General features: G+C 31.8%; 7 protein-coding genes and 1 pseudogene across 10 annotated transcripts; 4 read left to right on the plus strand and 4 right to left on the minus strand.

Annotated features, from left to right (window-relative positions):
• The first annotated feature begins 5,572 nt into the window (after window positions 1–5,572).
• LOC130806768 (probable polygalacturonase) lies at window positions 5,573–12,435 on the plus strand. Its single transcript, XM_057671970.1, has 6 exons — window positions 5,573–5,792; window positions 5,926–6,264; window positions 10,064–10,184; window positions 11,021–11,195; window positions 11,354–11,424; window positions 11,544–12,435. Exons 1-6 carry the CDS (start codon window positions 5,751–5,753, stop codon window positions 12,242–12,244), a joined length of 1,449 nt encoding a protein of 482 aa, XP_057527953.1. The 5' UTR covers window positions 5,573–5,750; the 3' UTR covers window positions 12,245–12,435.
• Window positions 12,436–15,692: 3,257 nt separating this feature from the next.
• Window positions 15,693–18,705, plus strand: LOC130805404 (probable polygalacturonase; annotated as a pseudogene).
• Window positions 18,706–19,253: 548 nt separating this feature from the next.
• On the minus strand, window positions 19,254–25,728 carry LOC130806582 (protein GET1). The gene is made up of 8 exons (XM_057671716.1): window positions 25,449–25,728; window positions 23,836–24,064; window positions 23,242–23,324; window positions 22,934–23,004; window positions 22,091–22,161; window positions 21,928–22,009; window positions 21,638–21,687; window positions 19,254–19,685 (listed from the first exon to the last, which is right to left on the minus strand). The coding sequence occupies exons 2-8, from the start codon at window positions 23,929–23,931 to the stop codon at window positions 19,614–19,616; spliced, it is 525 nt and encodes a 174-aa protein (XP_057527699.1). The 5' UTR covers window positions 23,932–24,064; window positions 25,449–25,728; the 3' UTR covers window positions 19,254–19,613.
• Window positions 25,729–27,104: 1,376 nt separating this feature from the next.
• Window positions 27,105–34,802, minus strand: LOC130806517 (glutaminyl-peptide cyclotransferase-like). The gene is made up of 11 exons (XM_057671639.1): window positions 34,312–34,802; window positions 33,073–33,129; window positions 32,209–32,244; window positions 31,602–31,666; window positions 31,456–31,519; window positions 31,228–31,345; window positions 30,674–30,771; window positions 29,147–29,217; window positions 29,032–29,059; window positions 28,600–28,654; window positions 27,105–27,618 (listed from the first exon to the last, which is right to left on the minus strand). The coding sequence occupies exons 1-11, from the start codon at window positions 34,588–34,590 to the stop codon at window positions 27,509–27,511; spliced, it is 981 nt and encodes a 326-aa protein (XP_057527622.1). The 5' UTR covers window positions 34,591–34,802; the 3' UTR covers window positions 27,105–27,508.
• A 4,043-nt stretch (window positions 34,803–38,845) lies between these two features.
• Window positions 38,846–42,522, plus strand: LOC130806561 (heat shock protein 83-like). The gene is made up of 4 exons (XM_057671693.1): window positions 38,846–39,195; window positions 39,285–39,426; window positions 40,409–40,689; window positions 40,783–42,522. The coding sequence occupies exons 1-4, from the start codon at window positions 39,058–39,060 to the stop codon at window positions 42,331–42,333; spliced, it is 2,112 nt and encodes a 703-aa protein (XP_057527676.1). The 5' UTR covers window positions 38,846–39,057; the 3' UTR covers window positions 42,334–42,522.
• Window positions 42,523–45,807: 3,285 nt separating this feature from the next.
• LOC130806725 (uncharacterized) lies at window positions 45,808–54,385 on the plus strand. Of its 4 annotated transcripts, none has more exons than XM_057671919.1 (11): window positions 45,808–46,379; window positions 46,460–46,558; window positions 47,770–48,101; window positions 48,683–48,921; window positions 49,108–49,216; window positions 49,469–49,641; window positions 50,204–50,374; window positions 51,147–51,554; window positions 52,688–52,763; window positions 52,888–53,787; window positions 53,890–54,385. In XM_057671919.1, exons 1-11 carry the CDS (start codon window positions 46,306–46,308, stop codon window positions 54,021–54,023), a joined length of 2,715 nt encoding a protein of 904 aa, XP_057527902.1. In that variant the 5' UTR covers window positions 45,808–46,305; the 3' UTR covers window positions 54,024–54,385. The 4 variants fall into 4 exon arrangements, with proteins under 4 accessions (XP_057527902.1, XP_057527904.1, XP_057527903.1 ...); XM_057671921.1 differs by having other exon boundaries at window positions 45,814–46,379; window positions 52,891–53,787; XM_057671920.1 differs by having other exon boundaries at window positions 45,814–46,379; window positions 52,691–52,763.
• A 1,550-nt stretch (window positions 54,386–55,935) lies between these two features.
• Window positions 55,936–58,608, minus strand: LOC130806711 (heavy metal-associated isoprenylated plant protein 39-like). Its single transcript, XM_057671899.1, has 3 exons — window positions 58,309–58,608; window positions 56,748–56,826; window positions 55,936–56,656 (listed from the first exon to the last, which is right to left on the minus strand). Exons 1-3 carry the CDS (start codon window positions 58,312–58,314, stop codon window positions 56,334–56,336), a joined length of 408 nt encoding a protein of 135 aa, XP_057527882.1. The 5' UTR covers window positions 58,315–58,608; the 3' UTR covers window positions 55,936–56,333.
• Window positions 58,609–66,230: 7,622 nt separating this feature from the next.
• LOC130806164 (heavy metal-associated isoprenylated plant protein 39-like) lies at window positions 66,231–68,456 on the minus strand. The gene is made up of 3 exons (XM_057671118.1): window positions 68,378–68,456; window positions 67,626–67,701; window positions 66,231–66,781 (listed from the first exon to the last, which is right to left on the minus strand). Exons 1-3 carry the CDS (start codon window positions 68,381–68,383, stop codon window positions 66,441–66,443), a joined length of 423 nt encoding a protein of 140 aa, XP_057527101.1. The 5' UTR covers window positions 68,384–68,456; the 3' UTR covers window positions 66,231–66,440.
• Between the last annotated feature and the right edge of the window lie 2,940 nt (window positions 68,457–71,396).

Consider the following 71,396-nt stretch of genomic DNA (forward strand, 5'->3'; position numbering starts at 1 on the left):
TTTTTTAAATACAGGGGCAAAAATGTAATTTTACAGGGGGGTAGCGATAAAATGAAAAGGGGTGGCGAAAAATAACATCACCCTTTTAAATTCTCATTCCTACATTTAAAATCCCTTGGAACACACTCACTTACTTACACCTTCCCCTTCTTTAATTTATAAGTTAAGGGATGATCTCTACACATGTCAAAAGATGATCTAATTTGAACTAACTCGAAATAAGTGCATTAGGTAGATGTTTGACCCAATTAATTAAATATGTGAATCTGACTTGATCTGTTTATTGAATAGGTTAGATTAAGGTCAAAATTTTAAACCTAAAATAAACATTTATATTCCATTTAATTATATTATAGTTATTTTCAAATTAAATCAATCACTATAACTTGACTTAATTCATTTAATATTATCCTATTTTTCATAAAATTGCAAAATAGAAATTTATGAACTAAATATTTAAGATTGAGGCCTAAAAAAATATAAAATATAGTCGAAGTTAAAGACCATGAAATGAAAACATAAACGGTTAAATGAGCTGAAATCAATTTAATATGGTCTATTACAAATTTACAATTCATGTTATGATTGTAATTTTTAACCCAATAAACTAAATAGATTAAATTCAAATAAGAAAATGAAGATTTGATGATAATGGAGTTTGTATTTCTGAAAATTTCAGTTCTATATCTTGTTCTAATTACAGGGAGTGTATGTTTAATATATATACATGAGAATAACTGACAAATGATAACTGCTCAATGATAACTGCCTAATAAACTGCAACTGCATAACTGCTTTCCAATACTCCCCCTCAAGTTAGGTCGTGGGATCACCGATGCCTAACTTGCATAAGGTGCTATTGAAAACCTGTGATGAAACTGCTTTTGTGAGAATGTCGGCTAGTTGGTCTTTAGATCTAATAAAAGGGATACGGATGACCTTGCTTTCTAGCTTCTCTTTGATAAAGTGTCGATCGATCTCTACATGTTTCGTTCGATCATGTTGGACTGGGTTCTCGGAGATGCTTATTGCAGCTTTGTTGTCACAATATAGAAGACTCGCCTGTGCCTGGTGAAAGCCCAGCTCTCCTAGAAGTTTCCTGATCCATAAAATCTCTGTAACTCCTTTTTCTATCCCTCTGAATTCTGCTTCAGCACTGGACAAAGCGACCACCTTCTGTTTCTTACTCTTCCAAGTGACTAGATTACCTCCTACAAGAGTGAAGTACCCTGAGGTGGACTTCCTGTCGTCCCTATCGCCAGCCCAATCAGCATCTGTGTAACCAATGAGATCAAGATTATTATTCTTTGAGTAGAAAACTCTTTTATTACTGGTTCCCTTTAAGTATCTCAGGATCCTAAAGACCGCTGCCATGTGTTCCACTTGAGGTCGATGCATGAACTTGCTTACAATCCCTACTGCATAAGCAATATCTGGTCTCGTGTGGGATAAGTAGATCAGTTTTCCTACCATCCGTTTATAACTATCTTGATCTGCCGCTTCTGCCCCTTCAACGATTTGTAGACCATGATTAGCAACCATAGGAGTATCTGCTGGCTTGCAGTCTAACATGCCTGTTTCTGCTAAGAGATCTAGGATGTACTTTCTCTGATTGATAAATATCTCCTTCTTTGATCTCAAAACTTCTATTCCAAGGAAGTATTTCAGTTGTCCCAAATATTTCGCCTCAAATTCTTAGAATAATTTGCTCCTGAGACGATCAATTTCCTTGGAGTCGTTTCCAGTAATCACGATATCATCTACATAGATCACGAGGCATGTAATTTGATTTCCACTTCGCCTGAGGAATAGATTATGGTCTGAGTTGCTCTGTTTGTAGCCAAATCTCTTCATTGCTATAGTGAATCTCCCAAACCATGCTCTAGGGGATTGTTTCAAGCCGTATAGTGCTCTTTTAAGTCGACACCCCTCTCATTGACTGAACTTATCTGAATACCCGGGTGGTGGCTTCATGTATACCTCTTCTTCAATCTCTCCATGTAAGAAGGCGTTTTTTACATCAAATTGGAACAGAGGCCACTCTTTATTTGCTGCTACTGAGAAGAGGACTCGAATGGTGTCAATTTTAGCAATAGGTGAGAATGTTTCTGAGTAGTCTACCCCGTAAGTTTGTGTGCACCCTTTAGCAACAAGTCTTGCTTTATACCGCTCAATGGTTCCATCAGCATGATATTTGACTGAAAAGGCCCATTTACAGCCAACCGTCTTCTTATCACTGGGTAATCTGCATTTCTCCCACGTTCTGTTTTTCTAGAGAGCCATGATCTCTTCGTCCATAGCTTGTTTCCACTTTGGTTCTTGAAGGGCTTCTTTAGTGGTTTTCGGAATGGTACTGGAATAAAGGGATGCGTTGAAGGCAACAGCGATTTGTGATAGTTGTTCATCATCTGGTCTATCAATAGGATATTGGGATCTCTGGGATTCATACTCAGGATCATACCGCTTAGGGGGCATTCCTCTTGTACTTCGAGGGGGCAAATTATATTTCCTGGGCACAACAACACTACTTGGCACACTATAGTCATTAATGAAAGGAGCAGTAGGACTCGGTGTTACCTCTTGTTCGGCCGGATGCTCATGCTCAGGGACTGGAGCGGTAGTCTGAGGAGGTGATTCAGGAACAATGTTAGTGGCAATATCGGTTGTAGTGCCTACTTGCTCTTTGGGAGCTCGACTGTCAGCCAAGGGATGAGTCAACCAACTGAGATCCTCACTCATAATCTCCCCCTGAGATCGAGGTTGGGTGTAGTAGGGAGAGTGTTCAAAAAAGTCCCAGTCCATGGTGGTATAAAGTCTGTGATGGACAGGGTCATAACATCGATAACCCTTTTGAGTAGTGCCATACCCAAGAAACACACATCTCACTGCCCGAGGTTCAAACTTTGTTCGGACTCTAGATGGAAGATGAACATACACAACACACCCAAATATTCGAGGAGGAAGAGAGTGAGAGGAGGGAACAGGAGTAAAGGTATTGAGTGTTGCAAGAGGGGTCTGGAGTTTGAGGATTTTTGTGGGAAGTCGGTTTGTGAGATAGTTAGCAGTAGCAATAGCCTCAGGCCAAACATGGACAGGTACATGAGTGTCAAACATGAGAGCCCGTGCCATGTCAAGAAGGGTACGGTTTTTGCGTTCAGCAACCCCATTTTGTTGAGGAGTGTCGGGGCAGGATGTTTGATGAATAAGACCATGTTCAAGAAAAAACTGTTTCATTGCAAGAGAGGTATATTCACCACCATTATCTGAGCGAAGGATTTTAGGTTTTGCATGGAACTGAGAGAAAATCATGTTATAGAATTTTACAAAGACATCAAAAACCTCAGATTTGTGCTTCAAAAAATACACCCAGCACATGCGAGAATAATCATCAATAAATAACACAAAGTATGAAAAACCATGAGAGTCAGTATGTGGGGCTGGGCCCCATACATCAGAATGCACTAGATCAAATGGGTTAGGGGCACGAGTATTACTAGGAAAATAAGAACGTTTATGACTCTTAGCCAATACACAAGTTTCACAATCTAGAGATTCAGAACAACTATGAAGCGAAGGAAAAAGATGTTTTAGATGACCTAAGGATAGATGACCTAAACGACGATGCCAAGTCCGCAATTGGTGAGCAGAAGATCCATGAGCAAGCATTGCACCACTCTTTTGAATCACCTCATCGACGTAGTATAGTCCACCTCGTTCAGTACCACACCCAATGATCGTCTCCGTCTGAGCATCCTGTACAATACAATTTTCAGAGGTTAAAAGCACAGTACAATTTAAGTCCTTGGTTAGCTGACTAACGGATAATAATTTATGAGACAGGCTGGGAATTAACAAGCAATTTTTAAGATGAAGAGAGGGAGAAATATTGACTACTTCAGCTTGGGCAACAGGTACACACTCCCCATTGGCCGTTTGGATATGTGTTCGGGTAGTAGGATGGGTAGATAGAAAATCACTAGGATCGAAGGTCATCGTATCGGTCGCCCCACAGTCAAATATCCATTTAGATCGACGTTTATGGCTAAGGAGACTTGTGGAGATTGGTGATGTGGGCTAGAATTGGTATTGGGCTGCTTAGTTGGGCTGAACGGGTTTGTAAGGGGAGAAGGGTTTGCTGGGTTATAAATAGGCTTGAGGTTAAGGGTTTTGGTGTCCCCCTTTCTCTCTTCCTCCTTGACAGCTGGACTTTCTCTCTCTTCATCTTTCTGATTTTCGCCATTATAGCCCACCTTTCTTGTGGTTACTGTTTCTCCTTCCCCTTTACCTGATTTGCTGCATGATGAGTTGGGTTGATCAGCAATAATTAGGTGGGCCTTGCTGCCGGTCCGGCTTGCCGGTGCCTTGGTGGCGGCTCGCCGTTTCTGTAGATCATCCCACCACTCAGGGTATCCCACAATCTTGAAGCATCCTTCCCTAGTATGCCGTGAACCACAACAATGAGTAAATCGGAGTTTACTCCGGTCATCTTCTTCTCGGCCTTTCTGGAAGGGTTTGTTTCTTGTGGCCAAGCCCGATCCAATCTCTGAGGGATTTGTTCCCAGTGATGAGACGCCATTCATAATCCGCCAGCGTGCTATTTCTCGTCTGATTGTAGCGTAAGCTATCTCCACTGTCGGTAAGGGTTCACTGTTGAAAATTTCTCTTCTTTCTTTGTCAAGGTTATCATGAATTCCAGTGAGGAATTGGTAAAGCCGTTGTCTCTGTATGTATCTATTAAACTCGGTTATGTCTTGTGAGCATTTCATCGGGTTTGGCATTCTCTGGTGAATCTCTTTCCACAACATGTTTAGTTTACCATAGTAAGTTTCAATAGCGTCATTGCCTTGTTTCATTGTCGCTGCCTTGGAACTGAGATCAAAAATTTGAAGTTCATCCCTTCCATATCCCAAGAGGCTTTCGATTCCTAGCCATAGACTTTGTGCTGTCGTATAGTCTAGGAACTGATTGACAATCTCTCCATCTATATTCTCAATTATCCATGATATGACCATGGCGTCTCTTTGTTCCCATTGAGCGTAATTGGGATCTGATGAGGTTGGAGGAGCGGCAGTGATGTGGCTGAGCCGCCCTCGACCTCCAATGGCTACGTGCATCAATTTGCACCATTTAGTGTAATTGTGATACATGAGTTTTTCTGAAATTTTGACAGAGGTTGAATTTTCTGTTTGGTTATGTGTTTTGTTAAGTTTATGAAATATCTGGAACATCTATTCCAACTGTTCCAAGGACATTGGGTTATTGTGTGTTTGTTCTTCTGGAAAATCAGCCATTTGCAGGTAAGAAACGGTAGATGATGAGGCCTTCCCGAATCTAAACCCTATGGCTCTGATACCATGAAGATTTGATGATAATAGAGTTTTTATTTTTGAAAATTTCAGTTCTATATCTTGTTCTAATTACAGGGAGTGTATGTTTAATATATATACATGAGAATAACTGACAAATGATAACTGCTCAATGATAACTGCTCAATGGTAACTGCATAATAAACTGCAACTGCTAACTGCTTTCCAATAGAAATTTCTGATTTATTTGACCATTTATAACCCAAAACCAAACCCAAACCCAAACCCAAACCTGGCCCGATCTGTTTGAGACTCGTAATGATCCCAATTCCCATTATAAGTTTCCTTTACAGTTTTAGTTTCCTACTCCTTTAGTGAGTTACTGAGTACCGAGTGATTCTTTCTAAAAAAAAGCTAAGAAAATTTCTCCTCTTGAAGAAAACAATGCCCAATTCCAAATGTCGAAGTATACCCAGATCCTCTATTGTAAATTCCTTTTCCCTTCTCAAAATTCAAACAAATTTTTTTTTTCTCAAATAAAATTTTCAAATTTTAGGTTTTAAAACGATCAAAAATTGTCATATTTCACCCTGAATCAACATTTTCTCTGATTTTTCAGGTAAAAACAGCAGTTTTATACAGTGCAGCAATTTTGGTTTTTCTAATGAACACAACACAAGGAAGAAGAGAAGATGATACAAAAATGGCAACAATTTCATACAGAGCAGTAAACTGCAGAAAACACAGTGCAATTTTGACTGAATTTGGGGCCAAAGGAGATGGAAACACATTGAATACAAAGGCATTTAAGTCCGCCATTAAACACCTGTCAAAAGTTGCCTCTGATGGTGGGGCCCAACTTATAATTCCTCCTGGAAAATGGTTAACTGGTAGTTTTTCGCTCATTAGTCACTTCACTCTTTTTCTTCAGAAAGATGCTGTTCTTCTTGCTTCTCAGGTTTGAAATTGCTTCTAATTTTCTTATATTGATTTTGTTTATTTTATTGATTGGGCTGCATTTTAAGAAATTTTATCTTGCCAAATTAAGAACTTGATCATTTATTCCCTGTGTGTTATCAATTCTTCTCCAAAGGCATTTGTTTAGGAAATGAAAAAAATAGGGTGAAAATGGTACTTACTGCTTCCCAATACTTACAACATTTTTTTTTCCATTATGATAAATATTAAAAAATTAGGTTTGAAAAAATAAAACAAAATTCTAAATTATTTCTTATGGAATAGAAATGATCGAAATAAAATTGAAAATGAATAGTGTTTCTATTGAAATATATTGAATATTGAGAAATGGAGGAAGTATTTATTAGGAGAGGGAGAGAAAAACGTGGATGAAATAAAACTCAAAGTTGAGGTTTCTTTGATTTAGCATCAAAGAGAAGTGTGATGTTTTTTTTAAAAATGTGGATAATGAAATTAAAGGAGACTTAGAATGGATGAATGAGATAAAAAAGGGTAGATTTATTTTTAAAAATAAAAATAATGCAAAATAAAAAAGACAAACTAAAAATAGAAAATAATGCTGAATAAGAAAGATGAAGAGACCGAATGTGTGGATGGAAATAAAAAGTGTGAATAAGAAAAATTTAATAGGAGGAATTAAAATAGGATGTGAAGCAAATTTGGTGTGATGCAAAGAATTAACAAAAAAGGTTGTACATTTGGACTATTACACCTGCATTGTTCAATTCATCCAATATTAATGTTATGTATTGGCCGTGAAATAGTTTTATTTTGTTTATGCAAATGGAAGTTTATTCTGAAATCTTATATAACCAATCTAATTACAATTTAAGCTGTTAATTGGAGTATTAGAGTATGTTATTATTATGGGATTGTTTGATAATTGACTGTTTTTGTTGGCTTTTAAGTTAGCTGAAAAAGCGAGCTGTTTGCGGAGATGTTTATTAATTTAAGTATTAACTGTTGTCTGTTTATTAGAGAAAAGTGGGTCAACAAGTAAAAAGCCAATAAAAAAAAGCTAACTGGAGTAGCTTTTCTATTTAGCTTTAAAGCTATTTACCAAACACTTTTTTGAATGTTTGACCAATCAATAAGCCAAAAGAAAAAAACCAAGCAAAAAGCCAACTACCAGACACACCTTAGTCCTTATGTGTTCTAATTCCTCCTTTCTTTTTTACTTGCAACATATGCTTTTTCACACTTTTCAATGTACGAATTTAATCTTTAATATCTCTAATTATGTATATCAAAAAATTATGGAAACTAGAAATTAATAAATGTTGAATCAAGATGATTCAAACAACTATATTTTAACTTATAAATTACCGATAATATAAAAGTCAATTTTCTTGATGAATAATGTTGAAGTCAACAATATTGCAAGTAAAAAAGAACGAAGGAAGTAATACGTAAAAAGCCATTTGAGTTAGAATGATAAGAACGGCGCAAACCTTCTTTATAGTCGATACTAAATATTCCATTTAAAATGAATTTAATACTTCATTTGATTGGAATTTCAAGTAGTACAACTTAGGTGGTAATAGAAATTCGAGGAACTCTAGATTAATAAGAGTTATTTGTCACCTTGACAAATTACACTCATGTTGAAGAATTTAATAGAATGACTTTTTTATATTGTGATTTATCTTTTTGTATTTTATTTTTTTTATTAATATATTTTTTGTGTTTTATGACGATTTATAATTCACCCTAATTGATTAGGATTTTCCACAAGAAATTCAGAAAACTTTGGAAACTAACTATATTGACAACACAGTCACAATTATCAGTAGGTAGCAGGCAGTACTGTGATTCACACTGTCATACTTTGATGTGTGTGCTCTGTTTTGAAAATTTGAAAAAATGGGGTCCATATAACATCTACTCCTCTTGAATTCCTTTAGCCTAAAAAAAAAGTGGAAGTTGAAAACAAAGGTTCCTTAATTTGCTCCTAATTATTATCAAGGAAGAAAGGTATCCATATCCTATTATCTTTTTACTGTTTGTTGGTCCAAAATCCAAATAATAGTTCACTTTACGCAATTTATGCATTACTCACCTCATCCAATTGAGATTTCCTCATTTCAACACATTACATATTGCATAATATCAATACTAGAGATGGCCATGAGCCGATTTATTCAGGACCAAATTGGTCATGAATAGGTAAAAAGCCCGTTTGAACCAGTACCAATTTACAATTCAATGGGGCCAAATTGGAACCGACCATAACTAACCGAATCATGGTTTTGTCATTTCTATCCAATTCTATTTAATGGCTCCAGTTTGCTGAGATTTGAGGGTTCGGATGTAGGCAATATTTACTATCATTAGTAATAATAAAGAGATTATTTATTTCAACTCATATTTTAACAATTTTTTAAAGTCGATTGGATTTGGAACAAACTCATATAGACAGAACAACTCTGAATTTGGTAGCAAAGGAATCGTAGAAAATAAAGAAAAACAAAAACCTTTTTGACTTCAATTTTACTCCTAAGGCAAAAAGAAAAAGGGCAAGTGCCATGTTATATTGGGACACATGTGGAAAGCTTATGTCTAGACATTTGTCTATGATATGCCAAAACTATAGGCTTAGGGAAGTTTTGCATCACATGAGATGAACATTTCTCTCTCCCTTATTGACTATAGATAAACTTCTATACATATTATGACCAAAGTCATGGTGTAGTTTGAAAAAGACAAAGATAATATATAGTCAGCTGTATTCAATTTTTTCGAAATTTGAATTATGCGAATGATTATTAGAGAAATTAAATATGTTGATGAAATTTTTAAATATAGTGGGATATTTTCATAAAAGATAATATAACAGGTAAATGAAACAGGTTAAGAAGAAAAGTATGATATTTTTAAAAAGGACAAAGAGAGTAATAGTAGTAGGTAGTAAGTAACTACTACTCTACAAGAACTGAATCAAGAAAAATAGAAGTATGAATGTAGCTGACGAAATTCCTGTCTTCGACTTGTGCAATGTCTCTATAGGGGTGTATGCCAAACTAGCTTGTTGGACAATGTTAACTTATTTAGTTATAAATAGATGGTTGAGTGGTCATATTATCTATTAGAAGTAATAGTGTTTAATGAATTACATGGTTGAAATATTTGTTACAATTAATCAGTTAATTTACAGCAAGCTACTCTTACAAAGAAGCTGTCTTGTTATCTTGTTTAGGCATTGGTATTCAACCTGTTATTGGTTTGCTTTTGACTTTTAGCACTTCTCATTTAGACTTGACTATTTTATGGAAAAATTTCAAGATTTGAACCTAATAGAGGTATCCAAAGAGTCATACTCATGTTCTGGTGTTAATAATCCAACATGAATACTTGAGGTAAAGTGAAAAGTACGAACAACAAAACTTCAAAATCAGAAGTTCTTACCCAAGCCATGATTTGGATTGAATGATTAAGGATGCTCCCATGCCTAGATTTTCAAAAGGAAGGTCTCATAATTGTTTTTGATTTTTGATATGAACGTGTTGGTATGGGTAATTGGGCTTCATTCCTACATGGCCCTACTATACTCATCTTTTTGTTCTCTTTTTTGAAAAATGTCTTGAGTATTATTTTTGTTGTGTTTCCTGTTGGGTTGGAGATATGTCAATTTTATGATTGAAACTTTCTTTATGATGTGAACAAAAAAAAAAGTTCTTGCTTATTTTCAAAGGCTTTCGGGCTGGGTTTGGGATTTGTTAGTTTAAATGAAATGAGGAAAATGATGAATATTAATTGATTAAGATTATGATTTTGGGCAGGATTTGAAAGACTGGCCGGTTCTTCCACCATTGCCATCTTATGGTAAAGGAAGAGATGCCCCTGCTGGACGTTACCAAAGTCTCATCTTTGGAACCAACCTTACTGATGTTGTTATTACAGGTAAAATTTAAATTTTACTTTTAGTTTCACTAACGAAATTACATATGTTAACCTATGCTCGAATATCACACCTCGACACTTTAACCTTAGGTATTCATGTCGGATTTTGAGTTCATGAGTTTGATTAACATAAACTCGAATTGGTTGTCCTTTTCAATCCCTCGTCGAAGCTCTTTGTCTATTGTTCATGCTTTTGCTTCACCTACTATAACTATCACCTTAAAAATGCAAGTTTGAGGAATGAGGCAAAATGAAAGGAACGAGAAAAATTCAGACTAGTTCAAAAATTTATCACTGAAGGGGAATGGAACCCTTTTCTATAGAGATTAAGTTTTTCTTACGGATGATTACTTTTTACTTAAGAATCAAGATAAATGAACACCTTGTTTGTTAAATAGATTTGTGGCCAACTTTTTAGACTTTAAGCTTGTTAATTGATCAAACAACTTAAAGCTTGTTTGGTATATGGTTTTTAAGTTAGCTGTAAGTCAAAATGAAAAAGCTGCTATGAGCAACTTTTTATACTGATTTTCGGCTCAATGACTAATTTTTTTCCAATAAACAACTAACATTCAACATTTAATTTTACCAAACATCTAACTTATACAGCCAGCTAAAAACCAACAAAAAATAAGCCAATTGAACATACCAACAACCAATAACCATTTGTCAAACAACCCCGAAAAGTGGTTACTATGATTATGACCTCTTTGTAGCAACAAGCTATGTTAATGTCAAGTGTGCCTCATAAAAAACATTTGCCAAAGCAGGAATGACCTTTGGTGCAATGCAAGTATCTTTTAGTTTCATCAACTACATAATTGATATACATACAGGTGCAAATGGGACAATTGATGGGCAAGGTGAAGTATGGTGGAAGAGATATAGGAGTAATGAGCTAAGTGAGACAAGGCCTTACATGATAGAGCTCATGTTCTCTAACAAAGTCCAAATCTCTGATATCACTTTGCTCAATTCCCCTAATTGGAATGTCCACCCTGTTTATTGCAGGTAATATTTCCATATTTGCTTTTGTAACTACTCTGGATAAAATAAAGAACACATTATGATAATTAGTCGAGTCTGACCCTTCGAAAGTGGAATCATACCCATGTTGGATGAGTTTTTGAGTCTTAGTAGTATAGATGTGATCTACGTCTATCTTGCAGAGATGTGATAATTCGAGGATTAACTATTCTTGCACCTACTCATTCTGCTAACACGGATGGTATTGATCCAGGTAATCAACCTCGACATATCGAATTCTTTTACATTTTGTTGTAAGATTCAAGATCATTTCCAAGTGGATTTCAATTTTTTTTTATTTAAGAAAACCAAATTTGTGCTATTGTTCTATAGATTCTTGCACAAATGTTAGAATAGAGAACAACTACATAGTCTCCGGGGATGACTGCATAGCAATCAAGAGTGGGTGGGATGAGTATGGAATCCGCTTCAACATGCCAACACAAAACGTAATCATTCGCCACCTTACATGTATCTCTCCAACGAGTGCCACCATCGCGCTAGGGAGCGAGATGTCGGGTGGGATCCGCAATGTACGGGCCGAGCACATAACTGCCATCGACACAGAGTCAGCAGTCCGAATCAAGAGCTCCCCAGGTAGGGGTGCCTATGTCAAAGACATCTTTGTAAGGAAAATGAAAATGAGGACAATGAAATATGTTTTCTGGATGACCGGCTATTATAGGTCAGACCCTGATCCGTTCTTCAACCCACAAGCCCTACCGGACATCGAGAATATTAACTATAGAGACATGATAGCAGAAAATGTGACCATGCCAGGGTATTTGGAGGGGATAAAGGGGGATGCTTTTAAGGGGATCTGCATGTCGAATATTACAATTGGATTGGCCGAAAACCCTAAGGAAATGTTGTGGAACTGTACAAATATTGAAGGTGTTACGAGTCGGGTCAAGCCTCGGGCTTGTGGGCTGCTAAAGGAGCATAAAAATGTTGAATGCCCTTTCCCTAAGGATAGGTTGCCCATTGAAAAGGTGAAGTTCAAGAATTGCTTAGTTCATGCTATTGTAGCATAAGATATATGTAAGTTGGCTTACTTTGGTTGATTGTCTTGTTTACCTAGTTTTCATTTATGAATGTAATGCCTAAATATGTGATGTTAGTCGAGCTCCAACTTGATTTAATGAGGAACTTAGCTTTGCATGAGTGCCTAATTTTAGGCTTTAAAAGTGAATTCATCTAATAAACTTCTTTTTAGTTTGGTACCCATAGATGAGATAATCATAATTTTCTATGAGCGGAATTTACTGATATGATGATAAGGACCCATGGATGAGATAAGGGATTTTTTTACGTTTTGTATGCCTAATTAAACTCTTGTTTTAGCTAATATCGTTTAAATTTGGATTACACCAATACAATTTGCAAGTTCGGGTTGCATCAAATTTTGTTTAAATCATTAATCATTGAAATGACGTATAATTTAGCCATTTAGTTTAATTTGATTTATAGTCACAAAAAAATATATTACTCCCCTGTTATGTATATATGAATATGTTATTTTATATAGATCGATGAGAAATCATAGTTAAAGATCAACACTAAAATTCATAAATTCTGTTTGAAAAGAACAATGGAGGGATTAGGTTATTGTTATTCCAATTTCTTGCTCATAACTTGATTGCAATTTTTTAAATTGTTGATGTGTTTTATTATATTAATTGTGTTAATATTCAAAAGTAATCACACCACCGCTATTACTAACTAGTATATGTGCCCGTACAATATACGGATATATTAATCTTTTGATTAATATAAATTCAATTGAAAAGTTAGAAATTGTTGTGATTTTTAATGTATCACATTGTAAATGACTTAAAAAAATTATTGTATTGTCATTTACAAACACCAAACGAACGTATTCAAGCAATAATGTCTATATCCTTTTTTTTTGAACGTTTAAAGCAGAAGATTTTAACAATATGAATTTGTATATCTAATTTACTCACAAAACTTAGATTTCAATAACTAATTTTTATTTAAGTACACTTGTAATACTCAATTATGTTAGCTCTATTAATTAAAGCAGAAATATTAAATGATAAATGATTAATTTATTAACTAAGCATATTTCAAAAAAAAGTTATTATGTTTCATTTAACTAAGCACATAATTATGTATGTATTTGAACTTTCTATATAAATTCATTTTGATGAAAATTAATTTAATTTAATATTCATTTAACTAAAAAATGTGTATTAAAATAATTTCTATCATAGTTTCCTAATTAGGTTTCGAAAATAATGTGTATCAGATTTTTTTATAATTGATCTTGTTAATGAGATACTTGTTTAATTTCTTTCACATAAATTTTATCACAAATCCTTGTGAGAGATGGTCACTTAGATGCTCTATTTGAGATACTGTCTCTAATTTTGCCGATCCATTATATCATATGTGTTGTACATATTTTTGATTTTAAATTATTAGTTAAATTATAAAAATAAAGAAAAAATCTCAACTTCTTTAATTATTATATCAAATCAATCATAAATTCAAACAGGAATTATTAGTTGGTGATTGATATTCATATTTTTTTAGTTGATGATTGATTCCTTTTATTAATTCAGATTGTCATTTTAATTACTTAATTTACTATTTCTGTATTAAATAATAATTAAATAATATGAATTTATAATAATCTTTATATTATAATATTCTCTTAAAAATTATAGCCAAACAAGTCATTAAAATATTTGTGTATAATCTTTTTTTCTTATTTTTCATTTTGATACAAAAAATTAAGTCAATGTTTTACTATATTTATATCCCCATTATTGTTATATGTTTCAATTTATTTATTACCATTTTTAATCATGCTATTACTAATTAAAAATTGACCAATATATCATATAGATATTTTATGTAATGATATTTTTACAATTATCATGTCTCTTTAGAAACGATTTTTACAATGATATGTTTCTCCTAGATTTATTATTTTTTTTTTATTATTAATTTTATGCATCATATTCTTTTATAATAAAATGTTGGAAACGATTTTCATAGTCTTAGTCTCCTAGACTTTACTTCCTTGATTATGCATCACATACGTTGTATGTATAAATTTTGTTGATTGTTAGATGCTGTCTTCCGTCCTAATTTCATCTATATATTTAATTTTCTTCTTAGTTGTGTAATTTCACTCTATAATATAAAAATCTAAAGATATAAAATTAAAATATACTTTGTTCTTTTAAGTAGCTGCAATTTTTTGGAAAAAATATTCTTTAAGAGGTATAAATATTCCAAAAACAATCAAAAGATAATATTATTCTTCGCCTACCGACTATATATTGTTGGGGACTTGGGGCAAATAGAGTCGAACAAAGTTTGGTCTAAACCGTAAATTAAATTGGACCAAATCGTAATTTTAATATATTGTTTGGTCTACTGTCTAAACAGTCTAGTTCGGTTTTTTTTTCAAAATAAAATTACGGTTTACAGTCTGGTTTCGGTTTTTTTATTTTTCAGACTAGACCAGACCGCAAAACGTACTATGAATCATAATTTAAAAAAAGAAGTATGTTGCTACCTAGATATTTCGAGATGTAGTTATTTTTATATAGTAATATATACTTGAATAATTTAATGCAACCAAATAATTACGAATTATTATATTTGATGATTATTGTGCGTGCGAAATATTTGTATAAACACATATATTAATTTTGGAAAAACATAAAAATAAAAAACTGTAGATCAAAGATTTAAATGGTTCGGTTCGGTTTAGAAAAGTTTCAGACTGAAATTTTTTATTTGGTTTGATTTTTATGTTAAAACAGACCGAATCGAACTGTATGTACCTCGGGACAATACTTGCATAATTCGCTCACGTAATACGAGTACATATAACATACAAGTACTAAAAATCAATTCTTATTGGAATGAAAAATAAATAACACTATTCAAAAAATACAGTTATGTACTTGAAATTAAGAGAGACAAACCATATAATGATATATTATAAATACAATTTCTGTTTTCCTTGCTGATCTCAATTTATTTATCTCTTAATTAGTGATGCAATTGCATACACCATACGTTACGAATATGACCATACCGTCCTACTTTTATCAACTCATTCATTTATATCCTTTTACTTATTTATTTTACTAACTATTTAATTAATATTACGAAAAAGGGAGAATTAAATTTTATTTTAATTAGAGCGAGAGTAAATATCATATTATTCTAGACTATTAATTTTATCATTATTAAAAAATTAATAACAAAAATTGAACCATATAAGGTGGTGAAAATGTATCTTTATAATGTAAGTTACAATTTGAGTTCTAATTATTTTATAAAATCTATAATCTATATCTATATATTTATTATAAGAATATTATTAGTATCGTCATATATGTTATTATTTATTATATTATATTATTATAAAATATTTGAATATAATATCCCACTCTCTCCCTATATAAATAGATCAATGCTATATTTCTTCTTTAAATGTCTTTTTCTGTTCCATTCAGAATAACCCAGTTAATTATTTTTTCTTATTACGCGTATGTTGAGCGGAGAGAAGGGACATATAAAAATTAAGCTTAGGATCTTTTCTCGAAAATGGTTTTTGCAGCTTCAATCTTACTAGTAACTTCACTCTTTATTTTGATAAAGATGCTATTCTTATTGCTTCTAAGGTATAATATTTTTTATTGCTTTAGTGAAAATCAAATTGTTTTTATTGGAGTGTTAATTTGTTACTAGGGTGAACACGGGTAAAATTAAACTGATTTTGCATTGTATTTAATACGCTTAAGTTGGGGCAGGTATGGAATATGAATATAAATTTAGTGGGTAGTGGGTGGATATGAGTATAAAATGTCCTTCACGCCATGAGTAGTGGGTAGGTAGGTGGCGGATACAAGATCTAATCTTTCTTATACCCACCCGTCTAGCCCAATACCCACCCGCCCGGGCGCCCCACCCCATAGCCATCGACCCTATATTTTCAATGTACTAATTTGTATCAATTTTATAATTTTATAAAAAATTATTGACAAAATGTTAAGAATATTAATGTTATTTCATTATATAATAGGGTTTAAACATAATTAGATCTACAATTAAATTTATAAGCATTTATATAATTTGGATTTGCAATGAATATACATTAAAAAGTATTGTTAATGTCAAAAGATATAATTTTAAGGAAACAACACAACATTTAACCCAAAATATAGAAAAAGAACAAAGCTTTTTGTAATTTTCCGCATCACGCAAATTATAGTGAAAGCTTTTTAGATGTAATGTAGAAAATTCAAAAGGATAGAGGAGTAGGGATTTTTAATTTGTCATAACATGCAAATCATAAATCGAAAAAAAAAATGTTGATCGACTGTAGATTAATTTTCAACTTTTTTGAGCGAATTAAAAACTCAAAAAAGCAAATTAGCAAACGAGTTATATTATGTATGACTTCAATTTTCAGAAATAATCTATTTAAGTACAGGATGAAACAGAATGGCCAGTTCTTCCTCCTTTGCCTTCTTATGGAAAAGGCAGGGATGCTCCAGATGGAAGATATGCTAGTTTCATCTTTGGAACCAACCTTACTGATGTTGTGATTACCGGTAATTGTAAGTTTTTAATATTTTAATCTCATAACTTATTTTATTACATCAGCATAATCGTAAAAGTTTTCAAATCTATCATAAAGATACCGTCTATATGACTATAATGTAAGTGTGACAAAAACACAATTTTAAATCGAATCAAGGGATATTCATAGTTTTGGCTGATAATTAGTGATAGATTATAATATATACTGATATTTCAACTATTAACTTTGTTTGAGTTGATTTGTTAACATAATATTAGAAGAAAGAGTGAGAGGGCGATAAAGCATATAACATAACATAATATTTAAAGATAGACTATATAATATATACCACAAATTCTCAAATAAGTTTTACGGTGAGACATTTTCTATAAGGGTAACTTAAGTTACACTTATATTTTTAAAGTAATCACTTATAACTTTAAAGTGGCCCCTTGCAATCTTAAAGTGATCACTTATAATTTCAAGATGTTTATACTCTTAAAAGTTATCAGTTACACTTTTAGAGTGATTACTTACAGTTTTAAAGGGATCATTTTTTATAGTGTTAAAGTGAATATTTATAATCTTAAAGTGATCATATAGAGATATGGCTGGGTTGATTGCATGTGTCTCGTTCACGGTGAGACGGTCTCATATAAGATTTGTTGAACATATCTTAAATATATCATGCCTCATTTCAAGAGGAATGCTTTAGGTCAAATATGAGAAGAGTCTATACTGCATCGTGTGAGGGGCGATAAAGTATATAACATATTCTAACACTTCAGCCAATTAACACTATGACAACGCCATGATTTCATCACCCGTACTATTATGACCTTTCACAACAATCTAACTGAAACCACATTTTTACACTATATTTCCCGACTAATTGCATTTGTGATAGGAGGAAACGCAACAATTGATGGGCAAGGTGCATATTGGTAGGACAAGTTCAAGAAGAAAGAGCTTAAGCTAACTCGTCCTTACTTAATTGAGATTATGTTCTCTAATCAAGTTCAAATCTTTAACCTTACTTTGTGAAACTCTCCATCTTGGAATGTCCATCCTGTTTACTGACGGTTAATTAATGTTTTTTGTATGGATTTTGTGTGTATTTCTTTTAATTTTTTATATATTTTTTATGTCTGAAGTTGATCATGAATTTTCCGTAATGTCATAGTTTAAGGACTAACCATCTTAGCACCCATTGATTCTCCTAATACAGATGGGATCAACCCAGGTATACTTATATTTTTCAAGCTTAATGCGACACTTTTGCATCACTTAATGCCATAGACATGGGAAACGGTCATTCAGTCGGGTTTTGGATCATATCAGTTTCTGTCAGGTTATTAAGTTAATGGTGCGTTTTGGTAAATGATTTTTTGGTTGATTTTTAGTTTTTGACTATTTTGTTGATTAACCAGTCAAAAGTGTTTGGTAAATGTTTTTAAATTCGTTGAAAATGTTTTTAAATTTGTTAAGGACATGACCTTAAAAACCATGAAGTATGTGTTTTGGATGACAGGCGATTATGGGTCTCATCCCGATCCAGGTTAGGATCCTAAGGCGATGCCTATAATTAGCGGTATTAATTACAGGGATGTGATAGCCGAGGATGTTCAGATGTCGGGAAATCTAGCAGGAATTGAGAACGACAAGTTTACTGGGATCTGTATGTTTAATGTGAGCATTACTTTGGCTGAGAAACACAAGAAAATTCAGTGGAATTGTAGTAATATTGAAGGGGTTTCAAGTGCAGTTAATCAGCAAGCTTGTGATTTGTTGCCGGATAAACAGCCCGGGAAAATTGTGCCTTGTCCTTTCCCAACTGATAGACTTCCTATAGATGATGTTGAGCTCAAGATATGTACAATAAGGCCAAAACCTCCTACAATATCAAGCAATCAAGAGTGATATTCGTTATGATTTTCGTCGTTTTAGAAATAAGACCGATTTTCATTTTTCATATAAAGCTTTCATTTTCCAAACAAAATATTAATGCAACAAACATGTGTATGATACAAACATAGGAGTGTTCATCTCTCTGTTTTGGCATGCTTTATTATCTTTACTTCAAAACCTTTCTATTTGTGCTCTATATGACATTACTCCCATATATTTTTCATTGTTAATCACATGGCTAAAAATAGATATGAAACCATTTTCAATTAATAATCACTACACATACTTAACATTTACTTTTTCCTGTCTCATTTAATTCGCAATATATGCAATAAAAAACTCACATTGAAAATGTAATGAATCAAATTTGAATGGACAGAAAAGTATATTCTTGATTCGTACTATCTTTTCTTTTTAATGTGAGATTTTAAAAGAGACAAAAAACGTTCACAAAATTAGATTCAAACTTCTGATAGGCACCAGTTCTTCGGCAGGTGAAAGATCTCTATAAAAGTCTGCAAGCAAAAACTACAATGGCAAACTCTCCAGAAGTTGAAATGGATCGTAACGTTTCCCTTTCATAAGCTCATAAGTTAGGCAACAAAATCATTCGAGAACACGACAGACGACAGCCCAAGTCTGATGTTTTGCTGTGGGTTCGTAGAATATGTGAATAAGCGTGAACCAAAGTTGTATTCGCAAAACAAGACTAAATAAAAAGGACAAGACATCAAGATCATTCCAAGCAGGGAAGCTCATTCGAAGTCACATTTCAGCTTCACATCGAGTTTTTCTGCCTTGCATAACTTCTAGTAGTCGGTGAAAACAGCAACGTGATCCCATCGATATTTGAGGTGCTCACAAGGGAATACATTCCGAATTAGACAAATTTTCACCGTACCACGTAAAATTTGAACATCTTATATGTTGATTTTCCGACAGATTAGCTTACTTACTCTGGTGCATAATATCAGCCAAGGAACTATACCGACCTGCATTGATACAGGATTAGCAAAGATTAGTAGCTTAATTGCAAAACTCGTCTTCACACTGGAAAGGTAGACATTTATAGAAATTCTTATATTAGAGAGAGAATAGTTCCATAATGCAGATTTCAGAATCAACATGAAAACAAGTGGTTTCCACCAAATAGTAATTGAGTTAGAGTAGCTCATTGGATGAATGTGGCCAGTGGTTGTTATATCGATAATTCAATCTAAAGGGCCTGAAGGGATTTAATGATTTGCTAATGGTGAAGCACCTATGGGAGGAGCTCAAACCTTCTGTCCCATCATTATGTACCATTACATATGCCCTTCTATATCCATTCACGAACCCATGTCATTCAGATTATAAAACTTTTGGTTTTTTATGACACTTCTTTCTCATTCCTCTACCCTTTTGTTCTCTTTTTTCACCCTCATCCAACAAACTGAAGAGAATAGCTTTCCTCCGCGGATTTAACTTTATTGAAAAGTAAAACCTCCTACTCACTTTTTCCCCCTACCTTGCCATTGAGTTAATAAAAAACAATAAGTATAAATTGGTGCATCATACTCCATCTGCAGTCTGCCCTTTAATTTGCAACAATGGGATTGAGAAAAACAAGTGGTCAAAAAAAAGATATGAATGAAATGAAAGAGAGAATAAGTTTGCGTAAGAGACAAAAGAAAATGTCAGGATAATTGTAAAAAAGAGAGTGTGGCAAATTCACTGAAGTGGTTGGTGTGTCAAATTAAAAGGGACGAGAAAGTAGAATTTTCAAATGTCAACTCAATTTGGAAGAACAAAGTAATAAACGGTGACTTTAAAGGTAGACTACCTCGTTCTCGAAAGCAGAAGGTAGATGTTGGCAATGGTGTGTTTTGCCATAAGTAGGTGATTAGGTTGTTGCGGGGTGATTGGATCATCTCCATGAAAGGTTGAAACACAAACTAGAACAAAGAAACTATTTTCCAAAAATACATGCAAGTTTTTCAACATTTTAATTAATGATGCCCAATAAGAACTAGTGGCACATCCAATGGTAGATAGATGGGAAAGACGGAAATGGCCCAAACACAAGGATGAGGATAACAGGTAGTGCCGCTGAGAAGGATGCTGAAGTGTTGAGTTCATTGGTCCAGTGCACAAGACATGGTTCACCGACATGGTAGATGAGATACTTTACCCAGGGACTTAAGTTGCATTGGCCAATCATAATAAGACAAGCTGCTCGGAATAGTACCAATTAAGAGAAACTTGGGAAGCTAAAACCCCCGCATTTTCACAGAAACGATTCCTAGCATATATAACTCGAAAGAGTGGTTAGATGGGTTCTTATGACGGGTGACTTCCAGGATGGTTATGAGTAGGAAAGGCATGGCAAGAAAAGAGCTCAAGAATCAAGATATGCATTCGTAAAAAAGCCGGATGGCCTGTTAGCTTATAGATTATATAAAGGGAAAAATTGACAAGTCATAATCTCCAAGTACTTAATGCTACAAATGTCTTTTTCTTTGAAAATCCTTTATGGCTTGTTTGATACAGCGTTAAAAGATGGTAATGGTCATGAAATTTAGTATAGTTTTGCTAAGATTATCATATGGTAGTGTTCATGTTCATGTTTGTCTAACTCCAAAGATTATTTCTTCACAAAATTTATTCCTATACATTACCACTTGAAGGATTGGTATTAAGTGGTAATGAAACTTAGTGAAAGAAAAACACACTTTTGATGATAAAGTTACATTAACATGAGAATGGCATGCTACTTTTCATGAAAATTTACACTAGTTTTTTCCACCATCATTATTTTTGTGACTTATTACCAAACGGGATGTTAGTTTCTTATTAAATATAACCTTGAAAAATGAACTTGCTAATGAAAAGTTATGCAATGTCATAAAACTCACTAATCAAGGAACATTTTTTAACAGAAAAGAAATGTGAATGAATCACATACCATTATTTTATCATTTGAAGTAGCACCAGATTTCCAAGATAGCATCTTTCCTGCATCAAGGAAAATACATCAGCTAAAAGACCACAGGCAGTAAATTATTTTCTAATTTAGAAAACCAGACTGGACACCATCTCTGCTTTATCCCAAAGAATTGTTTCTAGTACTTTCCGATAAAGGGTTAGATGCTAAAGGAAAAAACTTATATTGTTGTAAGCTAAAAAAATAGTGAATATGTAGAAAAAATGCAAATTAGTTGATTTTAAATATTTGTTTCAGCTGAAATGACTTACCAAAAGGTTGCACAAGCTCCTTGGATATTGCTGCAACAGGGTATTTCCAAAACCAGACTCCCAGCAAAAGATAAATCAATGCCTGAAACACAAACAAGTTAATGAAAAACTACCAAGCTACAACAAAATCAAATAGCTTAAGTAGAGTCTACAAAGCAAGCACCTTAACAGGGGTCACATACTTCATATATGGCTCATATGATGATTTCATCTCCAGCATTTGTTGTTCTTGATCTACAAGTGATGTCAGAGACAATAGGAATTTCAGAAATACCAACTATGCAACAGAACCTCTAAGCATGTAAGAATTTCTAAATAGTGGTAGTGTAACACCACCATTCACCTGTGCATTAGATTTTCAAAGAATGTTTAACAACCAACAGTTTGGGATTAAAGCTCCGGCATTGTTGTTGTGTTGTAAATAACAGCCAACATAATGAGCAATTATTGACTCTAAAACCCAAATCATTGATATCACAAGCTAATCACTATGGCAAAAGCGAGAAGCACTAACAAATGAAATCTTTTAGTAAACCATCGCAATAGTACTTGCAATGGAAAACCTATACCAAACTGATACCAAAACTGCATCCGTTTCTCACTTGGGCATGCCACTACCTCTTCATATAATGGAAGAAGTAAAAACAAATAGAAGGAGAGAGACAACCGAAATAGTAATGTATATTATTCTATGATCAATTCACAATTGTAAGCTTCTACCAAACACCAAAGAGATCCCACAAATAAAGCATACAATACTCAAGAGAACAAACAAAACAAGCAAGTGGGGAAGTCAAATATGCACAGAAAATACAATATCCAAAAACTGTCAATTCAGAATTCAGTCTCATCAATTTAAACACAGAAAGAAGCAATTTGAACCAACTTTTAGCCTCAAATGTAATAAACATCAGTGGCATCGTATGACACCCAAATCAAAATATAATACTCAATAAAAGATAGTTAACTGGCGGAAATTTAGTGATAAGCCTCAACTGTGACTGACATTTTGCAAGCTCTTTTTCCTTAGCTGCTGCTGTTCTCCTAAGTTTTGTCGCTTGTGCAAAGGTTGATGGTCTGCAGATAATAACACACATGGAGCTCAGATAAAACAATGTATTTGAGAATGGTATACATACAACATAAATAGAAAATACAGACGTGGTGACGTGTTTTCCAAGTGACAGCTACATGGAGGTCAAGAGATAGGATATTGCAGGCAGCACTTACTGACTTTGATTCCATTTCAGGGTGAAGATTCTCACACACTAGTTAGATCTATTAATACTACTAGAAACAAGTACACGACTCAACTGTGTCAAGGAGCTTGCTTCTTTTAAAAGCTGCTTTATTTCTGCACGGAGCCTCTTTTCCTCAGAACTCATAGCTCCTCCACTCTGGAGAAATAAACTGATAAGTCAATACAATAATCATATAAATCATAAAAGAAACCAAAGCAGTATGTATCTTAATGGCATAAAATGTTGTTTCTCAATTGTATAACCATTCAATGACAACCTCTTTATTTTATTTATTTGTTTGTTTTAAAATTACCAAAATACCACTGACATTTCCTGCTTACTTGGGATATGGAGGTTGAAAATTTGGAAGTAATTTCATGGAACACCCCAAAATCCTAGAACATTATATTGGTGGTGTGTTTGATAAAGTTATCGAAATCAACATTCTTAAGTTTTACATATCAAGTTATGTGGTTTCGCAACATCCAAAGAACAATTAACCAACATATACATAAGATAACAAGCACTTTCCAAAATCTACATTCCAAACAACACACTGCATTACATTTTTTCTTATTTTGGTAACTGCAAGTTCCAAATGTACAAACACCCAAGGGCCCCAAACAAAGAAAAGCAATAGATTAGCAAAAAGATGCATGAGTATTACCCTAATCTGGTTCTCAAAGTATCTGGGAATGATCTGAAGAAGAGCAACAAGAATGAAGATCGTTGGAGCGGCCAAACTGCTTGCATCATCATCCATCGCAGTCTCTCTTCGTCAATCAAGTTCAGTAGAAATTTGTGAATAAGTGACACAGAATGCACCAGGAAAACAGCCTGTTTATAACATTCTATTACTAGTTCTGCAACATTTATTCATATCCAATGCGGCATGCCTGTGTAAAAGAAATAAAAACGTAAATACACGCATATACACCATCAACACGTGATTATCATCAATTCCCAACTTGATACCATTTTAAGAATTGTATCCAATGCTTATATATAAAGCAAAAAATATCATAATTCATAACCTAACAACCCATTTGGTTGTTGGTACAAGATGCAAATGGGGATGATTTTTAATGTAAATTTTCCTAAAATGTACAATATATTCCCATGGTGATGAAACTTTGATTAAAAATGTTTTTATTCACAATTTTCTATCACCACCTAATATCAATGGTAATGCATTAAAATGAAATTTGTGATGAAAATGAGATGATTAAAGTAAAACAAGCATGACCATTAAACTTTGTTTTTGAAAGGAGGGGAGAATACCTCACACAAGGATCACAAAATGAAGTTTAAGTGGATGTTTTATGTTGTGTCAAAGTGTAGGAACCAAATGAGCAAGTATATGTAATGAATGATAATAATAAAGAAATAATCAAAACAAAGATTTAAGATGGTACACCAATCAATGGGCTACATACACCATCCATCCTAGAATTAATATTAATGTGTTTAAAGGAGAATACAAACTTGAGAGGAATTACAAATGGAGGTTTATAGTAAGAAGAGAGGAGCTAATTAGGGAGAAACAAAGCAAGAGATAAAGCTCTATACAAATGAGACTTTGGTGCACCTAACTAAGGCCAAGAACAAGTGTATTTATAGGGGAATTAAGGGTAAAGAAGGGGCAGCATTGAAGCAGAAGATGCCACGGCCGAAACTGATCAAAAAACAAGGAATAATGGGCCTGCAGAATGCTGCTAGTTCGAGCGCCTGCTCACCAAGTCTCCACTACCATTAGTACCTTTACCAATGTACTAACTTGATTCCCAACAAACCAATCACAATGTTGTACTTTGCGTCCTCTTCTTACTTACACTAACTAATATGATTAATTTCCTTAATCATTGTTTTGATTACTTGGAGAACCAAGTCACCAATAATCCTAACAATTTTCAACCAAGTGAATAGTAATGACATAATATGATAGGATCAGTACACAAGGAAAACTATTAAACTAGAGACAATCAGCGAAAAATATTAGCAAGTAAATGAACACCATATCCTTCCATAACCCAACATTCTAAAAATTATACTCCTACTTACATCTACTTTGACCAAAATCAACAATTTTCAAGCAGCATTTTACTAGTAATCGATTGAAATCAATAACAGTAATAAAGAAAACACAATTATGAATATCACTTTTTGAAGCTACAATGTACAAAAATAATTACAATTACAGCAGCCCAATAATTATAAAATATAAATAGAGAATATGAACCGTTTAATTAGGTTACAAAGTGAAGAGTTTAGAACAATTACCTGAAATTTTGAAGAAGATTTATCAACCTTTAATTTATTAGTTATAACGAAACCCTAATTCGTTGCAATCAAAGTTAAACAATTGAATAAGCCCTAAATACAGATGATTTGATTAGCGTTGAGAGAAGAAAGATAGAAATTTGAGGGATGCGTTAATTTAAGAGTTAAATGTTGAATTGGAGTGATGAACAGAATCAACAAAAAGATGAGAGAGGAGTTGATCTGGAGAGAAATGTTTCTGAATTTTTCTTAAAGAATGTAAAAAAATAATTTTAAAAAATTCCTAACTAATTTCTAAATAAAAAATAATTTTAAAAAATTCCTAACTATATTTTTTTTTTGCATTACATGGAGCTAGCCCGCGTCAATGAGATTGAGACAAGGTCTATTGTTTAAGTTTTATTGATTGAATTTTTTTGGAAAATTTATTTTCCATTATTTCATTAGACATGAAATTTTAAATGAAAAACTTTTGTGAAATATTTTCCTATCACGTTGTATTTACTTTTCTCCCAATTGAAATAAGGATATAAAATGTCTTATAATTTAAATACTTATTTTTATCAATTATAATTATATAATTAACAATTATAAATATATAGTAATAGTAATGCATCATAATTCAAGAAAAAAAATTATAATAAAAGCTCGTATAAGCTCCATATAAGTTCTGCTAAAATTTTGTAAATAAAGGACTTGTCTAAAAATCGACTCATTTAAAATCTAATTCGTTTAAACCCTTATATATTTAAAGATCGAATCTAAATATAATAGTTTATGCCCTGTTGCACACCTCTCATCTAAACAAGATTTATTTTGCTATTGAACTTAATAGGGGCATGATATTGCCATGGCATCTTGTCAATTAAATTTAGTTTTGTATGTTCTCCATTATTTGCTTTCGTGCTTTTCTTTGTATGTTAAATGATACATATTATAGATTGTAGACCATGGTGATGAGCTAAGGATAGAACACATAAACATTGAATGATGCCGCATAAAATTTTGCCAAACATCAATTCAATCTGAACTAACAAGATCTAATCTAAAAGCTCAACTCAAGACCTTTTTTATTATTTCGTATTACTTCATTACATAATTTTATAGTCACCTCTGATCAACTAATTTGCTTTAGTTTTTATTTTAATTTGTGATTTATTTCATTAAATTTGTCTCATTTTTATTTTTGACCATAATATGCATTCTTTTTTAAATTCACATATAAATATTTGACTTATATTTCCATCTCATTCACACATTTTTCCTACTTTTTCATAAAACATCATTTTACAAACTTTTTATAATTTCCCCATTAATTATCCTCGAGGAAAATTTAATGAGATCGAGACAATAGTTACAAATTCAATTCTTACTATCTTTACTTTAACTTATTAGCCCATAAAATCTACTCACGGTCCGTTTAGTTAGTGGTAATAAATGATGATAACAGGAATGATTTAAAGTGTAAAATTTCATCAAAAGTTTCATGTCATTCCTATAGTAAATGAAACTTTAATCACAAAAAAGTTTTTTTGTTTATAAATTTTCATTGCCACCTAATACCACATCTCTTAATGGTAATGTATTGGAATAAATTTTATAAAGAAAATGAAATGATTGAAGTTGGACAAGCATGGTCATCAAGGTAGTAAGAGATTTCTCAACCAAAATTACACTAATTTTCATTTTCATTACTACCATTTAAAACCACCTACCAAACGGGTGGTTCAAATTTACATTTTAAAACAACATAACATTTTGCACAATTAACTTTTACCTTAGCCTCAGACCCTCAGTGCTAAGTGCTAAGTGCTAAGTGCTAAGTGCTAAGTTATCTCTTGTATACTTCAAATAAACAACAAAACTACAAGTGAACCATTGAAAATGCTAACATCATAAATAGATTACAGAACATGGAGGTGAACAACTTCAATAATATATATTACTCTGTCTCTTTGAGATTGCTAAAATAGTTACAGTTACCCTCACAAATTCATTTGTATTCAAAACAAAGAGCAATATCTTAGAACTTCGATAGCAGATACGGGTGTTGGGCTGCTTTAAAAGTGAACTGGTGGTTGGATGCATAGTTGCTTAAGCTTCTCAGGAGAAAATCCCTTCATCGGTTTCAGCTTGATCTCGAACAACTTGGGCCAAAGTTTACCCGTTACTGCAATGAAAGAATGTGTTAACTTTTCTTTCTACTTCTTTCTGAATACGAGGCACAAAGGGGAATACAGTATACAATGAGCATTTTAATGTAGGACTGAATGTATCTTACTATCTTATATCTTGAATGAAACTAAAATCCCTCGATATGGATACGTTTAGTTAGTTCTAATGCCCTATAGCACAATGATACTAAAAATCAATGGAGTGAACTACGAACATAGTCCATCTAAGAAAAGTGACTTTGCAAATTTACGTAAGCATTTGCATCTACTTTCTATGTTCATCTTCAAATGAGGCAAAGGTTTATGTCTTTTGGTTCCGAATTACAATGGATGGTGGACTTCTAGTTAAATGAGTTATTCAATCACGTGCATTTCTTCTTATATGAAGTTGCTGATGACGTTTGCTATCAAGGGCCCATCAGAAACAACTTTTTTTTATTTGGGATAAGGTTGCGTGCATCCAATCACTAAACCTATCTAGGTGGAAGCCACTTAATGACATTGAGATGACAGAAAGATGTGTTGACATCAACTTTTCCAATGTTAAACGGTCATCATTTTAATCCCTTTTTCCAAAAGTGATACTATTGCTTTGGATAGCTCATCAAGAAACATTTACAACGGAGGGTGTTCTCTTAATAGTTGATTAAAGAATCATGACATGAGACTCAGAACAAAGTTTTGGGACAGGGGAAGGAAAATAAGTGTTTTTCCTACAAATTTTTTCATTTTAGGAGAGATTATATACTTAATAAAATTTATTCATGTTTCCCCTTCAAACTCATCCCCTTTAAATCTCGCCCATCTCTTTTTATTATCCAAACAAGAAATCTTCAATCCATTCAAATTACTCCCTTTTCTTTCTCTCAATTTTTCTCTATCTAAACACAATGTCAGTCTACATCATACACTAACGTGTACTAAAGATTACTACCAAGTAGAGAGAAAAAAAAAGCATGAAAAATAATCAAGCGTACCGAAGATGCGTTGTGTGCTGCTATCCCAAGCTATGCCATTCAAAACATCAATATCCTGAGAGAACATAAATTACTACATGAGGATATGTTTTCACTTTGGTAACATCAATAGCCAAGCACAGCGGATTACATAGGAAGACATCAAGTCATTAACAGCGTGTTTGGATGAGCATGTGAAGAGAAACAAAAGGAAAAGAGACTATTTTCCATTAGACAAGGTTTGGAAGGTCATTTTCAAATCCTCATCTTTAACCAATTTTATAACAATTGTGGATTTGACTCAAATTCAAATTTTAAATTTTTTTATTTGCCAAAAAGCTAAATTTGAGTTAAATTTATCTTTTCAAATGAAATTTTCATTCCCAACCAAAGCATTAATTTGTAAAAAAGAAACCACACGACGAAAGTGCATCTGATATGATCGAATCTCACCTTTTCACCGGCTGCTACCAATCCTTCCCTGAAAAAATGCAAAATAAAAGTCAATAATTTATCAGAAACTGAAGAGTGAAGACTAGTTGAGGAAGAAGACTTGCAAGAAGATAACCTCAATTGGGGAAGAAGAATCCACCCAAGAATAGTGCCATCTTCAGGAGATATTCTAACAATGCAGTCAGTCTGCTCAGAAAGAATAACAAAATTTAGTAGCCATGAATGTCCCTCAAAAAATGTAACTACTGATTTGCTAACACTTTGTTTGGATTGAGGAAATTGGAGGAAAGGAAGGAGAGGGTATAATGTCCTTTGTTTCGATGCTAAGATTGAAGGGGAGAGATTTGTAAGGTAGAAATTTGAAGGGATTAAGTCCCTACATTTTGTTACTCCCTCCTGTTCTACCTATTAGTCCTATTTATTTTTTGTCACTATTCAATTAGCACTCTTAATTTGTTTTTTATTCTTAATCTATAAGTTAAATATAGCCATATGCAATCTAGTTTGATTCATCTCGATGCAAGGATTACTAATATCAACTTTTTATAATTTTTGATTAAGAACAATTAAAGATATTAAGGGTTCGGTAAATGTGAAAAACTAAATGGGACTAATGGATTGAATAGGAGGTATATTAAACAAATATACTCAAATGTGAAAAAATTTGGAAGCAAAAGCTATTTCTCTTCCTCTACCTTCCTTTCCCTTCTAAAAAACAAGGGAGACTTCCCTTCTTATTCCTTCCCCCTCCCTCCCTTCCTTTCCCTTTCCTTTATTTTCTTTTCTTCCCTTTCCTTTCCTTACCTTCCCCCCAAATTAATATCCAAACAAAGTGTAAAACAGTAAGAGTATGTTCGGGGGGAAGGGAAGATTAGTGGGTTTTCCTTCGAAATCATCTAGTGTTAGAGTGATCTCCTCCTGTTCCGTTCGCCTTATTTTCCTCCCCTCCTTTTTAACAATATATCTGGATAGCAAATTAGAAAGAAAAGAACGGAGGGGAAAGGAAAGGAAGCTGAGAGTTAAGGAGGAAAAGTGCACTTTGTTTATTAGAAGGGAAGAGAAGTAAAAAGAAGGAAAACGAGTGTTTTCTCTCCAAATCTTTCCACTTTAGAAGAGAGTTTTTTTAACAATTTGTCCATGTTTTCCCTCAAACACCTTCCTTTTTATTATCCAAACAATAGATTCTCTATTCTTTCAAATTTCTCCCTTTCCTTTTCCTCTATTTCTCTCTATTCAAACATAGTGTAAATATTCAAACAAAGGAAACCATTTCTTTCCTTTCATTCCTCTCATCCAAACATAGCATAAATGTGTTACATATTGAAAACATAACTTAATCAGATTGTTGAATTTTGTGCTGAAATCATATAGCAACTATATTAACTAACAGCATATAACTAACACAAGCTCACAACATAATGAAACCGAAATAAAGTTGACATATACTTGAAGTGCAACAAAGAAAACAAAAATTCACAGCATTTAGCATAGCAAGCTTGAAGTGCAACTAGTAAATGCTTCATAGAGGTTCAAACAGAAGATGAAATCTCTATGAACTTCCCACATACACAAGAAATGAGTAGAATGTCTTTGAAATACTAAGACTATACTTCTGGAGATACAGTGTTTACGAAAGAATTACCTGCCAAATATTTGCCCACACTTCACCATTCACAAATTCTAATTCATTCAGGTTGTGTACTTCAAGACCTTCGTATCTAATGATTTGCTTTGATATTACTGTAAAAAGTAAACAAGTGCAAATAGTAATTAAGCTGTGAATAAAAAAACAATTGAGCAGAATGCTGCTTATACAAAAAACCAAATGATAAGCATCTGAGACGCCATAAAAAATTTTATTTTGTCATTTTACGAATTTCTAATAACTGATACAGAAAAGAATGCAGTGTAGAAAAGAGGACAAATGAACAGAAAAATTAAAAATGCAACGATAGTGCATATCACTTTCACATGATTCACTAATCTCCTTGAGAATCTCGAATAAAAAAACCGAATCATGGTCGATTTTGGGCTATTTTAGAAGGAGGTTGGGAAATTTATCGAACATCAAGCAGAGAAAGGATCATACATGATACACCATAAAGCAATATGGGAAATTTGCATAATAACTATATACACAAAAAACTCATGGATATCGCTTCAACTTGTAAGAAGGTTAAAATAAAAGATGGGCACCTTTCATAGTTTGAGGATCCATTTGATATAATGTTGAAGAACCATCACTTCCAAACAAAATTTTTCCATCAGTTGCGAACCCCCATCCATCATTCATTTGATGAGTAAATTTTGCAATCTGCAACAAGCAATATCAGAAATAATCTTTGGCATATCAGAAAATGATGAGGGTAGAACATTGGTAATCAAAATAGATGATGGATTGGAAGAGAAAAGATGATGACAAACTTTGCTTAATTTACTTCTATCATAAATGTAGCCAATTTTCTGCAACCAAGTCAATTGATACAATCTACAAAACAAAAATGTTCATGTATTAGAAATAACATAAAAGAGAAGATGTATTGACATTCTTACATGAAAATTATGCATACCTTTCATTAAGGAGTGTTAATCCTTCCCCAAATGAAGAATCATCCATCTTGTTCTCAGCCTTAACCTGACAAACCCGGCGAAGTATTAGACAAAAGTAGCGAATAGCATATACATGAACTGACAAAAACCAGAATATTTGTTTGTCATACATATGGCAAGAAGGAAGTTTGACTTTTGAAATCAAGAAATTCCAGAAATTTTTTATGGTTAATAAAAAGAGCAAGAAGGATAAGGAAGAAAATGGAAACATCAAGTCCAATATTTTTCCTTTTGTGCTAATTTTCGTCATGCTTATCTATACACGGATACACCTCGAAAATGAACTGACACTATACAGAGATATGCACAAGCACGGTGTAGTGTCAGTAGGATGGTGTATGGGGAAGTTGGTACAAGCCATAAAGTCGTAATTTGACATAGCAGATTGATTAATATCACGGTTATTTGATTTATAAGGAGTATAGGACATCAAATTTCGAATAAAACGACATGGGAGCTCTGCACAGAAAATCTAAGGTATCAGGGACGGGATCAAGGAAAGCTCACACGGTATCTTTCACAAAATGAAGTGGAAATGAATCTAATACATTGAGTAAAACGTGGTACCTTTCCTGTACGAAGAGCTACCTTCCGCACAGCAGACTGCAAGAAAATAAATGGAGTAAGATTACAATTTACAGAAGTGTAAACGTCTGAGATATTTAGCAAGCAAAAGCCAAAAGGGTGCCTATGTGAATAGAACTCATCAAGAATCAATCAACTATACAGATAAGAGATAACATGCACAATTACATTATCAAGGAATGCTTTAAAACATAAGTTTGATCATCGACATAATTACATCGGACAAAAGAGTCAAGGAAAATTAGCCAATAGTGGAAGATAGTTAGGAATAGTGGAAAATTAGCCAATATTGACCGCATTCCTCTAGTCCTCCCTATAAAGGAAGTACAGGTATGGATTGTTCGTCACACTCCCTCACTCAGAACCTGCCTTCGAGTGGGATATTGGGTATGATGATGATCATTATGAAAAGAGAGAGGGAAAATTAGCCAATAGTAGAAGAGAGTTAGGAATAGTATTTGGAAATTAAAAATTTGATTGAGGGAGGCCAGTGAAACATAATTCGCTAGTTAGTTCACCTTTTGGATTTGCGTTCGTTCAAAATGGTTCAAAAATAGCCTAAAACCGACCATAATTCGTTTTTTGTGATTCGCGATTCGCAAGGCAATTAGCGAATCATGTGACACTAACAAATAAATGAGGGAGGCCAAAGATGACTTAGATAAAGTGAATTCAAAATGTTGAAGAAAAAGGGATAATGAGCCAAAGATCAAAAACTAACTAGAATGATATAATGAGCCAATTAAAATTTTACTAACAGATAAATCATACTCATACTCAGTACAAGAATAACTGTAAGTTTTTGGCATTTTCCAACATAACAATACAAAATTTGAAGGAACTCACCTGGCCATAAAGACCAATTGATTCATAAAGAGTGTCATTTTTCCAATATATAAGACCCTGAAAGAAACACAGACTGAGGTCATTCTACAGTATATAGATAACACACAAGCAAAATTGCTGTATTAGCCCAAAACAACACCACCCTCAAATGTAAATTTCTATAGAACTCAATATTAACACACTCAGACACCTCCCCTTGACTAGTATGACATCATTGAAGTAACTTATGTAGCTCAGTCAACAGCTCAAAATTAGACAACTAAATTGTATTACAAGCTGAGCCTTCCACAATGGTTAACTACCCTTTGTCATAGGCTCCAACAGAGTTTAACTAGAAACAACTTCTGATGTCCAAGCTCATAAGACATCTATATTGTTACAGGTTAAGCTTTTCATTGAGTGGTATCTTTGACATGGTATTTGGAAACCAGAGTGACAAGAGGTCATGGGTTCGAATTTCAACCACGATACGAGGAGGGAATGTGCTACATCACACTCCTAGCCGAAAAGCTCTCGTGTGAGGAGGCGTGTTAGAATATGTAGCTTAACCTTTGGGTTGAGTTGGTTCCCTAACAATTAACATAAACCTTTTGGTTGAGTTGGTTCCCTAACAATTAACATATATCAATCAAATTCCGAGCACCAAAAATTAAAGACATCAAGGAAAATTCAACCATTTGAATCAATATGCAAAATTTAGTAACTTTTGTATGAAGATGTCATTAAGTCCTACTTGCATCAATGCACTTTACAAACTCCATAAACTAAGATCACTAGGTGAATTAGCCTTAACTCAGAGGTGATTGTACTACTACCATACAAATCAACATCACATTGCCCCAATTGACCCCTGTGATAATAAATACTATTCCCCGTTTCTTTTTAATACCTACACTTCTAAAAAAAACTCACATAAAATTGGGATCGGAGAAGTGTAACTATAAAAAGAAGTGTAACTATGAAAAGAAACGAACTATGGTATTTCAATTGACCCACCATTCAATTTAAAGCTCAAATATGAAAAAATAAATAAATAAATAAAATAAAATTACTCAACGTCTTGCAAATCTCTTCTCCATAAAACATTTACCTGTCAACAATTCAACATTAACTAAAACACAAAAATCCCAACGAAAATTGAATTTATCAAAATGAGCATCATACAATCACATCCCAGATAATTAAACAACACAAACACTCAGAATTCGTTTCAAAATAAATTACAAATCATATAAATACCTGAGTAAAAGCTTGGCGATCATGGGGAAATTCATGGACAACATCAGCAGTAAAAATCTGGGGTGAATGGGTTTTAAGGGAAGTTTGAGGGAAAGTAACCCAGGAATGCGAAGAAACGCCCAAGAAAAAGAGGATACAAAAAATAACAATAATTGGGATACTTCGAGTTAGCCATAGATAAGGCGGAGTTGAAGAAATAGAAGGCATTGACGAGTGGTGAACTGAATTGGATCGTTCGGGTTTTTTCTTCTTGATTCTCAGTGTTCCGCTACCCGCCATTAACAATGATGGAGCGGAGCTTTTTGAGATTTTAAGAACATGGATCTGTTAAAAAAAATAAAGTCAATGATATTTTGGTCTGAAACCGTATGTCCGAGGGTTGAGGACCTGAGGTTGTTGGTTGGTGGGTGGTTATCTGATGTTGATTCTGGTCGTCTGATGGATTATGGATTAATATTGGTTTTAGTGTTTTGGACTTCAAAATCGAAATTTGCATTTATAGGTAGTTTTACATATTTTAAAATTTTTTTAAAGTCGAGTTTGGTTATATTTTTTGTATATACTAAATTGTTGGGTCTATTTTGAATAATTGGTTTAGAGTTGTTCAAAATAAATTTGATAATTTAAAATTTACTTGACGTTGTAATCGACTAGAAATAACTAACTCGAAATCAATAAGATGATCCGAATGTACAAGCTCTAAGTGGGGTGCCTTGGTGACTGGTGAGTCGTGAGTGGTTACTGGTGCATTACAAGATAAGATGTGGAATAGTTTAATTTGATTGGTCGATATTGCTCAAATTGGCACGCCCTTCACATGTCTCTTTGCCGAAAATACGAAAATGCTGTTATTTTCCTTATTTTTATTTTATCTTTTTAGTGTATTTCAAATCGCCTTATTTTTTATTATGAATTCACAATTTGTTGTTTTTTTTGCATCTAATAAATACTCTTTTCGTTTTTTTCTTCTCGTTTATTTTTTGTATAATTTTTAAAGTTTTGCCTTAATATTTATAAATACGCATCATAAATAATTATAAAAGATATATAATAAAAAAGTATACATTTAGACGAATCTTACGAGATCTCATATGAATATATTTTATCATCTATATATATGTCTTAAAAATTTCAATCAAATTTCTTTCTCCAAAATTAAATATATTAAACAGAGAGAGTATAAAAGAAAATTTACTTTTAAAATTTTAATTTTAAGTGATTCTCTTTTAAAATTTCACATTTTTTTTTATCGAATTGGTTATTTTAGAAAAGCTCAACTCTTGCTTTTAATTTTCTTTTAGGGGGTGTTTGGCGTGAAGGAATAGGGTTGAAACTTGGGACTTGAGACTTAAATTAAATAAAGTATTATGTTTGTCTATGGAGAATGGACATGGGACTTTCAAGTCTCAACTCTTCAAGTCCCACCTTTTAATGTCCTAAGGGTGAGAGAATTTTAGGATGAGACTTGTATTTGTATGAAAATGCCAATTTTGTCATTAATGAAGTAAAAAAATAAGATATAATAAGGGTAAATTGATAACTTTATAACTATTTTTAATTAGATTCATTTCATTCTAAAATTTTACCAAACAAGAATATACGATATTTTTTCTTAAAGTCTCAACTCAAATCTCATATATAAGTCACATAATTCCCATTTAAAGGATTATATCACTTATCTTTTTATAATTAGTTATATTATTTTAATAGAAAAAAACTAAAAAAGGAAAATTAACAAACTCAATCCCTCCTCCTTCCCCACTACCAACTACCAGCTCCCTCATCCTAGTGCCACCCTCCCACATCCCACACCTGCAAACCCCTGTACCAAGACACTAACCCTCTAAATCTAAACCTCCTTTCGTCCCCAGGCAGGCAGGCACAGATACACCCAGACCCCCAACCCCACTCGCGAAACACCGGTGAACAACCACCCCCACCTCCATTGCTAGACTGGAACCTGTTGAATACTCTCCGCCCTAGTTAAAGTGGTCTCATTCTGTCTTATCAAGTCATTGTTCAGTGTGTGATTCATTTGTTACTACTTACTCATAGTTGATATTGGAAACGGACAAACCAAGCAAAATTGAGAGAAATTAAAAAATAGATTAATATGACAATAACAGTCTTTTAATTTAGAGTTTTTGCGAATTATAACATTAAGGTTTTTTTTTAAGAATTACTTCGCCAAAGTATCAAAGTCTATACCATTCAGGCCAAGTGATCGTTGACCAACCCAAATAATTTTTTATCAACTTAAATAACCGTTGACCATCACTAATCACCTTTGACTTTTGTTGACCATCCCTAGTCACATTTTGCTTTCCTAATTACCAGTAATAGCCTTAGCATTTTAACTCGTTTCCACCCATCAGAATGATACTTTTTCAAAAATCGGACATTGCGATTTTCCTTATGGAATAACTCTTTCGGTAATTCGGTCGAAACAAGTACTTATTCGCCTATTTTCAGCTTGTAGACCGAAAAAGATATTTAACGTCATTTTTACCCACCATAATGATAATTTTTCAAAAAATAGACATTGTGATTATTCTTATAGGAAAATTCTTTCGAATTCGGTCAAAACAAGTACTAATTTGCCTATTTTCCGACACATTAATCGAAAAAGATATTCAACGTCGTTTTTATCCATCATAACGATACTTTTTCAAAAACAGACGTTGTGATGATCATGATGAGGTAACTCTTTTGAAATCCGGTCGAAACAAGTACTAATTTGCCTATTTTTCAATACGTAGACCGAAAAAGATATTTAACATCAATTTCAACAAATATCGTTATGATCGGTAAAAAATATAAAAAATATATTTTTCGATCTATGTGTCGGAAAATAGGCAAATAAGTACTTGTTTCAATTGGATTTCCAAACATGTTGCCCATAAGGATAATCCCAACGTCCTTTTTTGAGAAAATATCGTTAGAAAGGGTAAAAACGACGTTAAAGTGCTAAAACACAAGAGTATTATTGGTAATTAGGAAAGTTAAAGGTGATTAGGGATGGTCAACAAAAGTAAAAAATGATTAGTAATGGCAATGGTCATTTAGGTTGGTCAAAGGTCATTTGGGTTGGTCTAAGGTCACTTTGGCCTGAATAGTGTAGATTTTGATACTTTAGTGGCAGTTATTCGCAAAAAACAAACTTTGAGGCTGTAACTCACAAAAGTTCTAAACTTAAAGGCTGTTATTCGCAAATTTCTCTAAAAAATATGAAGATCCGCATTTATCGACCTTCCTGATTTTCAGACATGTTGCACCAATGAAAAAACTCAAACAAAATTTTAGAGGGGCGAAGCTAACCAAAAAAAACGAAATTAAAATAAAATATAATCAATCAATACAACCAGAAATTATAACATAAATTTTGAATCGATGTAAAGCTGACGCTCTTTTATCACATTAAAATCATTTATGATTCATTTGGTATATGTCTTAGTTATTTGTGTTTCAACGTGAACTATATTATTTAACTATTAGCAAGAAAATCATTGTCTATTATGTTGTTTTTAGTTGTTGGGCTTACATTATTAAAAATTATGAAATAACAGTTGTATACTAAAAGTTTCTTGCTAAAAAACTCGGGGGGCAAAGCCCTTACCCGACCCTTATAAGTTTTACCCCTGTATTGCAGAATGGCAGATCCACATCAAGGGTTAAAGGAGGCTTACTAAACCCATTCCAAACTCATACCTTTTGTATTTCTATATCAACCTCTCTTATCTTACAATTTTTTTTTTGAGTTAAATCTTATCTTACTACTGTATAATACATTATATGTTATAAAACCTAATGAAATCTAATAAAGTTTGAATGAAAATGAAACTTTTTTGAATTATTGGGTAGGCGAGGGATAGGTGAATATAATTTTTTTTTGATTAAATTAAATATTATAGTTTAACTTGTTTTTATATAATTATTTTCTTGTATATATTATTCAATTATTTTTTTAACGTATTTTCTATTTAACCTCTATAGTTAAAATTGTAATTTCACCCCAATATTGCATATATGCCTATAACCTAAGATGACTAGCGACTGTAGTCTATACATTTAATTTTCTTTTTGCATTATGAAATTCAATTTGACAAAAAAAAACTCATAAAATAAAAAATTAACATATAATTGATAATAATAAAGTATGCTGTTAGCAAATTAAAACAAATATTAAATTATTTACGAAATTACGGCGTTAGATTATTATAAATAATTTAAAAACAAAATTATCAACAATAAACAAACAAAAACTTAAATTACTAATATTAATTTTTATAGAAAAAATGTGCGTGAACAAGAACATTCAAGAGTCGTTGACCAATAAGGGATCGATATTTTCGTCCTTCTTTCCTTGTAAACGTTCAAGAAAATCAAGGAACATTCCAGACTTCATTTGATAACTTGAACCTTCTCGAATCCCCTTAAAAAAAGATATAAAGACAAAGTAACCAAAACGACACCAACTAGACCTCAAATCTGTCGTTTCAATCTTCCACATTAAAAAATCACGCCAAAACTTTAAATAGAAATCCAGAGAACGGAAGAAGACTCCAGAAAAAGAATACTTGAAGATTGCTATAAAAACCGCTCCTGTCTCTCTCTATCTCTTCAAGCAGGCATCATAATTCTCTCTCTAAAGCAATCTACGCAAACTCCTAATCAATCTACGTTTTCTCTCTTCTCTCCATCTCTTCTATTCGAATAATTTCTAGGTTTTTTTGTTGAGGTGCGTCAATGGCGGACATAACAATGGGCGAAACAGAGACTTTCGCATTTCAGGCTGAAATTAATCAGCTTTTGAGTCTCATCATCAATACTTTCTACTCTAACAAAGAAATCTTTCTTCGTGAAATAATTTCTAACTCTTCTGATGTACGTGTAACAGAATCTCTAAATTTTTCATTTGTAGTTATGCATTTTTGTGCTTTAGTATTGATGTTTGATTGATTTTGTTATAATAGGCATTGGATAAGATTAGATTCGAGAGTTTGACGGATAAGAGTAAGTTGGATGCTCAACCAGAATTGTTCATCAGACTTGTTCCTGATAAGGCGAACAAGACACTGTCGATTATTGACAGTGGTATTGGTATGACTAAAGCAGGTAATTTCCCTTACCATCATATTTTTTCTATTAAGTGCAGCATCGTTAAATATTGATGTTAATTTTCCAGATGCAATGATCATTTTGTGACGCGTTCTGCTTCTTGTTCTTGCTAAATGTATAATTGAAACGATAATATGGTCTATTCTAATTGCAAAGCTTGTGCACATAATCAAAATAATTCTCGAGATTATTACAAGTCAATTTTGATAGTATCATTGTCAAAATAATTTTTGAGATAGCGTAGTTGAAGGTCAGGATTCTGATTTGTGATTCTTTTCACTTTTTTGGTTTAAATATGGGAAACACAGTGTAGTAGCAGACTAGTAGTGCTCAATACATTGATTATTCTATACTCATATCAAAAGGAGTTTTTTTCTCCAACATTTTTTGGTGCTAATGAGAGTTTTTAAATAGATCTTGTAAGATATAGTAGAATGTTTGAGATGTAGAAGCGCAGAGATTGTCTGCAGATTATATAAATGTGCATTAGATGGATCTAACAATATGGGCGTAGCAAAGAGTAAAGGGATTTTTGTTACTTTTAATGTTTAAGGTCTCGTCAATCACTGGTGGTAAAATTGAGATGAATAGGCTTTTTAGGTTTTGAATTCTAACCAATAATTTTAGAGAAAAGCCACGTCAGCAATTGAGCTATTATTGATCGATGAACCTTAAGAAATTTGTTAATATATGAGGCCGTTGTTTGGCGGCCTTAGACGGTTAGATATCTTGAATATGCCTAAAACAATAATGAGTAATGGATTATTAATAGTTAGTTCATTCATAATATATTGATAGATAGAGCTAAAACAAATTTACGTTTCTGTATGAGGATGCTGCCAGTTGACTTTATGCAAACTATCGAGTATGACTAAATAGGTTGTTATGGTCTTAATTGAGATGTCTGCCTTGCATAAAAAGTATTGCAATTGTGCTTATTATGAGATGCAATCGTGCTCATTATGAAATGCGTATGCAGACTTGGTGAACAACTTGGGTACAATTGCTCGATCTGGAACCAAGGAATTCATGGAGGCATTACAGGCTGGTGCAGATGTTAGCATGATTGGACAATTTGGTGTTGGTTTCTACTCAGCTTACTTGGTTGCTGAGAAGGTTATTGTGACTACCAAACACAATGATGACGAGCAATACGTCTGGGAGTCTCAAGCTGGTGGTTCTTTCACTGTCACAAGAGATACCAGCGGTGAGCAGCTCGGAAGGGGTACCAAAATCACTCTCTTTTTGAAGGAAGATCAGGTACTTATAGCTGTGATCCTACACGATCTGCGTCTGTTTAACTTGTTTCTGTATTGCTCTATGTACTGATGAAACTGTCATTGTTATTCTCAGTTGGAATACTTGGAAGAGAGAAGAATCAAGGATCTTGTTAAGAAACACTCTGAATTCATCAGCTACCCAATTTACCTCTGGACCGAGAAAACTACTGAGAAGGAGATCAGTGATGATGAGGACGATGAACCAAAGAAGGAAGAAGAGGGTGATGTTGAGGATCTTGATGACGACAAGGAAAAAGACAAGAAAAATAAGAAGAAAATCAAGGAGGTCTCTCATGAATGGCAGCTCATTAACAAACAGAAACCCATCTGGCTACGAAAACCCGAGGAGATTACCAAGGAAGAATATGCTTCCTTCTACAAGAGCTTGACTAATGACTGGGAAGATCATCTTGCTGTCAAGCACTTCTCTGTGGAGGGACAGCTTGAGTTTAAGGCTATCCTTTTTGTTCCAAGGAGAGCTCCATTTGATCTGTTTGACACCCGCAAGAAACCCAACAACATTAAGTTATATGTCCGGAGGGTTTTCATTATGGACAATTGCGAGGAGCTCATCCCCGAGTACCTTAGTTTTGTTAAGGGTGTTGTTGATTCAGATGATCTTCCGCTCAATATCTCCCGTGAGATGCTGCAGCAAAACAAGATTCTGAAGGTGATAAGAAAGAATCTGGTGAAGAAATGTATTGAGATGTTCAATGAAATTGCGGAGAACAAAGATGATTATAACAAGTTCTATGAAGCCTTTTCCAAGAACATCAAGTTGGGTATTCATGAAGACAGCCAAAACCGAGCTAAATTGGCCGATCTTCTTCGATACCACTCGACCAAGAGTGGTGAGGATCTTACAAGTCTCAAAGACTATGTTACAAGAATGAAGGAAGGACAGAAGGATATCTACTATATCACAGGTGAAAGCAAGAAGGCTGTCGAAAATTCACCTTTCTTGGAGAGGCTTAAAAAGAAGGGTTATGAAGTATTGTTCATGGTTGATGCAATTGATGAGTATGCCGTTGGTCAGTTGAAGGAATACGAAGGGAAAAAACTTGTTTCGGCTACAAAGGAAGGATTAAAGCTCGATGATGAAACCGAAGAAGAAAAACAAAAGAAAGAAGAAAAGAAGAAATCATTTGAGAATCTCTGCAAGGTGATCAAGGACATATTGGGTGACAAAGTTGAGAAAGTTGTAGTTTCTGACAGAATTGTTGATTCACCTTGCTGTTTGGTAACTGGAGAGTATGGTTGGTCAGCAAATATGGAAAGAATTATGAAGGCTCAAGCATTGAGAGACAGTAGCATGGGAGCTTACATGTCTAGCAAGAAGACTATGGAAATTAATCCTGACAACGGAATTATGGAGGAACTTAGGAAGCGAGCCGAGGCTGATAAGAACGACAAATCGGTGAAAGATCTTGTGTTGCTGCTGTTTGAGACGGCACTGTTAACTTCCGGTTTCAGTCTTGAGGACCCGAACACCTTCGCAGCTAGGATTCACAGGATGTTGAAACTTGGGTTGAGCATCGACGAGGAAGAGGCAGGTGAGGATGCAGATATGCCCGCTCTTGAAGAAGATGCTGCAGAGGAGAGCAAGATGGAGGAAGTTGATTAAGGCTGCTTAACAGAAGGACAAGTAAATATTACTACAACTACTGATTGAAAATCAAATTCATTTGGTTGTATAAGTAAAAAATCATGTTTACTTGAGGCGTGTGTGTTAGTCTAGTGGTCTGTAACTGTCCTCTAGTATCTCATGTCATGGCTCTCTTGTTTTTTTTTTTTTTTTTTTTTTTTTTTTTTTTTTTTTTTTTAATAATTTGTATGGGGTCTGAACTTTTTGTTGCCTTGTTCTGTTTGTACCCTGAAATCTAGTAGTAAAAGTATTTTGAGTCTGAATTCTTAAATCTTTGTCTCATGGTAGTTTATCTTTCTCGCTTGTTAGATTTTCATTTAGGGGAGTTACTAAATTTTGCCCCTCTTCATTTTATCTACTCTTCATTTTATCGCCATTTTTCTCTAAATAAAATTATGAATTTTCCCTTGATTTTAAAAAAATTACAATTTTGCCACTTCTTACAAATTTATTATTTATAATAATAATAATAATAATAATAATATCAATAAAAACAATAATAATAATTAACTTTTTTATATTCTTCAAAAAGAATATAAATAAAATTAATAATAATAAAAGTAACAATAAAATTAAAAATAATTATTATTATTCAAAAAGAAAAAAAAAATAAAAAAAAAATAATTGCCTAGAACCGGGCGATTGGAAAATGGCGATTGAACCGTGATCCAATCGCCAAAAAAGTGGCGATTGAACCGGGGTCCAATCGCCTAATTCTGGGCGATTATTTTTTTTTGAATATTTATATTAATAATAATAATAATAATATTAATATTAATAACAACAATAATAATATAATTAAAAATAAATTAAATATAATAATTAAAACAAAAATAATAATTTAATAATAAAAATAATAACAATCACAATAATAATATATATCAACATAATCCAATCTTCAACAATCAGTGGTGAAAAATCAAAGCAAAAAGAAAAAAAAGAAAAATGGAAGATCCAGAGAATGAAACGGTAATTTTAAAGCTTTTGATTGATTTTTTATTTTTATTTATTTTTATTATTATTAATTCATTTATATTATTATTATTATTATTATTATTATTATTATTATTATTATTATTATTATTATTATTATTATCATTATTATTATTATTATTATTACTATTATCATTATTATTATTATTATTATCATTATTATTATTATTATTATTATTATTATTATTAATTCATTTATATATTTATTATTATTATTATTATTATTATTATTATTATTATTATTATTATTATTATTATTATTATTAGTATTATTATTATTATTATTATTATTATTATTATTATTATTATTATTATTATTAATTCATTTATATTATTATTATTATTATTATTATTATTATTTAAAAGAATATAAAAAGAGTTAATAATATTATTATTTTTGTTATTAATATTATTATTATTATTATATTGTTAATTATTATTATTATTATTATTAATATAAATTTTCCAAAAAAAAAATTAATCGCCTAGAATTAGGCGATTGGACCCCGGTTCAATAGCCACTTTTTTGGCGATTGAACCGGGGTCCACTCGTCCGGTTCTGGGCGTTATTTTTTTTGAATAATAATAATTATTTTTAATTTTATTATTGTTGTTGTTATTATTATTATTATTATTATTATTATTATTATTATTATTATTATTATTACTTTTATTATTATTAATTTTATTTATATTCTTTTTGAAGAATATAAAAAAGTTAATTATTATTATTATTGTTGTTATTGATATTATTATTATTATTATTATTATTATTATTATAAATAAGAAATTTGTAGGAAGTGGCAAAGTTGTAATTTTTTAAAAATCAGGGGCAAATTCGTAATTTCATTTGGAGGGGGTAGCGATAAAATGAAAAGGGTGGCGAAGTTTAAGGATTGGGTTCATTTATAACAAACATGTCATTTGATTTGGAAAATTTTTTAAATTATAATCCTAATTTTAATTCATTCCCTCAAAAATTGCCTAGGTGAAAATTAAATGAAATACCTGAGAGAAAGGTGGATATATGCTCTAATAGTTCAATCATATATGACTCAATTTTCAAAATAATTCATACTATTGAAAAAAATTCATAATAAAAATTAATTCTCTTGAAAATAATATTTGATGATTAATTTTTTTTTTGCAAAAAGTGTGAAAATTTTAATTAATATATATTAAAAATTATTTTGATTTAAAGAGTTATAGCTGAATTACTTTTGACAATTACTTTATTTTAATGAAAAATTACTTTAAAAAATCTCACTTTGGATAAAGTCGTCCCAACAGTTATCACCACCACTCTCATTTCGACAGTGACAACAATGACCATTGATCCTCACCCTACCTTGGTAGCCAGGTGAAGTCGTCCTTTTCCCCCTCTTTTTCATCAGGGCTTTTTTGGTCACTACCACTAAATCCAACCACCACATCCTAGGCTCCTACTACATTGATTTGCATAGAGAAAAAAAATAATAATCGTAATTTATAAATTACCAAAAAAAATAAAATATAATAATAAAATAAATTAAATAAGAAAAGAATAAAATAAAATACCAAAAATCCCCCTATAAAATTAAGCTGTATAATAATGATTTGCCACTCTCCCAAATAACCGAAATTTACCTAAAATCTCTTATTTGTATAGCTACCAACAACATTCGCCTCACACCTTTAAAACCACTGGATCACCACTTCTTTGACGCTTCCAAATGCTTAGTTCAATTACCATATCAAAAATTTCAGAAAAATAAGCTGCTCAAGTTTTGTTTTATTTGAAAATAATATTCTCATTTAGAAATCTAACATTTAAACCAATTGCATCAATATTTTAAAAGAAATCAAAGTTAAAGGATTTATAAATGACTCTCATTTTCAAATTATTTATCTATAATTATTAATTAAATTTAAAATTTAAATTTTTTTTTTCAAATACAACCTTATTTTTTAAAAAGTTAGTGTCCCTTTTCAATCAAAATAATACTCTACCGGTTAGAAGTATGTATTAAATGGTGAAGATAATAATGGAAAATTAGTGTAGTTTTAGTAGAAAATATTTTGACAAGTTAAATGGTTATACCCGTTCTCCAATCATCTCATTTTCGTAATAAAATTCATTTCAATAAATCATTGTTATTACTATTGTTTGATACCAACAGCCAAAAAAGAACTAAAAAGAACATGTTCTTTCGCGCTTCTTTGTTAATTTTCACCGAGTCTATCATGAGAGATTGAATAAAATAAACTTTTAAAAGAAATTCTCAAAATAAACTTCGATTCAAAATAATCGTCTTCGTATTTGAGCCGAGCCTAAGATCAGGCAAATAAAAAACATTACCACACCTTATAAACAATTTTTTTAAAATAAATTTTGTTTTTGGAATAAAATCCTCCAAGGTGATTTATTTTATAAAATAAATTTATTTTTTTTCAAATTTCTGTCTATCATAATTCATACTGGCTTCATACTGATTCACTCAATCTCACCTTTCCTCCCTCTCCCTGTTACATTACCATTTCTGGTAATCATTTCGCCCAGACATTTTCTTAGAGGTCTAAAACCCTATAAATATTCATCTTTCTCTTTTTCCTTTCTTTTTTTTTTCTCTCTCTCTTAATCAATCTATTTCATCGAAGAATCCTCTTTCTTCTCTTAATCTCTTCTCTCACTCACGCATTCTTCATGCAAATGAATAGAATGTAGTTTCACTTGATCAATGTTTTATTCGCTCAAACATTCAACAAGAATTCACTGAAATTCGGTGTCATTTCCAAAATTTCAAGTTTTGTGCTTGAAAGAGAGTGGAAATTGAAGTATTAGCCGCCATGGCGTTCATCGGAGTTCCGAATTATGCTTTGATGTTTGATCGTCGTTTTCTGAACTTAAAACCTTGAAAATCGCGTTTTGTTGTTTTATTTCGCAGTTTTTTGTGAGTGAACGTGAGGAAAATTTGAAGTATGATTTGCGAGAGTACTTGTCGGAGTTCTGAATTTGCGTTCAACTCGGATGAATTCGCCGGAGATTTCCGAAAGTAAGTTTTATGTCGTTTTGCTTGTGAGGTTTATATTTTATTTTTTTGTTCATTCTTTACGTAGTCGTATGATGATACAGAGATTCAAGAATATCGTATTCAAGAGAATCCTTGATGTCTTTAGCTGAAGCGGATTTTTCTAAGGAGCTACCTTCTGGATTTGATTTCTCCACTCTGAGGTAAATTTGCGTTTTTTTCACCCTGAAATATGAATTATGTTTTACGTTTTTGGTCCTATATATATAACTTTTTAATGATGATGACTAATGCAGGCTATATTTGTTATTCCTATAACCTAATGACATTATTTTCAACGGCATGTGGCTTTTGAAGCAATCGTTTCCTCTACGGTTTTTTTTTATAATTATGTAGATAACCTAATGGTTGAATTATTGTAGTCTGTTTTTGTGCTTAAAATTAGTTCATAATTGGCAGAATATGTTCTGGTTAGCTCAATTATAACGTTTGCTGTTAGATTAGTGTGGATATATGTCAATTGTCATTAAATTGGTAAATATCAGTTTGAAACTTTGAATTGGCGCTTTACAGCCTGGTTCAAGTGTAACTTCCGTATTGACATTAATTATTTCCTCCAAAGCTCATTTTCCTGGAGTGGTTTGTGGTGTGAAACTAGATAATGTTTAGATTTCTTCCACCTGAAGATTGATTGTTGGAGATTATAGCTTATATTTCTTTGATAAACATACCATCGCATGATCTGTATTTATGTACGTATCCTACATAATTCCTTTGTTCATATTGTTCTTAACACTTGTATTTAGCATGGTCTCCACTCTACAATACACATATTTGACCATGCGTACTTGGTCACAAAAATTAAAATTGTAAAAACTTGTTAATATCAAGCTACACTATGAAACAAATATAATGGAATAAGTTTAACCACATGAATATAAAGCATCAAAAACATGTGAAATAGATGGAGTAGGGTTTGTATGTACTCGCTCCTTCGCCACTTGATGGTTTTGTTTCCAAGCATGACTTGCTGACTATGGTGGTTGAAAGCCTGAAGCAGCCTGCTAGCATTCTTACTAATCTTTATGCTGTGCTACCCCAAGAGTGTACTTGCCTTATCATGTTATGTTAAGTGGTTCAACCCTATCATAACCCTTTATTTTTTTCCCATGCTGTGCAATCCTAGGAGTGTTGCTTGTCCTTTTGTGTTATTATCATGTTTATGTGTTGCAATTCAAGAGCCAGAAAAAGTGTCTTTGCTTTCCTATGAATTGTAATAACTAATAACTAATAAGGCCCCCTATTTTTCCTTGCATGTTTGTATTTTCTGAACCACAATTTACTTTCACAACTTTGAGCTTACGAATTCTTTGTCTCACACTGCCTATTACTTACTGCAATTGTTTTCAAACAGTGAGTTGAATGACATTTGCAACAGTGCACCTGAGCACCCGAAATTAGATGGCCATGAATTCACAGGCTCGCGGAGGAATTCTAGTCCAGAATCAGCTGAAAGCTGGGACATTTGTAAGTTGAGCTCAAAAGATAGGCTGAATGATGTTTGCAAAACTGCACCTCTGCATCAGAGGCTCCTAGGACATGATTTAAATGGCAGCATACTAGGTGATTCTTCTCCAGAATCAGCTGAAGAACCTGGCAGTTTTAATTTGATCTTAGTAGACAGGCTGAATTATGCAGGCAAGAGTGCACCTGAGCACCAGCAACTACCAAGCCATGATTCAACAGGTAGGATAAACCTTAAACAAGTAAAGATTATCTCTTGAGGTCCTTTTGTCCATGTAGATCCAATCTCATGCTTGGTGACTAGTGAGGGTACCCTGAGGTGAAAATGAGTTCAATCCGTAATAATACTTGGATTTTAACTGACAAGTAAATTTAGAACTATATGCTTCCTGTCGCATTGTTTCAAAATTGTGCTTCACTAATTGGTGACCCCAATTAAAGTTTTAATACTTAAACAACTATAAGAAACTTGATAGAAGATAGCGTGGGATCTTAAAAAATAAGTTATATATATATGGGCTATTAAAATCTTAGTCAGGAATATATTTAAACCTACATTCTAAAGACAATTCCTTTGCTCAGCTGAATCTGAACCTTATCTGCATCCTATTGATGTCTAAAGAAGCTAAATAACCATTTCAGTTCAACATTTTCTCTTTTGTTCTAATACGATGTGAAGTCATTAATTTTCTTTTATCATTTTGGATGACATTCATTTAAAACCTTAATTAGTGCCCTTATATGTGATAACCTTATAAAGCTAAATTAGATTGTCTGAACTCTGAACCATTTATCTGGCACAGATTGCGGGAAATCTTATAGCAACAAATCTCAACGCTCCTGCCAAAGACCTGGAAATAATGGCATATTGGGCTTGGGATTATTGCAAAACCATCCTGAATGTGATAGCATTCTAGGAAGCTGGTCTCCTTCAAAGCAACCATCAGCTGGATTTGAAGGGTCTACATTAAAACTTCAAGGGTCCGATGGCTGTCTACTGAGTAGGTGTAATGAACCATATCGCCCTCCTTCCTTTTACAAGGTCTGCTTCTCTTTGTGCTGCATCATGCGCCTTATGTCTATATTTGCAGAGAGGGGTAGAAGGGATGAGGGGAAGTAGTCAAACTTTTGTGGATGTGCAGATATTTCTATGTAGTATCAGCTTTATAACTTGTGCTGGAAATGTTGCTATTTGACAAACTTTTAAGTTATTTTGTCCTTTATCCAGGCAATGAATCATTCAATTATACAGAATATGGACAGCTCGAGCAAAGAAGCGTCTGGATGTGGAGAGTGCCCCAGTAAGGATAGGGCTACAGGGGAAAGCTGGAGAAAAGGTGAGATTCATGTTCCCTATGCTTTAATGTGTTTTGCATTTTAATTTTTAGACTTAGATAAGGGTTGCGTACTTTCGAAACCCAAATTCCTCCTAGGTTGTAGCCATTAATGACATTGGGGTGATTAAAATTTAAGTAAAACTAATCACAATCAAATATGATTTCCTGTTCACTCAAGTGATGATCAATTGTGGAAAGTTTAGTAAAAATAAAATTTAAGTAAAACTAATCACAATCAAAATTTTAATGTAGATACTTGTCTGGTGCTGGAAGAGCATTTAACTGTATCATCATTAACCAGCAAGGAAAATCTGCAACTTACCTCTCTTGCTGTTTCTGGATGTATTGAACTCCCCTGTTCTGGTGGGAAAGTTTCTAAAAATTGTCTTGCAGAAAAATCTCCTGTACATAGCCCTCAAGTACAGGTAAGCAAAAATGGGCTACGCACTGTTTTGTGTTGTCCTTTTTATTTGCTCCATCGTGTAATTGAAGAAGAGTATCAAACTTGTGCAACATTAGATGTATTAGTTATTTAGATCACTAGAAGTACCGCCTATATAATACTTCATCAAACTGTAGTAGATTATGATACGATCTTATTAGTAAATCGTAAGAGAAGTTGAAATTTGTGTTGCTAGTTATGAATAACATTGCAAGCTTCTTGCATGTACATGAACTTACTTTTTCCATATTGTTATAGCTTAGTTGAAATATTTTGGTCACATACCTTTTCTGTGTAATAAGTTGAGTTCTACAATAATGTTTTATCATGCTAAGATGTTTAGCCAATCAGATGTCATTCTTCAAGGTTCTGGTGTTTTTAGTTTGCTTTTTCAAATGGAACAAAATCTTTTTTCATTAGCATCATTTTCTTTGTTATTGGTCATACCACTATGGTAGACGTTAGTTCTACAATTCACAATCATATATTGGATCTGAATATACTAACGTAAATGTTTTTGCTTCTATCGGACACAATTTTCACAGTATCCCGAGGTGCAACAGTTGCTTTCTAAGAGCCAAAGTATAAATGATAATTCTGGAGTGGTCGTTGTTAATATAGAGGAGTTACAAGGGAAAAAATTGGAGGGAGGTCAATCATCTGCTCTCATCAATTTGGAAGAAACAGAAGATATTGATGCCTACTTTCCTGACGAGGTATGCTTTCCCATCACTTTAGTAGGTAGACAAAATAAACTCTATCTGCATGCTCATTCCCACAAGGAAGTAACTTCATGTAATACTTCTTGCAATCATGAAAGAGAAGTGAACTATATTCAACTATTCAATCCAAGCTCATGGCCTATATGTGTTCATATAAATCTCTACATTTGATGGTCATTAAAGTGGGATTAGTAATACATACTTGTTTAGTTGTTTGTTTAACATCACTCCAAAGCAAACTGAATGAGAACTAATTTACTTTTGAATCTGCACAAATTATGCATTTCAATGTTTTTTTAACTTCAGTTCATGAGATTTGAATGACTTGTCATGCAAACTTGCAATCATACATGTTTGCTTTGTGTAAAACCTTTTAGTAACTAAGCCAGTGATAATGAGAATCAGTTAAAAGAGGGAGGTAATGGCTAAGCCCCTTGAGGAAAAAGAAATTATAAGGTTTTCAATTAGTTTGTAATATTAGAATTTTCATATTTTGTTTAGGAATGTCAAGAATAAAACAGTGGCCTATTTTTTAAGAAATGGAGGTAGTACATTTTCCTGATAAAATATTGTGTGCTTAAGTCAATTGGAAAAGGCCAACTTTAATTTTATGTTTGTATTGTTTTTCATATTATGAAGGTGTATTCATTTAGTCCATAATTATTTGAAAATCTGTTGCACTATCTGTTTTACGAAGTACTCGGTTTTCTCTTGATGCAAACAGAGATTGCATGCTTTATCTTAATTGTTGATTTGTCTTGTGCAGAAAAATCTAGCATTTAGTGACAACAATAGTGATTGCCAGACTGTTAAAGATGTTAACAAGGGATTTGATATTTTAGAGAAGAGAGAACTGAGAAGTCATGCTGCTTACTCTGTGAAGAGCGAAGAAACGAAGATTGACGATTTTCAAGTCAACAGTATGGGGAAGACTGCTAATGCGTCTGCTGTTGGCGATTCCATCAGCTCAGTAAGTTCTGTTAGACCATCATGTGGAGCTTCTAACTCAAAATTAGCTTCTGTAGTTCAGGATTGGAGGGGTATTAATGCTGCTGACAAAACGTATCCTAAGGCCAATGATCCACCTACATTAGGTCCAGATCAATCAGAAATGAGATCAAAGATATCTGACGGTTCCATATCAGGGATACGACAATCATCTCGTTGCTCTAAGGTGAGTTTTGTTTTGAGTAAATAGTTTCACTGTTCCCTTGATCTGCCTGTTTTGGTACTCTATACTTCATTTGGTGCTTTTTTTGTGAGTCGCGGACCAGTTTGTTTTAGTCCTTGTGTTCTCTTTCTTGCTTAGAAAACTTATTAACAGTTATAAGCTTCTGGTCTTTGTTACTGTATCACATTTGGTATACTTTCCGATAGAGATGATTGTAAAGTTGTATGATAAAGCAATATTGAGATAACTGTGGATAAGCTAAGCTGCCATTCATACATATCAGTTTAACAATCCAAACTTTACAACTAGGAAAGTCAAACAAAGATCAACATTGTACATGTTTGCACTAGTTTCACCGATCATTTTCATTTTGTGATTTTCAATTTATCTACCAAACATCAGATTGGAAGTTGCATTTTCTGCAACCTTAGAAAGCTTTGGCTGTGATTTGTTAGGGTTCAGTGGGCACTGGGCTGTGGCAGCAGCTACTCGAAACACATTATCTGTTATTCTTGCTGCCACATTTGGCATTTTCCTTTGTGGTATTATAAGACTTGACATGTGTCATATTGCCTGGTGTTTTATCCCTCGAGACTACATAATTAGTACTGGGATATGTAGATGTCAACTAGTTTGGGAAATCATGTGGGGTGGTTATTCATGACCTTGGAACAACCCCTTTTACTTCTCTGCCCTTGTGGCTCTCTGTATGCTAAAAAAAGGAAAAAAGAATAGTATCAGGTTATGCAATGAATGGGGACTTGAAAAATTACATTCTATAGTTTGTGCAGCATATAGACTTCGTGATCACGATTTCATTGTTTCAAGGTTGTAGATCCAATTTTATGCAGGATCTTAATTATAAACTTAATAAGCCTAGAAGAGTAAGTGCTTTTAGTCGAATAAGCTGGATTGTATCATTACTAGAGTAAGTTGAGATGCGATAAGAAAATAGTTCTATGATTCTATCAGCTTAGTACTGGTACTGGTATGTTGGCAACAATCATGATGTCTACACTTGATAGCAAACCATCATCGTAGTATAGTATTTATCCGATGCGATTAAACTTTTCCAATTGTTTTGTTAAGAAGAATTTATATTACATTCTAAATCTCCAAATTTTAATTCTTGGTAGAAGCATGATAATGTAGCAGATGGCAGAGGCAGCTGCAGATCCTGTACAAAATTTACTACCTGTGTTCCAGACAATGGTATGCGACTATGCTCTATCACTAATCTATGTGATACAGCTTTCCCCTTCGCTTTTTGGCTGTTGGCTATTGCTTTCTATTGTTTGAAGCCATTGTAAATTAATCTAGTTATACCATTCTTTAGCAGATGAATCTGACTGTGACATCTCATCTGGGGTAGATGAAGATGGGTGGATAGTTTTGGGAGCATCAACTGGAAACTCGACGAAAGCTAATCACATTTTGGGTCAAGGAAAACCAAAGGAAGCATCAATTAATGGTCAGAAAGCCTCATTTGGCAAACAAACAAAGTCAGGTGTTTTAGATTGTGTAGACCCTCACTGTGCTGTGCAAAGCAACTTCTGTCCTGATGAAATCAGCCATCACTCTCAGAATGGTCAAAAGCACAACTTTTATAGATCTGCTGGGAATCAAGAGTTGCAACACGCTCCTGAAGAAAATTCTGGTCTTCAAATTGCTGAAGAAGCTAACTCCAGTATGGAATTTAATCTTCCTGATGAAGATAGTTTGATAACTATCGATGAAACCTACATCTTTGAGCAAGACAACTCAAAATCATCTCCTAAACTTTCCTTCTCTGGTGGAAAAAACATCTCTATTCCTGAATCAAACAATCGACGAATTCCGAGCTTGCCACATTCATGGTTCCATGAAACTCAGATGAATTCCAAGAGTTTGCTAGTAACACCTTCAAATTTTCTGCCTCGTGTCAGTTCCACATTCAATGATCCATGGAAGACTCATCACAATGAGTATGATCATTATTTCATGGTTCCCCCTCTCTCTGGATGGCAGTCTTTGAAGGCACGGAACTTTAAACCATCCGTAAAAAAACTTCTCTCACCCAGAACGCCAAAAGCTGACGACTACTGTCCTGACCTTGACAATATTCTCTCAGCTGATCCCTCGACTTACCATCAGTTTCTTCAGACCCCGTGTAGCAATCTCGAGCCAAATGTGCTGAGAAGTCTTCCTCTCACTCATCAGAACATTGTAAAATCTCCGGTTGATGTGGGAAAGAGAGGTAGTTGTTAACTGATAACTTCTAATCCCCTTTATCATCAGCTAAGATGCTAGTAAATTCTTCCAACTAAAACTATAATTTGTATTGCTTTTCTCCTTGTAGCTTTGCTTGCTGAAGGAAGTAAAAATTCTACAGTTATCGGGTACCTCCAGATGCAGAGGAAGTTTGCGCAGATGAATATTGATGCGGTAGAGCAAAGGGCTTACAGGAAAGCATTCGGCAACCATATCTGGTAAAATCACTAGTACATAATAGTAGTATATAGGTCTGCATGAATTTGAGCTTTTCGTAAATATGGAGATTTGCTAAACCAGGTGGGCCGGCGTTATAGTTAAATGCAAATGTTAGTCGTTAGGTTATCAGTATCAGTTCATGGCTTTATGCGTGAATCAAAGTGCAAACTCGGAGAAAAAAGGGTGGTAGAGAAAAGGATTCATTAACTCTAGATCTTGTTGTCATTACAAGAATTGTAAATTGAAGAACGGAAAAAAGCTAAGCTTTTAGGTTTAAATGTTAATAACCTCTTGATACACTCTATAGCAAGTCTATTATGGACCTATGGTGCATAATCCAAAGTACATTCTATATTCTGGCAAAATTTAGTGTTTGTTTTCTATTATCTCTGTTTCTCGTGATGCTTTCAAACCAGCAATCGTTTACTTTAAAGTTCAAGTATTAAAGAGCATATATTAGCAATATTGCTTTTATTGGTCTTATTTAAAAGTTTGTTTCTAAGAAACTAGGAAATTGTTCAGTAAACAGCCTTTGTTGTGAGACATGAGAAAAATTAGAAGTTGATTATCAACGCAACAAACAATTAAGGTCCAACAAGGACCAGTTAAATGTCTACAACGATCCCTCAAAAAAAAAAAGTGTCTAGAACAACACAACAAATAGTTATCAGTAGTTATAGTTATTCTATCTCAACTAAAAAAACATTTTGTTGAGGTAATTCAGTAATTACATCCGCTAATAAATTACACTCAACTAGGCTTGTGCAACGGGCTGGATATGGGTTGGGTTGGGCTCTAGTAGAAATGGGCCCAGCCTTAAAAATAGAAGATACTAAATAGGCTTTAAATGGGCTGGGCCAATAAAGCCCAACCTGGCCCATTTATTTTATTGAACACACAGATACATGCCACAATTTGAAAATAATAATAATAATTTTGGCTAATAAAGACATTCAATAAATTTCAAGTTTCTTTCAAAAAAATGAAAAGTTTCAAGCAGTGGATATTTAATGCCAAAGAGCAACTTGTAACGATGGAAGATAAATAATGATTATGGAAGATAAGCAGTAGAAATGATGCTTCTTCTCAGACTTTCCCTCGGCCTCTTCAGCCTTCTCTCTGTCTTCCTTCACGTCTTTCTTCTTTGCCAAAATATATAATGGAAGATTCAATAGGTTACAAGTAGTAGATTATTGTGGCAGGATTCAATAAGTTCCACTACAGATTATTATATATTAATTTATAAAATTAAAGGGTTAAAAAAAGAAAGGAAATGGACTTTGGATTAGGGCGATTTAGAATCCTTTTTAAGCCCTTATTCAACCCTTATCATTTAATTTTTATAAGTTAAAATTTAAGTTCAACCCTTTTTCAACCCTCCCCCATATACAACCCTTTTAATAAAGGGTTGGATCAAGGGCCCCAATGGAAATCCAGCCCAATGCACAGGCCTACACTCAACTTATACTTGGAAGTGTTTGTTCTCTCTGACTCGCAATTTGGGGCATATGACTTGGGTTGTTAGCTTTCACATGAGTTACAACTTTTATATTGGAGTAATCTTGCTTGAATATTGATCCCCGACTTTGGTTGCTATACCTTCTCATAAAAGAGTTGATCTTTACACATATATGAACAAGTCAGACATACTTGCTCATCCATAAAACAACCTAATATCATCAGTTTTCAATTAAACTTGCTGCACATTGATTTTCAGCCAGCGTAAAATTTCACTAGTCAGATACATTTACGGTTGAACTAGTCTAAATATATGTCCATAATTAGAATTTGCTATATTTTTTATTACTGACTAAATTTACGACATTCCTTTTTATTTAAAACACTCCACACCCTCTTATTAATTACATTCACACATTTAATCTTTTTTTCATACGATCTGTACATATTTATTTTTTGTTTTATTCGTTTCGAAATCAAACCAAAAACTTATTATATAGAAAAGACACAATTGTTACAATCTTTAAAGCACAAAATACTAATTTAATTTAATTAAAGTAAAATAGGAGATAAAAGGCTCTATTGTACAAACTGGAAAACTTTCACACTATTTTCAATCATAAGAACGATGCTAAGTTGCAAGTTGCAAGTTGCATAAATATACCTAAAAAAATTATTTACAATACATTCTTAATTTTTTAAACTTTACTTTTTTCAAAATTCTCATTTGTCACAGATGTCGTCTATAGACAAGTAGACATCCGTTTAAAATCCGGTCTAATTACAGTAGATGGTTCCATAAACAACAAAATCTCAAAAGACCGCTCCACACATAATTGGTACTGTGTCCTTAAATTAACAAATAACACATCCAATTGGGTCATCTTCTACACTTCTGGCACAAACATAGCCATTATATGAAGGATGGGTTGGATAAATAAAGGAGTTGCTATGTCCTGGCCAGGCCTGGTAAAAATCAGTCAGTGGGACTACAACTGTGGGTGGGTCCGCTGGCTTTTTGGGTCCTTCCTTTGGCTTCTCGGGTTCTTTTGCAGGACCAATCGAGAGAATTTCTGTGTAATAAGTCTTTCTTAACCTTTTAACCACTGCCACAGGATCCATATCCCCGATTACTGTCAGTTTCTTCTCCTTCATATCCATTGAGATTGAATCAAGACCTGTATATTATAAAACCCAAAAATTATACTCCATTTTGTTTCATTTTTAAGAAAAATTATTATTTAAGAAAATTATATGACAGAAGATTACCAGAAATAGAGGAGACCATTTTCAAAGCTTTTTGCTTGGAATTGCTATCATCGTGAAGATCCAATTTTAGCACCACCTTCTGGAAAACACAAGAAAATGTATGATTAGTTATATGATAATCAGAAGTATATAAGAAGAGAACACTAAAATCAGAGAAAGGAAAAAAAATTGTTAAATTAGATTGAATTTATTATCCATAACAATATATAATCGGAGAAATATGAGGTGCACACTCGATAAGCCAAAGAGATATCATCTCAAAACTATATGTCAATGGGAGAAAGGCTCCAATAACTTATAAATTGTGCATACTATCTTTTAATTCATCGAATGTGGTATAAACTATTTAAACACCTTCTCTCAAATGCAAACTCTATCAATTCACATGTGGGAGTAAATTAGGGTAGAAATGTTATTTTTTCAGACCTACCATTTTAATTTTTAATCGAACCATCAGTTCTAACACGATGAAAAATATTGTGAAATAAAATTTGGTAGAGAATTAGGGTTAGGGATGATTGTATTCTCTAACTTTTCTGAATGATTAAACTCAATGTATGAGAGGAGATTATATAGTAGTGATGTTACTATATTTACATTGTTATATTCTAGGAATAAATAATTCTATTTATTTGTTTCATAATTATATTTATATCAAGAATCTCTAAATATGCTCCTGATATTTCCTTCAAGGGTAAGAGAGTGGTCAATTTGGAGTTTTTAACATTTTCTAAAGTAACTTTACATACTTCGTATTTTGGTATAAATGTCTTGCATAGATACAAATGGAATTAGCCTTTTGCTACAATTATACTCCCATGGTTATTCTTAATTAGCGCTATGTTATTTTTTGGAGATTATAAATTTAGTGAAAAAAAATGAATTGGAATAAATGGTTATAATAGAGGGAGAATAAGTTTGTAGATAATTAAAAGAAAGGGTGAAACCATTACAAAATAAAAGTGCAAAATCAATAAGAGTACGTATTTTTAAAAGAGCTTTTAAATTATCATACTGATGTATTTTTTAAGTCATAAATTACTTTGTTATTTTGAATTTTCTTTAATTCGAAAATCAATGTGAGCATAGCAAATTCTTAAAACTACAGAGAATTAAAAATTAATCCTCGAGTATATAGTATAAATTATAAATAACATTAACATGAAGAATATTTATATAATGCATGCAAATTTAAAAAGACAAAAAAGTATCCGCTCAATAGTAAGTAGTTTTGTAATTGTTTATCATGTTATAATTACTCAATTTGTTCTCACACAATTTTCAATGTATTATATCTCTTTCAATATATATAAGTGTGCAAAATTCAAATTTTATACATCGAGATAAATTTAACAAGATTTTATATAAATATATTATAACTTTTAAATATCGATAAAAAATCGAATATAATTTTTTTTTCTCCTTGTGAAAACATCAATAAGAAATGAAAGGCAAAGGAGTATTAATATTTAATTTTACGGTTTTACCCGATGAATTGAAGTTAAAATTTACAATGAGTGTATTAAAAAAAGTAAAGGGTTGAAAGGTAAGAAAATCAAACCTGCATTATTGCTTGCTCTGTTCTTTAATTTCTTGTAAAAAAGCTACGTGCAAGATTTGAATAGTAGTAGATAATACAAACAGAGTATACAAAGAATAATGAAAAAGAAATGGAAGAAGGATAAGAATATGAGATGATCAGCTCTTGCAAGACAAGTATTATTATTTATACAAGATGAGATGAGGAAGGAATTTGTTATAGTTGATTAATGATATCATTACATCACTATTCTCTTATGGAGACATTGCCAAGTCTTAATTTAATTTCCTTGACCCTGTCGTATAATAACGCATTTTTGTCCCCATTCTACATACATCTAGAAAGAGATCTACATTTTTGTACCTGTATTATTCTTCTTATTTATAGTTAACATATATGGGCGTTTTGGCAAATCGCTAATAATTCGTAGTTGATAGCTGAATGCAATAACTGATTTGATTAGTTGATTTTATTAATTACCAGCTGATTTTAAACCTGTTGCTATGAACAGCTTGTTTAAAAACAACTTATTCATGACAATAAATTGTTTCAACCGCAATTTACTAAGCATAGCATTTGATGGTTTGACCACCCAACTTTCTATTTGTATCAAAATAAACTAAAATATCTCAATAAACTATTTTGCCAAACATCCTCATTATATACAAAATATGTAAGATAGTTTCAACTAGAAGTTTAACTTTTGGTTGGTTCGTTGATATGGTATTGAAAACTAATGAGATTTGAATTTCAATCACCTTTAATATTTCAAGTTGAATATTTTTAGGGGGCTATAGCTAAAATTTCGTTTGCGACCTTTCAAATCTCAGGCTCAACTCTACTTCTAGCCTAAAGAGTTTTGTGTGAAGGGTGTTAGTCGGTTATAAGCTTGAGATTTTGGTTTAGTTGGTTGAATGATAATATTATTGGGTTCATTTGAGACTGATACTGTAGATTTTCTTTAGTTATACTTACTATGTGAGTAAAAGTTTTCGAAGAACCAAAAGCATATATAACAGGAACATTTCTACGATGCTTAATAAAATGGTTAACTTTTGTCATGTTAATATGGTCAACTTAAACAGATATATAATTGGAAAATTTGAAATGATTAAGTAAAAAAATGTAAAAAATTTATATAATGGTCAAAATTTCAAACTATTTTTCAAGATAAGCAGTTTTTTTTTCAAAGTAGAGGTTCGGCTTGTTCGCTGTTAATAACAGGGATGCAAACGGGGTGGGACGGGGCGGGTATTGGCTTTACCATCCCCATCCCCATCTGGTAAATCAATCCCCATCCCCGCGGCGGGTATAATTTTTTTCCCCGTCCCCGCCCTGATGGGTTTGTACCTAATACCATCCCCATCCCCATCCCCATCTGGGTATCCATCCCCGTCTAATACCCATTTTACCCGCCCCACCACCCGTCAAATCCCCGCTTAATACCCATCTGTGTCACAATAATATATACAAATTTAATATATACTTAAAAATTGTTAAAAAGTTCTAAAATATTTCTATTTTATAACACTCCTACAATAATTGACATTCAACCTCAATACAGTGGAGAAAAAAGGAAATAAATTCGAGCCACAAACCTAAAATTTATATTTTTTAAAAAATAAGCAATATTATACTGTTATGTTTATTTATGGAATATATATTAAAAATCTAATTACCCTCTAAAATACAAATTTTTCTGAAATAACCCAATAATTAAATTAAACTAAAGAACCCAAATTAAATAACTTTTTGTACAACTGTAGTGGGGAACAAGTGAAATAGTATTATAAATTCAAAAAAATAATTAAAACCAATTTTTAGCACAAAAAGATAATTAATCAAGAAATTAAGATCCACCCACTAATCAAATCCAAATTCCAAAACATTGATGGGGCGGGGAGGGGCGGGGATGGGGCGGGTTTCACCTAAAACCCATCCTCATCCCCATCCCCGCGGTGGGTATGAATTTTATACCCGTACCCGCCCCATGACCCATCAAACCGGGACCCATCCCCGCCCCGTACCCGCCTGCATCCCTAGTTAATAACAGCGAATAGAGAAGCTTGGTCAAAAAAAATCAAGGTCTTTATTAGTAACAGCGAACAAAGATTTTGACACTTTTTTTTACCAAACTTTTTTGGGGAAAATGAAGAAAAAAAAGGCAGTTTTAAATTTTACCCCACAGCAAACAAAGACTGGAGGTCAAAATAAAATCTTTGTTCGCTGTTAGTAACAGCGAGTAAAGACTTTGACTAATTTTGACCTTCAATCTTTGTTTGCTGTTACTAATTTGAAAAAAAAACTGCTTATCTTGAAAAATAGTTTAAAACTTTGACTATTACGTAAATTTTTTATATTTTTTTGCATATTCATTTCAAATTTTCTATATAAATGTAGCCTAAATGTCATTTCTTGTGAAAATGGTATAAATATTTATGATCATGATATAATCTTGTTTACATTCTATATTTAGGATATATATTATACTCAAAATAATTCTATTTGATTTGTCTTGATTTAATTTATTTCTTGAGATAATAGGTGGAAATTTGTAATACCAATGTGACGTTATCTATTGATATCATATCATCATACAATCTAATAAAAATGCTGTAAATTTCACAAGGCGTTCACATAGAAATATATCATATGAAATAATTCTTACCTAAGTTAATATCAATTTATTCATTAATATATTAGTAGTTTATCACAATTAGATATGTCCTTTTAAATTTGTTGGAGTGTTATATATATTTTTGAATTTAAATCTACATAACATTTTTAATTAAAGTTTCTTAGAATATATATATATATATATATATATATATATATATATATATATATATATATATTTGCTTTTTATGTTGAAGTATTTACTAATCAATAAATTTTCTCATTAAAATTTTAATTTCTAAAAAATTTCAGCAAGATAAAAAAGTTATACGATAATCAAAAATTATTTTTAGAATGACAATGAATCATTACAATAACATTGTTGGAAGATTGTCTAGATTTTCCTTAAAAAGTATTAAACTTTGATTATTATATATTAACAACTAAATTTTTTTCATTAAAAGCACTATATATTTTAAAATGCTCTATCTATTTTATAAGAAATATTATAATTTTATACTAATAACATGAAATTGATTTATATTTAAAATTTATATTTATATATACTTTTATACTTATATACACACGCGGTATTGATATTGATGTTTTGATAGTGTTTTTCGCTAATGTCTACAACTTTTACCTTTTTTTCAATCTATCTATTTTCTCTAAATTTTCCTTAAATTTACATTTTAGTGCAATACTAGCCAATAAAAATATTTTTTTAAAACTTGATACTCTGATGATTGTAATTTTTATATATTACTGTTAATGTTTACTCAAATTCAATTCAAAACAACAATCAATCTAAATAATTTTATAAATCCTTACCTTTAATTCAAATATACATTCTATTGTTTATTTTTAGTTCGATTTAATTTGCTTCAGTTTAGTATAATATTTTAACTCACTATTTTACTATTTTAATATTTTAATTTGAATTAGATTTGACTAATTAAAAAAAATTGAAATTTCAAATTGAACTACAATAAGAACTCACTTTCTCAAATGAGTTTAACTACTAGTTGAGTAAACTTTCTGCGACCCAGCATGCAAATGTGAAAATTTAAGAGGTGTAAATGAAAGCCTCAAAAAACGTTTAACAATGATTAACAGATGAAAAATATAATGCAAAATATGAACATAAGTGTATATGAGGTATCTTGGATACCTCCCCCTCAAATGTAGTTTATTATATTAAATTCAACAATTATAAGTATAATAAACCTCCCCTTCTTTTAAGAACAATCTCTCATGATCACAAATACTAAAGTAAAGTAAGAACACTCTCAAGTTTCTAACAATGCAATAGCCCTCACAATATGTATGTTTGTGGTGAATGTTACTATGAGTAATGAATCTTATATATATATAGGCAAGGTATTCATCACTCTTAGTATTCCCTCATAAATCACCATAAACTCACATGTAACATCCCAATTAACCCCCTAATTAACTATGACAATAAACATTACAATAAACAATAGAGTAATGCATCACATTATTGCATAGTCACTACAAATTCTGACCAAAAACAGGATCCAATGTAGTCTGTTGGACTACCGCTCGACCGAGCCACTACCTTGCTCAGTTGAGCGAGCTTCCAGTGAAGCTACTAACTTGTTCTGGACATCCTGCACGACCGAGCCAACATCGCTCGACCGGTCGAGCTAGGCTCTGCTCGATCGAGCGGCTGGTCGAGCCACTCACAGTCTGCTTCTTTCTTTGTTGCTTTGATCAAGCAACTCTCATCGACCATTCTAAACCTTAAACCACCCATATCCGACACATCTTTATCGACCCTCTCCAAAGTACAAGACAAAGGATGTTCGATTATATGTTTAATGTTAACGTCATCATTAAGATTATTGGCACTTGCTTTAACAAGAGGCATGCCAACAAGCAATTGAGTGCTCTTGCAATAAAAATTAAGTTTTTGTTTATCTGATTTATTTTGTAGTTTAGATTCGTTTTTAGTTGAAATATGAGTTAATTTGGTTTGGATTGAATTTAAAATAAATTGAGTTAATTGGATTTGATTTAGTTTTGATTATGACTAAATGTGATTTGTACTTGAATTGAAAAAAAACCCGAATTAAATTTAGTTTGGTGTGATATTAAAAAATTGCAAACTAAAATTTCATCCCTAATGCCCTCAATTCAATTTAACTATATTAAACTTTTAGAATTTAGCGTAATTAAATCTTATTCAAATAATTTTTTTATTTAGTTATTTAATTCATTCTATTCAAATTAACTCACCTCCATTTGATTAACAAATTCTTGTGAGAAACTGTCTTTTTAAGAGACGATTTCTAATTAGGCTGATCCATTATATATTTTTTAAAATATTAAAAGTAGGCATTAAAAATAATGTAAATAGACATTTAAAATATTAAAAGTAGGCATTAGGAATACGATAAATAAATATTAAAAATAATATAAATAGGCATTAAAAATAATATAAATAGACATTAATTTTAAATGAACTTAACTTGAAATATGTGTCAAGACACTAACTGTATTTGATTGGGTTTTATTTGTTTTGAATCCAGGTATCCAACGTTTGATTTAGTTTTATTTGTTTTCAATCCAGGTATCCAACCACGTTACCCTAAAATAGTTGGATTTTATAGTTCAAAGGCTGATAAAACATGGGCCCACAACCCCAAAATAAATTTTTTGAAATGATAATTCTTAAGTGATTATCAATATTCTAATCAATTACTTATATAAGACGTTGCTAAATTTTTTTATAATTAGTTTCTTTTACTTTGTTATAATTTTTTTAAGTAAATGTTTTCACCTCTCTTTTATTTTCACTTATATATTTTAACTATTTATTTATAGTATTTATACAATTTAAATGGTCTCACAATTTCCTAATCTATTTATAGTATACAGTTGTGTTTTGATTTCTTAATATACAAGGAGTATACTACTTCATCCTTTTGAATAAGTATCAAAGAAAAAAAGGAAAATTATCAATAGTACCTTTAAATTTTTTTATTATCAACGGTGCCCTCGTGTAACTGAGCGTTTTACAACCGTAACTTTTTCTTATTTTTTCGTTGAAAACCGTTAAAAAATAAAAGAAAAAAAAAGTTAACAGTTTTGGACGGAAAAAATAGAAAAGGATATGGTTATAAGACGCTCAATAACACGAGGACACCATTGATAATCGAAAAAAATTTAGAAGTACCATTGATAAAGTGCAAAAACTTAGAGATATCATTAATAATTTTTCAAGAAGAAAATAGAGTATCTTTTAGAAAAATGAATATTTGAGAATAAATGTAAAAACAGATAAAGTTATATAAATAAATAAAAAAAAATTAAAATATATAGATAAAGATTAAAAATAAGTAATAAAGCAAAGAAAGTATATGATCCATGCAAATCGACGACTTAATGGTCATAAGTCAACACGTCAATTTGTGATATTGTAAAGTCTTGTCTGTGGATTGTCTTTTTGAAGCTTCTAACCTCTTACCTACGTCTTTTGATTTATAGCCAGCCACCTTTTAAGACTCTTTCACTACTTTCCCCTCTCTTTCCATTTGTCCCTTTGTATACACCCCTCTACAAAAAGGTAATACACTAAATTCGATTTATTCATTGATCACTTTTAATTTGTATTTTATTTTTAATCTAAACGTCAAAATATAGTTATGTGGGATCTTGTTTAATTCGTCTCAATCTAAATTTTATTAATATCAAATTTTTATAATTTTTAATTATGCATGGTTAGAGATATTTAGAATTAAATTAGTGCATTGGATAGTGTGTTTGTGCCAAAACATACAAGACAACTCAAATGAATAGGAGGGAGTATTATATAATGTGATATATGCTACAGTTTATTTTAGACAAAAAAATTATTGTAAGTCCTTAAGAACTCTATTACTTTTCGGTAAAATTAATGAAAAGCATAATTAGATTATTGAAGAATAAATAAAAAATGAAATAATAAATTTATTGATGGCATTAAAAAATAAAAGTGAAATTATTACGAAATTTTTTTTAAAATTATTATAATATATTAAAATGAAAAATGACAGAGGAACGAAGGATTTCCTTACAAATTTGACATTTTCATTTATAGTATACAGTGAATCAATGATCCATTCTTTTCAACGACTTTAATTGACTTCAATTTCTATCTTTGTTTATTAAGATGAAAATAAAGGCAGAAGTATATTAATTCTGTACGTTTTTTCATATCATAAATCCTTTATGTAAAAAAAAATTAAATTAGTTAAACTTAAACGGTAGTTACCGCCGTAATTTGCTTTAAACTGTTTTTTTTAATTTTTTCAAATAAATTAGAATTAAATTAGCCCGTATTAAATTGTCTCATGAATCATGATGGAACGATTTTAATAAAGATTTTGTAATATTTTTAAATAATAAGATAAGAATTAGATTTTATGGTGTAAATTGTTGACTTCTTTGCCATCAATACACTACTTATACTTCGTCCGATTTTTTCGGTTTCATTCGAACATAATTGCACACAAATTAAGATAGTAAAAAATACTCCTTCCGTTCCTTTTTGATCTTCCAAACGGGTAGTTTCAAAAGTTCTTCCACTTTAGAATACTTTCTATTTTTAGAAAGTTTTTATCTCACTTTTACCCCTTAAAATCCCCTTTTCTTTTAATGTACCCATTTTCTTTTATTTATAATTATTTTCTCTCTCATACTTCATTACTTCACACTACTATTTAATTAAAATAATACCCACTACAACCTCATACTTCCAATACAATCATTACTTCCCACTATTATATAATTAAAATAATACCCACTACCACCAAAGATTTTCTTTTTCTTAATCTTTGTGAAATACCTAAATAGGAAGAACAAATAGGAACGGAGGGAGTATCAAATAATTGCTTAGAATGAAAGCAAAAGATCAAATAAATGATTTATAGGGTCATATATTTATTAGTACTTTTTTCTGATTCATCTAAAATAGCTAAAAATACTATGTGAGTAACCTTTTTCTTAAAATTAAATTCTTTTTTACTATATTATGCTTAAAAACAATTTTTCCAATCATAATTCACCAATCTTTTTTAAAAAAATAGATCAGATCTGTTGGAATGAATAGGATGAAAATTTCATTTTATATATGTAGAAGTATATGATACTAAATTGAATAAATGGTGAAGGATAATATATGTAAACGATTATTAAATTGATTTATTTATTGTATATTAAACAGTAAGTAATTTACAAATATGATCTTTGTTCAAACGTTTTCTCATATTATTTTTAATTAATTTTATGTTATGAGTCTATATCTTGAATTAAAGTTTTGAAATTGTTAGATTAAAAAATCATCTCGTATTAAAAAATCACTAAACATCATAATTATTCTCCTTACACAAATTCTTAAATAACACGTTCTAATGTTGAGACCGTCTATATTGGACTGGCTAATGCACATTTAGCCTATTAAAAAAAATTACTTATAATTTTATAATAAATTTAAGAAATAGACTAATTATATAGACCCGTCTCACTTACAATTAACATATAACACAAGCATTGGAATCTTCTTCCATGTAATCACCATGGTAAGAGTGTACATTTATATGATTACCATAAGGAGGAGGATTGTAATACAAAATTACAGGGTTACCAACTTGGGCCTGATTTTTGGACACATCTTTTTTGGGCTCTTCTTTCTTTTTCTTGGGCTCTTCTTTTTTGGGCTCTTCTTTTTTCTTTTCAGGCTCTTTAGTTGTGCCAACTGACACAATTTCTGTTTGATAAATTTTCCTCAATTTGGTAACAATTGCAACAGCATCTATGTCCCCTGTTAATGTCAATGTCTTTTCTTTCATGTCAATTGAGATGGAATCTACACCTGCATGATTATAAGTTTGATTAATCTACCTTCTCATATTGTTGATTATATTTGAAATATTATAAATATAAAGTGAGAAAGTTTAAATATATAATTTTGACAGAGATATCATCATTCCATTCCATTCCGCTATGTTATTAAGTCACTGACACTTAAAGTGAAGTTTGATAGGGTTGGATGTAGACAGGACAACCTTATCTTTATTAACGATAAAATTGACAAAGAGATCCACTTAGGTGAGATTAGGGAGTATTGGATGTAGACAAGTAGACACCCTTATCATTGCTAATGATAGAACTAATAAAGAGGTTTTTTCGATTGATCATTGGTAATAAACGTCATGTGCAACTTCACATAAATAAAAAATGTACATGATTTAAAGGGTCATATTAGTCCATTGTGAAGTAATACTAAACAAAAGAACTATAAATCTTTGACTCTATCGAAATAATAAACAGTTATTTTTCAAGAATATGAAAAGGTAAAATATATTCAAGGATTTTATTAGATTCATCTTGATATAAAGAATTTTAATATACATTATTATATTTATAATATTTTATAAATGCTACTTATAAATATTATGGGCCAATTTGTATTTAAAATGTGCAAAAGTTAAATATAACTAACATTATAGAAAAAGTTTTGAACACCTCTAACTAATTATACTTATTTGTTAACATTAAATGACTTGGTAGTTACAACCATAAATTATGGCGATCTTAGTTTCGAGGTAGAAGGAAAGGGGGTTTTTTTTAGGGAGAGAAGGATTAATACCTAATTAATCACTTATATCATAATAATTATTTTTAAAAAAATATCAAAAAGATTAAATTGTTAATACCAGAAGTTGTAGAGGCCACTTTCATTGCCTTTTGCTTGCATTTCCCATCATGCATATTCAATTTCAGCACCACTTTCTAAAACAGATAAAAAAAAAAAGGGACAAAAAGTAAATAAATCAGCATTATTAAAAGGCAAATATAGTAAACATAATTATAAACACATTGAGATAAATACAACTAAAACTTGTCTAAGTTACTATGTATTTTATAATGTTATACATTCTATACTTCTTTTAACTAGCCTTTTTGTCTGTTTGTACCTCAATAAGACACAACTAAAAAATAAAATTTAAGTGTTCGAAATAAAATATACTTGCTTTAATTCACTATTAATGTCCTATTTGTTTTATGCAGTCTATCTAATGCATTTATTCAAACCTTAATACCTTTAATTGTGTATAATTAAAAATTATAGAAAGTTGTTATAAATAATCTTACATTGAGACAAATCAAATAAGATTCCGTTTAGTTATGTTTTAACTTATAAATTAATAATAAAATATAAATTAAGAATAAGAGATGAAAAGTCTAAAAAGCAAATTAGACATTGATAATAAATTGGTGAGAGTATAATACATTACTTTACTAATAATATATAATCATAAATTAAGAGCTGAACTTAAAACACTAGACAGCGAAAATTCAAAAGTAGATTGCACCCTATGTGACTTCGCCACTAAATCTCAAAATATGTTTTATATTCGACTAATTTATATTAAAAAGTGAGCAAAAGGAGATAAAGATTGCACACCTTCATTGTTGTTTCTTGATAGAAAGATAAATAAAGTTAGAGAGAGAAGGAAATTGTCAAATTGCCAATTGGAATGAAGTATGAAGATGAAGTAAAGAGGAGTGTTAAGTGGTGTTTATATAGTGTGTAAAATGTAGTCAATACTGAGTCAACTCACTCATTTAAAGCATAGCTCTAATAACTGCACCGTCAAGGCTCAATAGTCAAGACAGGAGAAACATTGCAGTGTCTTGTAGGTTCCATGTGGGATCTGTTTTTTTTTTTTTATTCAATCCATTTTTACTGATATACTTATTAAAATAGATTTTTAATGATTATATCCGATTAAAACTAATTTTTACCCATCTTAACTGATTATTAGTTATGTTATAATTTTATTAGTATGTTATAATTGAGTTTTAATCATTAAAACTGATTTTTAATGATCGTAATTTATAATTGAATTTTGAAAATTAAAATTGATTTTTACCGATTGTAACTAATTTTTAATAATTGTAACTCTTTTCAGCTAGTCTTTTGAGAGACCGTCTCTCAAGCCCAACCCATTAAACATTAATGCCTACTTATCGTACTCTTAATGCGTACTTACTATATCTTAATGCCTATTTTCAATATCTTAAATGTCTATTTGTATCATTCTTAATACCTACTTGCAATATTTTAAAAAATATATAATAGGTCAGCCCAATTAGAGATGGTTTCTTAAAGAGACTGTCTCTCACAAAATTTGTGAACTCTTTTTGCTATTTAAAACTATTTTTTACTTATTAACACTGATTTTTTACTAATACTTACTAGTATTTTTTTAGGGAAATTCCACATGGTAGCCTCCAATTTTCATGAAACGCCAGTGATAGCACTTTTGTAAGATTTTTCAACATGGTAGCATCCAATTTATACACTATTTAACTGCCGTAGCATTTTCCGTTAAATTCTTGTTAATTTCCGTTTAATTCATCATTTTGTAAGATTTTTCCACATGGTAACATGCAGTTTTTGCTCTCAAATATTTAATTGACCATTTTAACATTTGATTCACCGATTAATTTATCAACGCTCTTAAATGTTGTAATGATTAAGTAGATATGTATTAGTGCTTGGATTGTACCTTTTGAACTTATGAAATGCACCTCTAGAGCTTATAAAATGCGCCTTTTGAATTATGTGTTAGTGTTTGTAATGCACCTTTTGAACTTTATAATGCCGATAATTTGAATGAAAATAATATTGTTACAACATTTAAGGGCATTGATAAATTAATCGGTGAATTAAACGTTAAAATGGTGAATTAAACATTTAAGAGCAAAAATTGAATGCTACCATGTAGAAAAATCTTACAAAATAATGAATTAAACAGAAATTAACAAGAATTTAACGGAAAATGCTACGGCAGTTAGATAATGCATAAACTGGATGCTACCATGTGGAAAAATCTTACAAAAGTGCTACCATTGGCATTTCTTGAAAACTAGATGCTACCATGTGGAATTTCTTTTTTTTAAAGGTAAACTAAGCAAAGCCTTAATATGAGTACTTAAGAAAATTGAATATGTTGGGTTTTTAAGACAGAATAAACTTAAATCAGACTCAAAATCAATTCGATTAATTTTGATTTTGTAACGATACAAAACATTGCATATTTTGGAATTTTCTTTTCTGATATTTAATAATTCTAGTGAAACAAATTTGCTATAGTAATACTCCCTTTTATTTACTATTATTGTCTTATTTTCTTTTTTGAGTACTATTTTATAGATTAATCTTAACTTGTGTTTTATTCTTAATTAATACTTCTTCCGTTCAAATTTACAAACAACATTTATTTTTTCCCGCAGTCCAATGTACTAATTCAATCTTTAATATCTCTTACAATGAATAATAAAAAATTATAAAAATTTGATATTAATAATTTTTGCAATGAGACGAATTAAACAAGATCTCACTTGCCTATATTTCAATCTATAAATTAAAAACTAATCATAAATTAAGAGGGACGAATGAATAGTGTCATTTTTGTCCATGTTGCAACTAATTTGGAACGGAGGAAGTAGGTTAAAATATAGTCAAGTGGGATCCTTTTTATTCGTCTTAATGTAAATTTTATTAATATCAACTTATTATATTTTTAGTTGAACACAAATAGAGATATTTATAATTGAAATAGTATTTTTAATAAACGTGTTAAAACCAAATGAGAGAATAATAATGAGTGCAATCAAGAGAACCACCAGGTAATGAGAGCCCTGCAAAATTAAATATGGATAACAAGAAGATGATGTAGGAGAATTAACCTGCAAACATACAAAACAAGATAAATAAGCAAAATTAGATAGGGCATAAAAAGGTGAATGAAAGGGGTTGTTATTTTGATTTGTATTTTAATTTTTTTTATTCTACACTAATTTTTTCAATATATGGTTCTTGAAAAATGATTATTCTTTTTTTTGCTTAATAAATAAAATCAATATAATTTACCTTTTCTAAAAATTATTTTCTAAAGGAAAAATTACTAGAAATACTATAACTTTTTACTTATTTTCCAACTATAATATTAATTTTTTATTAACAATGAATACAACCAACTTAAGTGGGGGTTTCCCTATAATATCCCTAACGTGTTAAAAATTAAACTATACGAGATTAAAGAACAAAAAAACTAGTATATTAGTTAATAAACTAAAGTTAGTATAATTCTAGGGAAAAAACCTCCTAAATTAGTATTATTTATGGTTAATTAAAAATTGATTTTATTATAGTGAAATTAACAAAATACTATTGAATTATTCACTATATTTCTTTCTTAAAAAATATAGTAATTTTATTAAATCGTAAAACATTCTTGTCACACGAAATTTGAGGATATATATTGATGAGTATGATGACTACTATGTCGACTAATTCAAGCATTAGTTGACTGATTTGACTCGATGAGGAATGCTATGGACTTGAAAAGGTTCCAAGTTCAAATTTGATTTTGTTTATTATTGCCACTATCAATTTATGTCATTACAAATCAATG

This window comes from Amaranthus tricolor, chromosome 2 (genome assembly GCF_026212465.1).
Source record: "Amaranthus tricolor cultivar Red isolate AtriRed21 chromosome 2, ASM2621246v1, whole genome shotgun sequence".
Lineage (NCBI taxonomy): Eukaryota > Viridiplantae > Streptophyta > Magnoliopsida > Caryophyllales > Amaranthaceae > Amaranthus > Amaranthus tricolor.

Excerpts from the sequence above, each read along its gene's own strand:
- LOC130806725 (XM_057671919.1), top strand. The coding sequence starts at position 46,306 with ATGATTTGCGAGAGTACTTGTCGGAGTTCTGAATTTGCGTTCAACTCG. Across the intron at positions 52,764-52,887 it reads TACCTGTGTTCCAGACAATG|CAGATGAATCTGACTGTGAC; the intron begins GTATGCGACTAT and ends ACCATTCTTTAG. Across the intron at positions 53,788-53,889 it reads GGTTGATGTGGGAAAGAGAG|CTTTGCTTGCTGAAGGAAGT; the intron begins GTAGTTGTTAAC and ends TTCTCCTTGTAG.
- LOC130806517 (XM_057671639.1), bottom strand. The coding sequence starts at position 34,590 with ATGGCGGGTAGCGGAACACTGAGAATCAAGAAGAAAAAACCCGAACGA. Across the intron at positions 28,655-29,031 it reads TGGTAGCAGCCGGTGAAAAG|GATATTGATGTTTTGAATGG; the intron begins GTGAGATTCGAT and ends ATGTTCTCTCAG. Across the intron at positions 27,619-28,599 it reads CAGCACACAACGCATCTTCG|TAACGGGTAAACTTTGGCCC; the intron begins GTACGCTTGATT and ends CTTTCATTGCAG.
- LOC130806561 (XM_057671693.1), top strand. The coding sequence starts at position 39,058 with ATGGCGGACATAACAATGGGCGAAACAGAGACTTTCGCATTTCAGGCT. Across the intron at positions 39,427-40,408 it reads TATTGGTATGACTAAAGCAG|ACTTGGTGAACAACTTGGGT; the intron begins GTAATTTCCCTT and ends ATGCGTATGCAG. Across the intron at positions 40,690-40,782 it reads TCTTTTTGAAGGAAGATCAG|TTGGAATACTTGGAAGAGAG; the intron begins GTACTTATAGCT and ends TGTTATTCTCAG.
- LOC130806582 (XM_057671716.1), bottom strand. The coding sequence starts at position 23,931 with ATGGATGATGATGCAAGCAGTTTGGCCGCTCCAACGATCTTCATTCTT. Across the intron at positions 23,325-23,835 it reads ACTTTGAGAACCAGATTAGG|AGTGGAGGAGCTATGAGTTC; the intron begins GTAATACTCATG and ends TTATTTCTCCAG. Across the intron at positions 22,162-22,933 it reads GGAAAAAGAGCTTGCAAAAT|ATCAAGAACAACAAATGCTG; the intron begins GTCAGTCACAGT and ends CATCACTTGTAG.
- LOC130806164 (XM_057671118.1), bottom strand. Across the intron at positions 66,782-67,625 it reads AGTGGCCTCTACAACTTCTG|GTGTAGATTCCATCTCAATT; the intron begins GTATTAACAATT and ends ATAATCATGCAG.
- LOC130806768 (XM_057671970.1), top strand. The coding sequence starts at position 5,751 with ATGCCCAATTCCAAATGTCGAAGTATACCCAGATCCTCTATT. Across the intron at positions 10,185-11,020 it reads TACTGATGTTGTTATTACAG|GTGCAAATGGGACAATTGAT; the intron begins GTAAAATTTAAA and ends ATATACATACAG. Across the intron at positions 11,425-11,543 it reads CACGGATGGTATTGATCCAG|ATTCTTGCACAAATGTTAGA; the intron begins GTAATCAACCTC and ends ATTGTTCTATAG.
- LOC130806711 (XM_057671899.1), bottom strand. Across the intron at positions 56,657-56,747 it reads AATGGTCTCCTCTATTTCTG|GTCTTGATTCAATCTCAATG; the intron begins GTAATCTTCTGT and ends TATAATATACAG.